We start from the raw sequence: 66,302 nt of genomic DNA on the forward strand, positions 1-66,302 counted from the left end.
CGCCAGCGCAGCCCTGTCCGCGCAGGGAGCCGCCCGCTACCTCCCCCCCCTCCCGCATCTGGAATCCATAATCAAGAGCCCAATTTTGTCATTTGGAAACACTAATTATCTAATCACGCCGCGCTGCAGAGCGTACTTGTCTGCCCAATTAGCTAGGACAATTATTAAAATTCGGAGGCCTAATTATGTCTCAATTTAATGCTGGCAAACTCGCGCATAGAGCAGTAATTAAAATTCTCTCCTTGCCTCTGCCTTTAGGGCAGCGGTTGATTAGGACCTGTCAGGGGCTGCGCGGCCCCGACCCAGCCAAGCGGATTGTGCAACATGACCCCGCATTGTTAAGTGTGTCAACATATTAACCTGAATTCCCTTCAGCCCCCATAATCACATTTGGTAGGAGGAAGAAAAAGGGCTAAAACATGAAGCATTTTATTAAAAAAACATAAATTCTTTTTAATTAATGCTGTAAGAGATCTGACGCGGCTCGAGCTACCAAATGCTGCGAGTCATATAATGCTAGTGCTTCTAATTAGCGGCAAAGGAAGGTTTGCTCTTCCCGGTTAAAAAGACTTCCCTCTCCTCTCATTTAAAGAAAATGATCTTTCTTTTGGGTAGTGTATTTTTTAAAACCCAGCTAGTTGGCTTCCAGTGATAAAGTTGATTACCAGTTTTTTGTTTGATGATGGAACACAAGTGAATATTGACTTCTGCGAGAATCAAACAGACGACCGGAGGCGTAAATAAAACGGTCAGGATTTAACACTTGAAAGAAGTTAATAAAGTTGAAAATTAAAAATCATAATATTGGGATAATTTAAAAATATTTATTTTTGCTCAGCTCTCCAGTTTGATAGGAAGCCAGTGTTAGAACACAGACAGACAAGAACTGGAGTTAATCCCATTGCGGTCCTGCCCGGTGTAGCACAGTCTCTGCCACGGACAAGGAGCCCCCAAGCCCAGCATCCCCCAGCGATAGTCACCACAGAAAGAGGACTGGTCGTGCTGGCCTCGGTGGCAGAAATGTTCCCCTTCAGCATGTCCCTTTTTGGCTGGAAAAAATGCAACACGGAGGAAGGTGGTTCCTTCATCTCCAGTTCTCAGGTGTTTTGGACTACGGAAGCAAACCTTAATTCCTGGTGCAGGGCAGGCCAGCCTGCTGCGCGGGAGGGAGGGAGGGAGTGAAGGAGGGGGCCTCTTCTCCCACTGTGCGTGCCCTACATCTTGGAAACGGCCCCGCTTCCAGCCTCCTTGGCTGGCAAACCAAAGTGCAAATCTGTGTTCTGGCTTGTTCCAGTGGCTGTCAGGGTGTTTTCCTCTTGTCAGCAGCAATTGACTGGTCAGGTTCACCCTTGTACAGCAATTGTAACAGCTCATTGACAGACCAGTGACCCAGCCGGACCCAATAATGGAAAACTATTGATTTCTGTGGGCTCAGCAGATCTAAAATGAATGCCCAATGTAATGTCATCAGCTGTCTTGGACTCTGATAAAGAGACAAACTATCAAAGATGTGGTGCCTATTCTGACAATTTACTTTCAGAAAAAAACCCCTGGATACAAACAAAAGTTAAGTGGCCTTTCCCAGTTTCCCCCCTAATAAGTAAAAAGCAACCAATGCCTGGGTCAATGATAAGAAACCGCAGCCCAGATGTGGCAGAGACTCCAACTGCCCCTTTAACCAAGGAGGTCCATGACAGCCCCTCCAGGTTTTAAAAATTTATTGCAGAAGAATAAGCATGTAGGTGAGTGACACCAGACTCCACACCCATCCACCAGCCTCCAGAGAGCAAGCTGAGAAGCAGAAAGGCTGCCAGGAGATGTAGCCCAACAAGGGCCACAATTAACTCCTACCTGCAGGAAAGCAAAAAAAGGGTAAACAAGCCTGTGATGCTTGAGCTAATCACACACCCCTTCTGTATCACAACAAATGCTCTGGGCTGAGAAGGATGTTAAGTACTGTGATGAATGCTAGTTAATAAAAATCTGATAACAGAAGGTGAAATTTTAAATTTGAACAGCAGCCCTCATACAGTTAAGGTGTTTGTGGATCAAAAAATACTACAAGTCTAACTGAAATTTTGGGAGGGGAGAGATCAGTATTTAAGAATTTGGAGAATTGTATGGGCTGTTTGCCATAAGTAATAGCGTACATAAGTTTAAACAGGAGATGCAAGTATGGCAGCCTTCTTGGAAAATCACAGAATCATAGAAACATTCATGTTGGAAAAGACCCTTGGGATCATGAAGTCCAACCTATAACCCTACCCTAAATGTTTAACTTCAGGGGAAAAACAAAGATCGACTTTTTTTGTCTTGAGGGAGCCAGAGCACGGCCTGTTTTTCCAAGTAGCTTCCGCATCCCCGCGGCTGACTGCCAGAGCTCAGACCTCACATTAGGGAGGCAATGGGACATTTACCAGCGTAAGGTCTACGGGAATCAGGATCAGGCAGATGGTGGTGTTCTGTGGGATAGCAAGTGCTTGCAGAAGATGTTCCATCGTGTCCCAAACCCCTTCTGTAGGGCTTAGAGCCTTCCAGAAATTAACTCCTTCCAGATTAACTAAGTTTGCTGTAAGAGGTGGGAGGAGAAAACAGAGATACTTACCCTGGCAGATGCCAGCACACATTTAATTCAAGGTCTAATACCAGTGGAGATTAGAACAGCTTTGTGATCCCAGCAACAAAATTCAAGTGACCTTCGGGAATCATTTAATTACGAACAACTGGTCAGTTTTCTCACAAAAATACCTGTCTGGCATGTATTTTTATCTTTTGCAGCCTCCTGCTCGCCGACTTCTCCTCATACATGCCTCATACCCCTCGCACCGTTGTTCTGTCCATGACACGCACACATGTATATGTTGCCTTTACCTTCCCCTGACAACAGGCCCGGCTCTGTGATGTGCTATGTATACTCGTCAAGGAGAAATGACTGCACAGATTACGTTAACATGACTGCAGCTGAATACATTTCAGTTTCTACATATTTTCAGTTTCTACACACTTCCCACTGCGTAGCCTTGGCTCCTTCTCCTGCAGACAGCTCCCAAACCCACCTATCTCCACTCGAGCTTTTACTTCATGTTCAATTTCCATATGTTTCTGTCAAGCATTTCTCTCCTTGGCGTTCCCTCAGGGCCTGATCCTGTGAGAGTAAGCATGCTGCACCTGAGAGGTGTTAAGCAAGGCTGTGTGAATTGCTGACTACATTTTAGGCTTTGCTTTTTGTAACGATCATTTTTGGATTAAATGAAATGTAAACTCTTGCAGCTTTTTTTTTGTTTATCCAAAACAAACCCCATGAACATTTTCCATTAGTTGGGAAGAAGAGCTGAAATCCCTCCTACCCATCTTGAGGAAGAGTTTTTTAGAGCACCAGAACCTTGTGAGTGATGCTTAGACCCAGATACCTTGTTCCTGGAGAGACAGTTCTCAGTTCTCAGCTCCCCTTCCTGCCCATTTCTCAGAACCCCAAACCTCGTGTTAAGCCAAGCGCAGATAACATCTCCACACTACTCCCTCCCTAAGTACAATGAACATGTTCAGGCCTTTGGATAGCAAGCTCCTGAGGCAGGGATTATGCTCTGTAGTATTACTGTTGTCATATTTTCCCTGTTGTAATGTTCCATGTACATTTATGTCATTTATAAAATACAATTAACAGACATATTGGAATCCCCAATGGCCCAAAGAAGGGAATAATAGAAGTAGAGTAATCATGTACATTTGATTCCTACAACTATGCTGGCTGTGGCAACTCGCTCCCAGCCAGCAGGTGAGTAGTAAAAATGAAACACAATCCTGAATATTTAAAAAGCAAAGCTGTCCGTAGTTCCCTTTCACTTAGCAGCAACTTCACAACAGGGCTCAGCTTCTCTTTGTGTAAAGACCTTGACCCCCTCTGTCCTCACAGCACACCTTATCTCCTTCAGTGAGTACCAGTAACTAAGGCTGAGTACTGCTAGGTCCTGCTGGCCACCAGGAAAACATCCAAACACAGGCATCCAAAATGAGCCACTGAAAAGCTTGTATAAAATCCTTACATAATCATAATCATAATCATAATTATAATCATAATCATAATCATACTCATAGAATGGCCTAGGCTGGAAGGGACCTTAGAGATCATCTGGTCCAACCTCCCTGTCATGGGCAGGGACGCCACCTCTCAACTAGACCAGGCAACACATGGTGGCCGAGCGGGAAACGAACCCGCGACCTCAGTGTTGGTCCTTATTGTCAGCACCGCACTTACCCTTCCCTGAGAAAGATTGCTCTGACTTGTACCAAACTGCACTTCCCAAAACCACTCATACAGCACCAGCTGTCCCTTGTTTTCAATGAAAGGGGTCAATGGAATATAGAATAATGCTTTTTTACTAGCTTTTCTAAATCAGTGTAAATATGTATTTAATTGTGTTCAGTATTTCAATAGTGACTACACATACCTGTCTACTCTCAGGTGTAACCCTATTGTACTGCCTCAGTAAGCTCTGCTGTACCAGGACTTATTTTCACTGGGAGAATCACAGCCCACCAATACGGGCTGAAATTTTGTAGGCAACTGTCCTCTGACAAAGCCCAAACTGTTTTTTTTTTAACATTTATAAATAGGTTTGTGCAAATAATCGATTCTGCCATAAAGCAACTGAATGAAACTAAAACGAGAAAAAAAAACCCCAAACACATTCAGGTAAATTTGAAATAATATTTTCCCATTTGCTTTGCTGAAACGAAACAAATCCCATAAATTTTGCAGTGAAGAAACTGCTTTGTTTCACTCAAAATGTTTCATTTCGGGCACTTGCAACAGAAAAAACCACAAACCAACAACAAACCAACAAAACCCACAAAGGAAGTAAGAGGTTGGATTCACCACAGCTGCTGTCATTCCCTTTTTATCCACTAACCCAGTAATTAGGGCAGTGACCCAGGATGTGGGAGATCCATGTTCAATCCCTTCTCCGCCTGAAGGGATCTGAACGTCCATCTCCCATCTCTGAGGAGGAGAGCGTTAGAGCCCCAGTGCTGGAGGAGGCCCTTCTCTGCTGTCTCCTTTCAGCTCGGTCCCTCCTGGGCAGGTGCCCGGCGTGGGCTGGACGGGGGCTCCATCCTGCCCAGGCACACCCCAAATCCCAGGGCCTGGCGTTACTTCTCTTCCTCTGCCCTGTGACTCGGCAGGTGCAGAGGTGCCATGAAGGAGGTTTGGTAGGTTAGACGGCTCTCAAATACACCACACTAAAATGTTTAAGGAACGTCCATAACCGAGCGATCCCAAGTCTGGGTGCCAATCCTCTGAGGCAAAATGCGAGTCCTCCTCCCTAGATACATATCATAATGCAGGAGCTTTTTCTCAGTAAATAAGCAATGTGTTAAAAAAAAAAGAAAAAAAAAGTCTAGTTCAGGTAAATATCAGATTTCTCTAAGCCTAAATTTCTTCCCACTTTTCTAACCACATTTTGCTACAATTTTCAATTACTGCCTTAATGATTTTTTGTCTATTATTGTAAATTTTCTGTAATGTTAGGTAGAATTGATGTTGATAGGGGTTTCCTAATATGAACTTATTACTTCCTTATTACCTTCTTTGTACTTTTTAACCACAATTAGCTTCAGCAGCAGCTTACACTAGCCTAGTTATGCAATATTGAGTATAGAACTGAACCTGTCAAATGCCCAGACTTACACATAGCTTTGCAGGGAAGCTTTCCACACAATGGTCTACGTGCATTATTTTCACATCGACAATGAGATCAGCTGAACTCCCATTTTTAATTAGGAAAATTTGGCACCTCAATGCGACATTTTTGCCAGTGCTAAAATTATCTTCATCATTTTAATAACACTACTTAAAAATAATTCCTATTGAAAAGAATATCCTTTATTCAATTTTTGCTCTATTGTTTCTAGAAGGTAAACAAATTGTCTGTCACGTCTTACAAGCAGACTTTGATTACTGAGAAGTCCATCATTTCTCAGTATTTGATAACAGTTTATTAGGGCTGACCTTTGGGGACTTTCCAGACAAGTGGCCACACGAAGTCACAGCTGGAGAAGAGGATTCGCTTGTCCAAGTGTGAGAAGGACTCCTTTGTAACAAACATTAAAAAAAATCCTCTACTTTCATCTTGTTTTAAGAGCCTCTAGCACAGCATATTTACAGAATAATAAAACAAGGCTTCAGGCCTTTTCTTCTCATACATCAGTAACACGATTCTAGTATCACACTTATATGCTGTGTACACTACATAATTTACTGCATTGCGCCTCTCATAGCTAGTATTCTCAAATAAACTAAAGGAAATAAATCCTCTCATACCATTCTCAGATAAGAATTAAATCATGTCACAAAACTGGCTGAGAATATCCCTGTGACAACTTCTGTCCCCTCCTCCCCGCCATGAGTTAATGCGTCTCACCCTGGCACGCCGCTTGTGCAGCTCATTTAGTGCTGCCTAATATGAACCATCATTCTGATTATTGCTATTTATTTGCATTAGCAAGAAGAAACTTCAAAAGAAATCCTTCACACCAAAAGCTATGTAGTTACAAGACTAAGATGCTTTCATTCTCGAAGGGCTAACGCTCGAAGAGACAGGAGGTGGGAGGGAGGAGCAGGGTGTTCACAAGCACCATCACCTCAGAGCCAACTGCATGTGCAAACGGAAGGAAACCACTGCTTCCAGAATTAACGATGCCTCTCCTTTGCACTGATTTTAGAAACAATAAAAAACTGTGAAGTTACTAGAGTTAGCAATGAAAACAGTGAATGAATGGCCTGTTCTGGGGAGTAACACGAATCGCAATCCATCAAGGTTACCTTAGACCTTCATCTCAAAAGTAATAAACATCTGGGATTTTTATACCCCCTTAAGTCAGTGGGAAAATGCTACTGTAAATTACCTGCATTTCATGTGCATGTGTGAATGGGTGTTTAACTGTGTGTGTGTATATATGCTCATTGCTTCGTTTAATTTTTATATCAATCAGAAGTATATTAAAAGGCACAGAAAAAGTAATAGCCTTTCTTCTCTTGATCTTTTTAATCTGAGGTAGTGCGAGAGAGGAAAAAAACAGGCTATTTTGAGTCATAAGGAGGGGTTTTTTTGTAACAAAAGTTCAGAGTGATTGCAAACACTACAGGAAGCCCCAGCCTGCAGATGCATAAAGCCCGGCACAAGGAAGGTGTGTACCAAGCTGTGGGCACTAAACATAAGCCCGCAACGCTAAAACTGCCACAAACCTACATCTGGTTCTTATGAGTCCTCCTCAGTAAGGAGGGACACGGGTGCTGGGGAGTCACGGCATAGACAGACCAGTGTCCTGCTGCCCATGCTCCCCTCGGCCCAGGGAATGCGGGGCAGGGCTCTTGCAGCAGCACTGATGCCGCATTGCCAGCTGCCCTCACAGGCACATCCCAAAAGGAATGAAAGGCCCACTCATCCCACTCCCCTATACAGCTCCACCAGTCAGCCCAAATGCAGTTTTGTGATTTAGGATCGTGGTGCAGGAGCCCCTGCCCAGAGGGCAACGCATTAGCGTGATCTGACTGGCATCCTGCTTTGAAGCGAAGTGTAAAACTTTAACGCTTTCATTGGCCAGTGACAATCCCTGCTAAGAACTCTCCTATTCCTGACCCCATATGGGGCACTCTTAATTTAGTTTCACTTGAAGCACCAGATGCTCTAATTACATCATCCCGATCTTCGATGAGGTGTATTAGATGAACAGTGACAAGTATTATTTTTAATCGTGTCCATGATGGTTTCATTTCAATGCTCAAGTATCCTCTCCAGCAGGCCCATTTAATGGTATTACATGACCCAAGAGCCTCAGTGAGGAATTCCTGAAGTACATTCACTTCTATCTGTTCACAGAAAATCACAGGCACATAAGGCCATGAACATTTCTTCCCTATATGCTCCATAAATTTTTCTGTAAGCCTTACTGCAGAACACACTAAATGAGTTATAGGTGGTCAGCTGTTGCTTTCCAGTTTTGCTGCAATTGTTGCTCCATATGATGCAGATAGAGCCTGTACCTGCATCAGTCTGCCTGATACAATCTCTGTCCCAATGAAACTGTCAGATCCAGCATCTGAATTATTGTATCTGCATCATCCCTTAATGATTCACCTACCCTGGTTATATACAGGAGCTGGAAAAGACGTCAAGGCATGTAAGTTATTTTATTGGAATATTATAGAAAACAGATGTTTTTCTCTTAATCCTGATGGCATATTTAAACACAGCCTAGGACAATTAGAATTCCAGTGCCCTGGAGACTGATTATCCATCACTGACAATTTTCCAGATTATCTTTTTTTTTGTTCTCATGGTTGATACTTGTATCGTTGCCTGCCTCCATCCTTGGGGAGTATAAAGGAAACTGCTGAAAAGTAACTTTCTTTAAGAACAGCAGCAATAACATCCAACATGATGCTTCATTGCTGAGAAATAACATCTCAGTGGCACACAGATAGAAAGCCCATGTCTCCAGCAGTTGAGCCACACAACTCTTAGCAGAGCCAGTGTTAGCCCTCTCATTTACTTCTGGTCACACATACTAGAAGTTAAAGAGCTAATCGGATTCCTCTCTTGATGATACCCATTTCAGAGTATTCATTATGCTTGGAAATAGACATATAAAACCAGTGAAATATAGGTTAGAGGAAAAAGCACAACCTACATGAGGAAAACAAGCTGGGCAGCAGCAGTGCAGCCCCCATTAAACTTCAGCAGGTTCCACATTTGTTGCAGAACAGTTAATTTTACAAAAGGGATTTGGAGCAAACAAGAGGAGGACAAACAAGATGCTGTACCTTCTGCTCCACAAGTGTCTCCAGTCTTGCAGAATTTCAGGTCCTTGCCTCTGCTCTGCCTACTATTGCCTTAGCACCAGGGAATATGCAGGTAGCCCGCAGTGTAGGTATCACTAAGTTTTTGGGCATTGATCCTGTCTGACCAATTCACTTCCAAAATTTCTTCATCACTGGAGTATCACCTGTGACCAAGGCTTGTTGCCCTCAGGAACTTCACATTGTGAAATCTTCTGCTGCATTGGCCCAAGTGGGGCAGAAAACATCTTTTTGCCTCGTTTGTGGAAGCAGAAGACACAAGTCAGATATATTTGGTTTGGAACTGAGTGTTCACAGCAGAGCTGAGAAGATCTTTGTAGAGACCTCCAGCATCAGCTAACATCTGCTTTACTGGCATATTTGGGCATTCCTCTCTTTTCAGGTGAAATGTTAAGACTTCTGCAACTCCAGTCTCATTCACCTTTAAATTGTGCCTTTTGTCCCTGTAGTTTATCCTTTACAAGGGTGAGCAAGCCAAAATCCATCTACCTTCTGAAAAACACTCCACCTTTAATTTACATGTTTAAATTCAAACTATTTACTTATTGAAACTGTTTATAGAATTGTTATGCTTATAAAGCATCCAGTTCCTTGCTTATGTCACAGAATAATTTTGACTAACAAAACCATGTGGCCCAAATAGATCCTTAAAAATACAACAATATTATGCAAGGAAAAAAGCCGATTTTTTAAACATAGTACTGTCAGAGGGAGGGAAATGTAAGGGGACAATTCCCATCAGAGCCAAGACAAAGTGGACAAGAAAAGCAGAGAGAGAGGTGACTGAAACCCATTCTCAAAGAAGTTGCTTCCCAGGTGGAGGCAGGGCAGCTTGGGCTGGGACTTCAGAAGGAGGAGCTGTCCTGCCTGCTGTTAGCGAAGGCCACTGTCTGAGGACCAGCAAAAGGTAACTAAATCCATCAAGCTTCAAAGGACAGCAACGTGCACAGGAGAACATTTAGTAGATGGCACAGGAAGTTTAGAAGTGGAAGCGAGTAAATGACCCCCCATTAGTTACGCAGTTAAAACACGGGCAATAGGAAAAACGATGCCCTTTTAAAGGACTTAACAGAACACTGCCAGATGGAAGCTATGGGGAAAGAAAGCCCAGCTCATGTCCTTGCCACAGCTGGGCTTTGGTAACTGGATGTGTGTTACACCTTTACCAACTTTCCCGAGCGAGCACATAATGCTTCTCCACAGCCCGTGTTGCCCAGGGCATAACTCACCACTTGCTTTTTGCTTGTGAGCAATAAAAATATGCGAAGGAGATTTATAGGCACGTGTCCAAACTACACTGTATCTTTGGTTTTAATCTCTTTTGAATGACATACTCCCACAACAGGTGAAATTAGGGTCTCAGACAGGCTTTTGTTAGGATAAGATGCTATGGCTACGCTAAAGCAAACGTGGCACGTCTCACCGGGGTGGGTGTCCCTCACCACGCCGGCAGCAGAGCCAGATGGCTGGTGCAGAAGCGCATCTCCATAGAGGAGAACATCGTGCTGTACTGGGTGACCAGGCTGTCGCTGAATGCAACTCCGTCACGGTATTTAAATCACATTAAAGCTTTCTTTTATTACATACCCCCTTGTGATTTTGCCTGCCTACATTCTAATTACCAGCCTTGCTGCAGCACACACAGGTTCCACAGCTCAGTCCCACTCCTGTTTTAACGGAAATGACTTATTTTGCACAATCCTAATGAAAATACTGCAGTGAGATAACTGTCTCCTTTTTATCTTGCATTTCCCATTCTACAGTGTAAGCTGTTTTTTTGTGGGGGAGAGAGACAACAAAATATTCAGGTTTATGTGCATTTTTAGAAACAGTAGATGTATCTGTTAAAGCTCCCTGGAATAGTTCAATCACTTTTGCTATCTTCTTACATAATACCTGATTTTGACATATCAATATATTTTTCCATGTCAAATGTCAGCTGTACTCGTTTTTCAAAAATACTACATTTTTTATTCTCCACCTATTAACTTCTCAAACAGGGTATTTTAAAGGAGATGCATTTCACTAGCTTCTGATAACTTACACCATTTTTTTCTAAGCAATTTTTTTAGCAGTAAGCACAATTCCTCTCTCTTACCCAATTAGTTCGCAGCACTAATCAGGTCAGAGATCACATGAACTTTAATGGAGAACTTAACATTCAGGAAAGATCAAGGACTAGGATGTGGCTTCCTTTGGTGTGTCTACAGCAGCACCGCTGCCCTTGGCCATCACTTTGCCATTCCCCATCTTCTGATTACAGAACTAGCCATACCCAAACACCATGACAATTTCGTACTGCCCTACAGTTTTCACAGCTTCCCTGTTGAGCGAGATCAAAATCATTTTGATTGTTAACCAAGACAAAGTACTGATGTGTTGAAAGGCTACATTTATACTTATTATTTAATTTGATTTAGTTCCTAGGTACAGAACTAGAGACGGGCTTGTTCACCTGTGCAGGCAGAGACCACCCTCGGCTAGGGGAGTGGTTCAGATCTGCAGGGTGAAGAGGAGTAAGAAATCTCACCTTTGCAACTCTTCTAAGAATTAACACAGACTTTTAACGAGGACATTTCTAGTTAAAAACAACACAACTGACAGTCTCTTGGGTGCAGGGGAAAGAAAGTGAGAAAGTACATGCAGCGAAAGTTCAAAAAAAGAAGGGAAAGTAGTGCTCAGATTTTGTCTGATGACAAACGAGCCCCCTGTGACAGCAGCAAATACCAGCACTGGCTGTGGGCAGTTCATGCTGCTGTTTGCTGGTAGCTGGAATACGAGGTCTGAATATACCCAGTTCAATTTCCAATAACTGCTTGATTTTCATTGTGATCTCAAAACTGCTCAAGAGCTTTTTCTCTGTGCAAAGCAGTAACAGCAACAGTAGAACAGTTTTTGCTGGCTTGGGTCAACTTCTCAGAGACAAAAAGCTGCAACAAGGCACCTAAGTTCAAAAATCAGCCTTGACTGCTTGAGGGTGGGGAAGCTCTCACCCACCGCTCAGGGATCTCTCCAAGACCAGGACACTAGGTAAGTGCCTAGCACTAGACAGCCAGGATTGGTATTTTCCATCCATTGAGGGAGAGAAGATGTCTGAAATCTGGAAGACAGCAGCAAAATAAGCACCTGCTGCTTCAGAACAGGAAAAAATACAACATGAGTCCACTGTAAATCTGGCTGTGAGGGTAGCAGGTTTCATACACATCTAGACTGCAGGTACTCTTAGGTAACACACCTGCTGCTTTCCATTTCTACGGTAACATGAAGAAAACGCAGTCTGGATCATCACACAACTTCCACAGCCCAGCACACAGTGCACGTTATAGCAAGAGCAACTGAGTAGCAGGGCTCCCCTGCCTTCTCCCCAGCCTTTATGAAGTTCTGTGCCAGCTGCTCCATATTGCAGGAAATCACAGAAACCTGTAGGCTGCTGATTTTGTTTGCTGCTGGCAGTGGAGGGGGCTGCTCACATAACATTGATGCATTTCCACATTTAAATCTGAAATCACAGTTTACTTTCCTAAGAATTTTCTGTTACTGCATAATTTACCAGTAAATGGGCTGAGATTCTTATCATCAACATGTTTTTACTAGTTTTTACTTGATACTCCTGTTTCACTTTGCCCAAAGAAGCTAACCAGCTGCTTGTTCACAAAAATCGTTCAAGCAAATGCTCGATTTTCTAACCAGTTCTATGGTTTCAGAAGGGCTGTCAGAAAAACAAAAAGTGGCCTCAAAAAAAGAAAAAAAGGGAGGGTGGGGAAGAGCCAGTAATCTACCTTTATGCAGACAAAAGGGTATAAAACATTCTCTTTCCCAGATGGGCTCAGGCTGTGCAAGGTGACTCCTGAGCCCTGAGTTCAGCTCCCAGCAGCAGAGTCAACTCTGGAGTCCTGGGTTGGTATCAACTGTGTAACTTGGGATTTTTGTTTTGTGTAATTTCTCTTCAAAAGTCACTCTAAAACCTAAACATCTCCTCCTCCTTCACCACTTTAGTACAGACAGCTACTGCTTCCATAAAAAATACGTCAGAAATCAGGCGATTAGCTACACTTTTAAGAATACTAAGCAGTGTTCTGTGTTCACAGTGATATAGCTTACAGGACTTTCCCCAAAAAGCTTCACCGCTGTAGCCAGCGGTAAAATAAAGTCCTAAAGAACAAGAGAGATAGAAAATGAAGAAGAAGCAAATGTGGATATAAGCAAAAACTGAGGAAAGGGAAAACAAACCAAGCTAAGAATGAAGATAATGAAAACGGTCAGGTTAGCAGCCCAGTGAGACGCGGCTAAGTACCGTCCCCAGATGGGAACCCGGGCCTGAGGGCAAAGAAATGAGTTTGGGATCCTTGAAGAACACTCACATTCTGGGTCAGGGTCGTTGGTCGTTTACTAGCACTCATGGTCAGCTGCAGTCAGAGAACACTGTCTTTTGTAGTGGATGTTATTTTAATGAGAAGAGAATGTTACAAAATGATGGATGCCAAATAGCTGAGGGTTTTTTGGAGGCAGTGAATGGCAGTCCCTGCATGAACAGAACCTGGAAAATTCAGACTTCAGTACCAAATTTGTGACTGAGGCCACATGTGAGAAAAGCAGCTCATGCCCCTTCATGACTGGACCAAGTGCCTATGGATTTATACACAGCACTTACAAAGCATCAGTAAATGTACTTCAGATGGCAAAAGGAATGGGTACAGTTGACTTTCAACACAAGAAATTGGATTTAAAGCCTCTTTTCCCTGTCACTCCCTATTTCTTTAACAGTTTGGGGCTAAAACTTATTCTCTGGCTTGCCCTAACCTCCTCTGTGCCAGGAACCCAAACGCACCCCTGAAGATTCAAAGGCACAGCAAATGCAGCCATCAGCTGGATTTCAGGGACTACAAAACAAGTGTCAACCTCGGGCTTATACTGTCTTCTCCTGTTTGCAGCTTCTGTTTCAACCTATGGGGTTTCTGTTTGTTTGTAAAAGATTTTTTCCTGCTTCTTCATCCAAATAAGGCTATTTTCTTTCTAGTTTCACACAATCTTTTTTTCAGGGAAGAGACAGATGAAAGAATTATTTCTTGTCAGCAAGACTTGTACCTGGGTGACACGCAATTCCTTATTTGGTTAAAACACAGGTTAATGGTGTTAGCTTGCATTTTGCTTTTATCAGTCACTTTTTTCTGAAGCCATTTCAAAGAGCACAATGGGATTCAGAGCTTCAGCATTTGTTGCTACAGCAGTGAGGAGGAATTTGGGTGAGTTTCACAGAGAGCTACAACCATGACTCACAGCTGCTGCTGGCTTAGAGATACACAATCAAATGCTTAAACATGAAGTTTCCAGTTTTCAATAAAGAGATTTTTTTAGAAGTGGTAGATTATATTTAAGTGTTTCATGTCACAAGTCTCTGACACAAAAGCACAGGGATTAGCATCATCACTTGGTATGTAAACCTCAGATAGAAATTACGAGTTGTGTCCTTTTGACTGAAAATAGAACGCCCATCCATGTTGCAACTTAGACATGTATAGTACAAACACTCTGGAGGCTGTGAGAAGGCTCCCTTTGCTTCCCCACTGCACAGTAAGTGGTGTAATTTTGAGGTCTCCGGACTCACAGTTATCATCAGTGTTATTTTCTTGGGTTTTAATTGTATTTAATTCTATTTGCTATTAGTTTTTTCCCACATTTGTTCAGCCAAAATTTTACCTTCTGTAGCTTTTCAGAATCAGGTAGAAAATTTAATGAATAACCTCTCTTTAGAGCATTATGACATGCAGGAAATCTAGGAGCATGGAGAGCTGGCACGAGAAAGGTCTTTCAGGGCTCTTGTTACAAGCTTTGCCTCCACCTCAAGAAATGCATCCTTACATGGACGTGTTTATTCCAATTTTTACTTCTACAAGTCGGTCTTCAGGCAACATGTGCGAACCCACTTCATAGGCAGTGACACACTGCTCACAGCGGGGCTCCCCACCTGAAGTGACAGAGCCACTGCCCCGAGGGGAAGCCACTGCAGCCACCCTCTGCAGGAAGCCACTGCAGCCACCCTCTGCAGCCAGACACCAGCTATTTGGACCACGAGGTTTTTCTGCTTGATGCACCTGAGTATTACTAAAAAGTTTTATAAAAGGCTGCTATGCTCCAGCCTGAATAGGGAAATGGGAAAGTAGAGGGATTTCTTGTTTTGCTTTTCTTCAACATTTATCAGCCTATAGTGCAACTAGCAACAAGAACAAGCAGTACTGGAGTATCAACCCTAGCAAGACAAGGTGAAGGGAACCCCCACTCCAGACCTTGTTTAAAAATAACCACAAAAACCCAAACAAACACACCCACCACTCTTTTATGATAAATTTGATCAACCTCTGCATTTTTGCTTTTAGTGTGTGTGTACCTGTGTGAATGGTCATGGTACGGCAATGAATCCTCTCATGCTGTAGCAGGAGACCGCAGGGAATTGCAGAGCACCAGACTAGCTTTGTCCGAATACTCTGCGTTTGAGTACACGTGGAAGCCCCAGTGCAGCCAGTGCTGCGGGGAAACCGCCTGCTGACTGGGAGAGATGGCACCAGCGAAACCAGACTGTGCAGAGTGCAAGGTGGGAGGATACACACAGGTGAGAGTTGTTATTTGTGATTTGGCTTCAGATCTGAGCCCCTGGCTCAGGTCATGCTTCCTCCACCAACAATCTCATTCTTGGTCTTCAGTACTGGAATGTAAATAGTGGAATGTAAATACCCTCTCCTTCCTCACCTCTGAATTTTCAGGAGGCTACAGCTGGCAAAACCACCCTCTTCGCCTCGCCATGCAACTACTCAGGTTAGGGTGGAAGACCCTGATTTAAGTAACACTTGCTGTGCAACTCACCTCCGAACGGTAAGAACACCAAGAAGCCTGTGGTGTTAAAAACGAACATTTTATTGCAAGAGATTACAGACCTGGCACTATGGCCAAATGTTTCCATTACATCAAAATTGCTACCCATGTATCAGGCAACAGCACCTACAAAGCATGGTGGATTGCAATATCTGAAATCATAATGCAGTCAGCTTTTTTAAATAAGTACCACGCTAAAAAGATTTTTTTAAAAAACAAAGTCAAAACAATACAAACATTTAATTTTTAATATGAAACTGGTGTTAAAGTATCCAGGCCATCAACTACTGTGATAAAAAGTGGAAGAGTCTGTTAACCATAGAGCTCAACTAAACAGGCTTCATTCACAGCCCTTAACATTTAGTTAAAAGCAAATACATTACTTACTCTTAGTTTTTCCCACATTTGTTCAGACAAAATTTTACCTTCTGTAGCTTTTCAGAATCAGGTGGAAACTTTAATGAATAACCTCTCTTTAACGCACTGTGACATGCAGGAAATCTAGAACCACAACTGGCCCAGGAAAAGCACTGGAGTCAGAATAGCTCTGCAGGAACAGACCTCCCCACCTCAGTCCCATGATGCTGACCTTTGGAAACTGTGGACGCATGCACACCTCGGAGCCCCGACTCATCACTCGCATTCTCCTGTGATCCACTTACCTCAAAGACCTTGGTGATTTCCCTGAGCGTGGCTGAAAAAGGCAGGAGTTTGAACAGGCACATAGCTCCAACATGGAAAAGGACGGCCCAGGACAGACCCCAACTGACAGAGTCCCCACCCCAGGCACGCTAGGTGCTCGCTCTGCCTCCCCGGTGGCCGGTGTTGGCTGTTGCCTGGTCTGTGCTTTTCCTCCCGTCGGAAGGGAGCTGTCAGCTCATTTCCTGACACCGCTGGCTGGGTAAGGGAAGCCCTGAGGAAGCAGAAGCGGATCTGTGGGCAGAGCTGGACCGCCTCGGCTCGTGGGAGCAGCCCCCTAACGCAATTTGCACAAACCAAAAGAAGCTGCACATGACGAACAGGAGTAAAGGCACAGGGATCTCTGAGCCAATATCTGTTATCGACTTGCCTCCATCTTCCACATGTACAGCCTCAACACTACCACAGCAGCTACCACGGACACTTTAAAACTGCCTTTTCAGGGTCCTGCAGAAATATCTTTTCAAGGAATGCAAACAATTTCAATTTTTAAAGATGACTTGGAAATATCACTGGGACTAGGGGGTATAGGCAATCAACTCAGAAAACATGGGGGTGGTCGTCTACAATTTCCCAGGCTTCTCTGAGAATTCTGAAAATTCCTTCACCATTTTCCAGAGGCTGCTACTTAAGAGACCTTTATCAGAAACTACGGTAACTTCAGAAACACATAAGACTGCGATAAGGAACCAAAATCAAACAAACAAATCCCTATGCCACTGCAGCCTTTACCCCAAAGCAATCTAGGCAACATGAACAGACTAACGCTTTTTTCTTTTATGTGCAATTCTGGAAGCCCAGCCCTTGAGCACAGACTGCCACAGAGCCTCTCAAGCCACACATCCCAAAATATAAGTTCATATAATAAAGTGACTGATTCAATTAACTCTCTTCTACCAGACTATTTAGAATCTCTCTAACTCTGGGAAAGGTGATTTTATATCTCCCTAGAGGTAGGGACAGAAGATCTGCACTCGCAAGTGACAGAAACCGAGAAAATGGCCCTGTCTGAGGACTGCAAGCTAAAGGGTATGCAATTTTTTAAAAAATTATTCAGTATCAACCATATATGTGATTAATTTAATAATCAGAAGGGTTCTAGAATTTCTGTATATATTACAAACCACATTGTCAAAGATCTGATGCAAGCAGGGCACGTGGCCCCCGCGCACGCACTCAGAACACCTGCCACCGAAACCTGCTGCTCCCCAGCAGAAGAATCTCATCTTGGAAACTCGCCAGGCCTAGAGCTCCCTGCTCTTCAGACACAACCTTGCATTTCAGTGTTACACAAAGCAGCTCACCATTGGGGTTTAATGAATTAAATAGAATTAACTACTTTTTAAATTATTATGAACCTAATAGAGTTTTTTGCTACTGCTAAATCCCGCACGGTATGGCTTCACCTTACAAGCTTTCTTAACGATACTAGATAAATATCATTTGCACTTAATCGATTTCTTCCTCAGTTAAACTGCCACAAAATACGGTGCTCTCACAAGCACCTTTTTTGGTGAGAAGGGTAAACAAGCACTCTGTTAAAGCATTAAAAACATTCAAGGTGATCTGATAATTTCCCTCTATTCTGTTTCAACATATTGCTGTAAATCTTCCATTTTCACAGCGTATAAAAAAAAAAATCCCTCAATCATCCACAAATTTAGAAATCTGTTAGTCTGCATACGTGTAAGTTGAATATACTTCAACATCCCAGTTATTTTTCCAAACATTGCTATTTTTTCTCCAGCCTTTAAGTATACTGATGTAGATTTTCCAGTTCAAAGAAGGGAATAAATTTTTGACAATAAAGCCAAAGTCATCTGTAGCAATTCATACAGTAAAACACTCAATAGCACTAACGTAACAAGTCTTGACAGAGCGAGGATGGCCTCGTCTCAGGACTCTGTCCTGCACAGCTGGGCATTTTTAGCCCATCTATTTTATCAGAACATTAAGGAGCCTCGTGTGTCAATTCTGAACTGCGCACATACAGGAAGACAGACATTTATTTGTATTTTCCACCAATCAGATGTACTGCGTCTGTGAACAAGTCAGTTTATTGCAAGTAAATGTACTTTTACTTAAGATCATGAGAAGATTCTAATCTCAAGCAGGACAAATCAATTTCACAAACTTAATTCACACAATGCAAATAAATGCTTCACATTATAGACATTTAGATTTTCTTTAAACCTTTTTATTTAGAGATTTTTCTGGTAAGGAGATATACCATAGGAAAGCAATTTCACTGGCAGTGAGGTATGTATATACTCTACCAAAATACTCCTCTTGTTTTAACTGCTTTTAACTTTATTTACATATAAAGAAAATATCAATGCATATCCTTGGCTTAACTACAGTATCTGTTACCCTATATGAGCAAAATGAAATGTTACTTGCATACAAAATTGATTTGTAGAGGAATCTGATTTGATTTAAACAAAAATCATGTTCTGAAGACAGTTTAAATGAACAAACACAATTCATCATGACCAAGACACCTGCACCATATTTCCATCCTCACAGCACATTTATTTCAGTAATTCTGTAAGTAGGTCCTTAGCATGAGCATAGTGTTACAGTTTTCATACATATAATCACATCCAAAACAAGCTCTAAAATTTAAGTTGTAAACATTCTCTTCATATGTAGAAACATTTCAATCTGTGTTTGAATTTTCTAAAATGATCAATCTTTTAAACAGAATTATAAATGAAAGGCTACTCTAACCGTGTAGTGAGCAATGCTTATTAGTACATTTCTACAGTGTTAAATAAAATATAGAGGCAAACTTCTGTAAGCAAGTCAGACTTGAAGTAAATCATCATAAAGAAACAAACTTGTTAACAAAAAGATGCTTTGTAATAAAGAAAGTTGGGTTGAATCTACTATGATACAAAAACGTAAGGGTAAATACGGTCTTTGACAAGTAGGAGGTAGCATGGATGCACCACTTTATTGTCAGTGAGAAATGCAACTGAAGTAAAGAATATTTCCTTACCACAAATTTCCAGTATTATGTACATATTTGTCTTAGAAATTTGTTTAAACAAGTTTCCCTCCACTTTTTAGTACAAAAAGCCTCATGTGATTTAAAAAAAAACACTTACACACCTAGATAGAAGAGTACTAATTGCCCTATCTGAATGAAACAGTCTCTTGAACTATGAAGTACATGATATTTAATGCCCTAAGTTGAGTAAATTGTATTAGCAGTTCTTGGTATTATACAAAACACTACATACATACAAACAAAATATAATAATATCTTATTTAACTATGTAATTCTTTTTGGAATAAACAGAGCCTTGATTTGGGTAACACTGAAGAGAACGTAGTTTCTTTGTTTAATAAAATCCGTCTTCTAAGTACCCATGTGCAACAATTTAAAAAATGGCTGCCATACATGTAATGGTCTTGTATTGATAGTGAACACAGTAACTGACAAAAACATAATAAACCTTAAAAACACATCTTCCACCCTATATAAAATATAAAGACTACTTACTGTAATTGTTAAGTATTCAATTTATTTTGATGTTACTGTAATCCACTTCTTCTATTTTTCTGTCTTTAGCATTTATAAACATAATTTAGTGTAGCAATTTATTTTAAAAAATGACAAAGTATTTCAAATTTACATCCAATTAAAATTTAAACTGTTTCCTTGTTCTATGATGCTGCTTCTGCCATCAGTAAAGAAAATGAAGTTTCGGTTATTGAAGCAGGCTTTTTAAGTAGCGATGTGACTTCAACCATGCCAGCTCCAGTCCGTGGAAGATTTGCGTTGACAATGTGTCGCTGCAAGTGCTTTATCCAGTCTTCTTGAACAGACAAAGGTCCTCGAAAGACCAGACCACAAAACCTATGCAAATATTAAAATTATTCCATCAAGATATATCTAGCTCTACTGAAAAATTATAAAGACATTAAGTGCAAACTCTTCATTTTCTTTAAGTTTGCTTCTCTACATATTTTAGCTGAAAACCTTAGTAATTGAGTTCATTTATAGTAAATGTGAGCACAAAACACCTTCAGTTTATACAATTTACACTCATATTTTTAACACAAGCAGTAACAATCTGCTGTTCTTATGTGGTTTCTTTTGAAGGACAGAATATTACTCAGACGTGATCTTATTTAGATAATAGGTTGCCAACTGTCTCTGAGTACGACTGATTCCAGTCCTCTTGTTCAAATTAATGAAAATAAACAACTCTTTCTCCCCCTTATAATTCAATTTAATCTCAAACATATGATCTTAAATCTTGTGACTAAAATTAGCAAGCTCTTAAGAACATGTTCTTTCAATTAAAACAACCCTATGTACCTGCATCTGAGTATGTAAACTTCATCAGCACTATGAGGTAATGGCAGCATTTTTTTCTTGCTTCCAGATCTTGACCTTGACTTCTTTTGCTTACAGTCTAAAGCTAAGAAGAGAGAAATTTCCATATGTGAAAGTGATACTTCAGTAAGTGTTAACCAAACAGAGATATTTAGTAAGCATTCCCTATAGCAGTGGTGAAAAGACATCTGCCTCTTTGTTATTCTACATTTAATTATAATGTAAATCCAAAACAATTACAGTGTGCTCTGAGAAATTTACTGGCAAAACAGATTAAGCTTTTTTTTTTTTAGTTTAGCACAGTGCTTGCTCTTTAAAAGACTAGATAATTGACATCCAGCATTAAACTGTTGTTTTAGTATCAGCAAGCACCTACTAACCTATTGCAGAAGCAAAGCACCATGAGAAATTCCCTTTCATGCATAAAACACCGTCAAAATCTTGGAACTTGTTTTGTAGTTTGAGTGCCATCATAAGACCACCCACGTTCGATCAAGTTAAGACTTCACAAAGTTGTAGCTTTCAGCTAATATAACAAACAATTTCTAGTTTGAATAAAACATCTGCCATTGGTTTTCAACATAAAGCAAAAGTTTGTCCTTTTATTCTAAGAATTTAAAATGAAGCTTCTCTTCATTTCTGTCTGAAAAAAAATGCGTATTAATCCTTGGCAGTGGGAGCTGGTATTAGGACAATCATCAGAGATGGCAAGGCCACTTTTAAAACTCAGTCTAAGTGTTTGAAACTATGTGTGAAAATCATGTGTGTGAACAGGAAACACATAGCAAATGGGTTCAGATGTAATAGGAATCTGTAACAAAATCTAGAGATCTAAAAAGCAGCCAAAATTGGGAGATGAGGGGATTAAACTAAGTTAATATTTTTATGATGAAAACAGCTGATAAAGGTCAAGAAAAAACAAGAAGCTTGCAACTGCTTGAATTGAGAAGTATATCTAGCTACACTCAATTCCACAACACACACTAAAACTCCACAGAAATCTGAAAGATGGGAGTAAGTATTTTCTTGATACTAAGTAGGCATAACACTATGCTACTGAAGCACCTTAACAGTAAAATCTAAAAAAAAAAATAAAAAAAAAATTGTTATAATTCTCTAAGTTTTGACTCCTGCAATAAAAATCAGAAGATAAACCTCTTAGTAACCTGAAGCATAAGACATCATCTGGTGAGGCAAAACCATGATGATTTAAAGAACAGTCTTGATTGCGTCCTTCATTTTTCTTACGCACTCCAAATGAGCACGTCTCAAGCTTTTACTCTGTAGTCAAACTTTAACTTGTAGATACACCAGACATTTCTCGATTCCATCCCCGGATTTAAAGATTTCCTACATCATCTAGAAAAATTAGAATGAATTTTTGAGGTTTGAAGGTACCAGAAAACTAATCAAACAGGTAGAAATAAGTTACCAACCTAAAGAGACTTCTTTCAGATCCTAGGTCAAGTCATCATTAAGAAGATAAGGCTCTACACCATTTTTTTTCTGATAGCAACAATGAAAGCAGTCTGGATATAAAGGCAGTAACCCAAGGTAGTGGGAGAGAGATAGAAATGTCCAAGATAACTTCTGCAAAAGTGAATAGGTCAGGGGTTCTTACTGCCTTATGCTCTCATCAAAAGCATGCTCTTCATATAGTTAGGGAGGAAAAAACCTAACAATCTTGCAAGCTGTAGGAACTACAAAGTATTACAAATATTTTACATTATCGCAGCATCAGTAACACCATCACCAGAAATGTAAACAGATAAAATCCTGAAACCCAGACCCATTCTCTGGAGACAACTGTGTGCATGAGGGCCGCCTTATCTGTAGCAGTTATTGCAGCAAAAGCTTTGTCATTGCTGATTTCACCATGGGAAGGAGGGAAACAGAAATCAGTATTATCCAAGTGCAAACATATCCATGAGTTGCATCTGATGTTAGTTAGTTGATGTCAGTTGATATGAGTAAAAAAAAAAAAAAAAAAGTAGACAGCAGGCTCTTTCTAGAGAAGCCCACATGCATTCGAAACAAGAACAAGCTTATTTCCTTCATGTTGGCAGACTGAAGACATTCATTCCCATCAAGAAATCTGATTCTACTCACATACATTCCAAGCATTTCAGAGAGATTTAACTTTCTTACTGGACCTGAATTGGTCTTCTGCAGAGTTCCTGAAACCTCATGGTTTTTTGTCTGTGCAATCTTCTAAGAAACACCCCCTGTGAACTACTGTGAAATCAAATAGATAGAAACACAGAAACTGCCATAATGCACCAGGAGAGGTAGTTTCTACTTCCTTGAAAGGTACTTTTCCAAGAACAATGAGAAAACAAAGAAAACACAAGAATGGACACCTTCTCTGAGTCATTTATGATGGAGGGTCTAGATAGAGAAATTACAAAACAAAGAACTGAAAATATCACAGCAAAAGACATCAAGGAAAAAGAAAAAATCAGATCACTCAATGCATTCTCAGAGTAACTTCGCTAAGATTGGAAGGAGATTTGCCCAAGCAAGAAGCTGTTAAAAAAAGACAGAAAATACTAAGAATAGTAAACTTGTGTTCTGCAAGGGGTATTTTTTGTTCCTTCTTTCTTTTGACCTAGTGAACGTATTTCTTCACATTTTAGAGGGCATAAAGCAGCACAAGTACATTCTGAAGTTACTCCAATGAAGCTAGAAGGTAAGTGAAGAAAGAGTAACATCTGGGTAAAGCTGATAGAAAACCATAATTCCAACACCAGTTATCAGAGACATGTACCAGTAACCGTCACATGAATTTCATTTTTGTCTATCCCGAGGGTGCTAAGTTGCAATGAAGTCACACGCACACACCTAAGTACTCTGTTGATATGTTTACAACTACTTGTAAGCATAAAGTCAGTCACACAATTGTCTCACCCACAAGAAAGCGTAGCCGTGTTCTGACCCAAACTCAGTTACTGTTCTTCCAATACCTTTACCATAACAAAGCACGACCTCCGCAGAAAGCATTATTTCAGCATTTTCAGGAAGAGACCAGAGATAATTTAGCTATAGTAAGCTGCCTGGAAACCGCAGCAAATTGGAAGAGGCCTCCTTCCTTCAAGTTTAGCCACGTGGTGTTTTCCAGTTGCGGTTCCAAAAATTCTTTGTAAACAGCCAGCTACACCACTTCATCAAACCTCTGATACAGCATGACAGAAACAACCCAGTTAAGAGACAAACTATGGACAAATCTCCTTCCTCGAGGCACTCAAGTTCAATTTCAGAACACACTATTTAGAAAAACATATTCTAGGTAAAAAGGCCGCATATAAAACTCCTTACCTCTGTGACCACTTATCAAGCAGATGGAGATAGGAGGCTAAAATGGGCAGGCCCAACACATGACTTAGAGAAGTCACAATTAGAGGTCCTTCAGGCACTGACATTTGGTCTGAGGTTTAAAATTAAAAGCGTATGTACACTAATTTACATGCTTCGCTTCTTGATGTCACCCAACATTGAATATTTCTCATTGAGGAAGACTGAAGCTGGGTCTTTATTCAGACTTCATTACTTCAGCATAGTGTATGTAAGCTAACGTAAGTTGAATAATTGCACACATAAATGGATCTAATTATCTTGTGTATTTATTCACTAAAATGTTAAATTCAATCACTTGCTAGCTATCCTCATCATTACTGCACAGTAAAATGCATTAAAAGAAACCCCACAACAAACCTCCAGTAATTTGTTCCCTGAAGGATTTTATAGAATACTAAAAATTAGCTCATTGTGCCAGTTGATCCATTCTAACTGTAACAGCACAGATAAAGACATGCAAAGCCAGTGGATCTCAGATTTCTGCTGTAGCTGCATGTGCTCCCACAGCAAACTTCCCAAAGCTGTAATTTTGACAAAGCAGTATTAGAAATTATTTGGAAGCACAGTGGCTGCATGAACTGCTACCTCAGCCATACCTGAATTAGCTCAAAGGCCAGATTCCTTGCTCTGTATTTTATTGTTCTCTCCCAAACTTCTGAAAAAGCAGCCTCCCTCTAGAGAAGCAAAACCAAAGAGAGAATGGTGACTCCAAGAACATGACAGCTGGTAAGAAGAGATCGAGTATGTGAAAAGAGTCAACAAAGAGAAGATGTAAAAAAAGCCATGGCCCAAGAGAGTATTCAAGAGACGCTGGGAAGGAAGAGAGACCTAGACAGAAGAAAAGGAAGGAAGCTGGATCAAGAAGAGTAAGAGACATTTTGACGATTTGCGTCCAACGCTCTAAGGATAATCGGAAGAAAGAAGCAAGTTTGCCACATGGTCTGAGAAACACTACTGTGTTGCTATTCATCAAAACAGGTACAAAAGGAAAGTAGCATCTACTCAAGATGAATGATTACATCTATCAAAACAGAACTGCATAAACCAAAGAAAATATTAAAGTTCCAGTCAGACATCTGAAGACCATCATGCAAGCACTAAAACAAAAGCAAGTAACTATCCAAACGAGCCTAAACAGACATTTGCTATACAGTGGATCCATCTTGCATACCTATAGGCACAAATTAAGTTTCATAAATGCTAACCTTGAACAGCCAACAGCCTAGAAATTTTCCCTTCTAGGATGTTTTTCTTGAGTCCATTCTCATATTTACTATTACACTTAACTATGCCTATTATCTTCCTAAAACTGTCAAGTTACATTTGGAAAAAAAAAAAAAGATTTAATTAAATGTTATCAAATTACTGACTCTGAAGAAGCAGGCTATCTGCTAGAAAAGCAACGTGATAATACTCAATATCAAAACCATATGCAGACAAGTGGAAAACTGAGCAGAAGACTAGTACATAAGCTAACGTAGAGCTAGGAAGAGTCTCATTTTGGGGCCATGTGGAGATTACTGTATTTCTCTCACTAAACAGTAATGCCTCGATAGCTACCATAAAAACTGCCAAATTAAAGCATTACAGCATTCACGTTAACACACCATTATTTAATTACAGCAAGAAACCAAGACAAATATTCAACCAACGTGACTTCTTTTTGGTAGTTATGTTTACTTTAGAAGACATAAGAAAGGATTTGTGAAAACCAAAGGAACTTGTATAAACGTATCCTCATTATCTCCATACAGGTTCCAGGCCACAGCCAAACTGATAACATCTCAAAATTCTTCTCAACTGCAATGAATTTTTAGTAAGAGCAATGCTAATAGCAAAATTTAAAACCTTTGTGTGCTAGAGAAATCTTGCTTTACAATCATTCTCTTCACATAACTTATACTGTAAGTGGAATATCAAATAAAACCACTGTTTAAAAGCATATTTTCTAGTCTACAAGCATTGCATTGAGCTTGCCTGAATGAAAAATCAATGAGCGAAGTTTACAAACTTCCAGAGTTACAACAGTTTTAACGGTAATGACTAAGTTTATATAAATATACGTTGGTTGCATAATATTATAGACACAACTTAAGCCTAAGTCACTGGTTTCAGTGAAAGGCCTTTATGCACATGGTACAGGCTATTTATCTGGCTCAGCTCCAGCTTCTGATATCAAGAGATTTTTTTTTAAAGCTTTGCTTTTAACCTCTTTTTGTTTCTAACATAGTATTAAACAAACTTCCATGTCTACTGATACAAAACTAAGGAGTTTTTTTTCAGTTCTTTTAAAGAACATGGCAACTAGTCTGATGAGTATGCTATTACTTCACTAGCAAAATACATTTCTTAAAAAACCCAAAATCCCTGAAAGCACCTTAACAAGCTACCTTCACTTATCCCATTCAGCAAAAGGGAAGCTCTGGTACAAGGAGGTTGTCCGGGATCCAACCCCTGTGTACTATCCCGTTTGCACAATGCCTCCTCTGCTGAATTATCATTGAGATTTCAATGTGCAATTTAAATATGTAGCTATTTAAAAAAAAATATTTCACCAGTAGGTATATAAGCAAAGTAACTTACCGCAGGGCTAATGTCAAATCACAGCAGTGGTAAACGAAGTCCACTATCAACACCTTTCTACCGAGTAAATATGAAAACTTTCAGAATCACTAATTAAAGGAATACACTCCTATACAGTGGGTATCAGTGCATTTCCTGACTTCACTCTAAATCTACTTTGTTAGCATTAACTTAAGACCTGGCAGCCACAGGTCCAGTTTGTAATAAATAAATAAATAAATAAATAAATAAATTCTTTTAGCCTTCTGCAGAGAAAGCCTGAAACTCTGTTCGTCCTTCTTAGCATTATGAATTACATCTACAGATAAAACTAAGGACTATGAACTTTTCCAAAGCATTATGTAAAAGTCTGTGCTTGCTGACACAGAAAACTGACGGCTGCCCTTCTTAATTACTGAATATTCCAGACTTCCTATCTCCGAATTTTCCTCACTCTATTCCATCTCTGCTCCCCAGTTTGCTGTTGATCATACAAAGTCCCACTAATCTCAGCAAAATTCAAGTTAACGCAGAAATTGCCTACAGCCAAGCAAACTGCAGGTCTCTGAAAATGAGTCAAAGTATGGAATATTACAGGAATTTTGAAATTGAGTTTTAACAAAAACCATTAATAGCAGTGCCAAATGCTGTACTACACTTACTTCACGTCAGACCAGGTAGTTTTTGAGTTGTGAGCCAATCGAGAAATGAAATCAACTAAATCCAGTATGTTGTTAGAAATACACAAACTGTAAAATTACTTGCTTTTCCTATTTTAACTACAGTATCCTCGCTAACTATATGTACTAGGTGGTAAAAACTACTCGGTGGTTTGTTGTGTTCGTTTTAGTTTTGTTTTTCTCCCTCTCATTTCTGAGGTACTTTTAAAAATTTCATTAAAAGCCCAACTAGCTGGTTTGGAAGTTGCGATATTGTAGGAGAATGAATTAAAGCAACCATCTCTTAGTTTTGCTTACATACCTTAACTGTTGGATCCAAAATAAATGAGTAAGCATGAAAATCAGACATGAGAGTGGACAACAGCAACATACCTTTTCTTACAAGTTGCTGAAGTTTTATGGCAAATAAATTGTTTACCAGTAGAAGCTTCAAAATTATTTTGAATTAACATATGCTTTTGTCCAGTCTGATGAGGAAAATGTATCATAGACAGACTTGCTTTTACATCTGTAACAAAACATACCTGTCCCAGTCAAAAGTCCAGCACTCTTCTTTCGTGCATAAGCGCGTAAGTGGTTGGACAGGCTAACAGCACTTGTAAACGTCGTATTGCAATGCACACACGTTCTAAGCTTCACAGGCATACCTATCATTCAAAAGAAAACTATAATCCAGTTCTCTCTTCAAAAAATTAAATTCTCAAAGCGTTGTGAAAAGTTTTCTGCAATAAAGATGGTTTAAAATATATTCACTCCATTGATGCAATTGTTTAGTATATTAGAAGGATCCAAGTTAACCGTTATTAGTTTTCCATGTAGTGCTTTAAGCCAAACCATGTTATTTGAAAAAGAACAGAAAGGAGGCAAACTTGAGCCCGTTAGGCTATGCTACATTTAATACCTACGATCAAGCTCCTACAGATCTCCACATTATGAAGCTCTAATTCCAAAATACAGTCCTCCAATTTGAATAGCACAATTCTGTTGAGAAATTTCAGAGCTTGCAACTTTTCCAATAAAGAGAATTAAAGTCTAGTTGACAAAGTGGTAATTAAAAGTGTTTTACCCATAAGACTGAGGAGCTCAATACTAAATTAGGCTGCTGTTGAAGGCTCAGAGAAAAAGGTGGTAAAACACACCACTGAACAGCTGTTAGACAAAACATTTCGTTCAGTGCATTCTCTGTTCATTACTTTAGATGCGCAATCGACAATGAAAGTTAATGATTTGAAGTTTTTTGCTAAAATCTTTGTGCTAAATAAATGATCAACAAAGCAACATGCTATTTATCACAGGAAAACAGTGAAACAATGCTGAACTCCTCACTTACCAGACAAAGAAACCATTATAACTTATCCCCTGCTCAACTTCAACATAATATTTTTCCCTTCATTTTACCAAAGATACAATGTTTTGGTCAACTAATATTTCAAGTTCTCTACTAAAAAAAAAAAAAAAAGAATAATAAATAAATAAAAGCTAGAACTACTCAGCTGGAAAGTCTCTGTTTGCAGGAAAGAAAGAATCCTATTCTCCAGCAGCCAAGAGAAGACATGCTGTTTTTTCAGGCAAAGTTACAGAAGAAGAACACTTGGTTGGTAAAAACCTTTTTAAAACCTAAGACCAGAATTAGAAATATTTGCCTTTTTAGGAAAAACAGAAGAATTTCAACTTGATGTTAAACATTTTCTCATTAACTCAACTGGCACAGTGCGTTAGTTGCCAAATTCCGTTACCTCAGCCACAAATAATTATAGGGTCCCATTTATAACTGTTAGTACTATGCAAGCATGTTTATTTTTATCTGTTTGTTCATCACAATCAAACAGGTGCTACCTAGTATTCAGCAGTAAATATTAAAACAGAAAGCAATACACAGTGTCAGGTTTGGCAAACTATTCCTCTAGCATTGTTTTGCAAATTATTAAGCCTGTCAAAGATACAATTCCTTTATTAAGCAATCTCTTGTCTTAAAGGACAATCACAGACATCCAGAAGACATTAAATGTAATTCTGTTCCACCTCTACTATGTCATTTTTAGAAAGCCACTTTTGTTAAGAAATTAACTGCCATACTTTTGTAGTCCCCTAGAAGAACTTCTGAGTACATTGGATTGTTTTTATTTGTTTAAAGGAAGAAAAGAATGTAGGTGAAAAAGTACTAGGCACTGCCAGTTTTACTAACCTGCACTGGGTAATAATAAGAAAACCAAAAGAACCAAAACTAGTCAGGGGTATAAAAATAAGATCCTGCTGCTCAATCTAAAGAATCCTGCAGCATTATAAAGTGGTGTCCAAACAAGAAACAGGTAAATGGAAGCCCTACACGCACATTAAAAAGGATGCTGTAAGAATTCCCTAAGACTAGAAATAACTCTTATGTGACAAGTAGGTTAAAAGCATCACTCTAAAACCCTGCTCTATTAGTATACCGAGTATCTAGGAAGTTGATTATAGAATTGTTTCATTAGCACAATTCTCAGCGGAGAGGCAATCTCTGCCCGTATCGGTCAGGGGCTGTGCATTAGAAACCTGCTGGCTACACAACTGTATTCCACCAAAGCTTGAACCAGCACTGGTCTTCCCTGAGGAGAAACAGTCCCTAAGCAAGTATCAGTTTCTTGCAGCAGCCACCATTTCGAAACAAGTGAGAATTAATCTACGTCGTAAGAGTATGTTTGCCTAAACCCATCAAAATCAGTTGACAGCGGTTCACCAATTTGGAGTTTTATGTATCTATAATGGCATCAACAGTTCTGTTAGTTTGAGTAAATAGTTCCCAAACCAGCTGTTTTAATGCCCAGAAACAGGGTTACAAACCCAAACACTGCAGAACTGTTAGTCTACCAAATATGCATGGACACTTCAACTTGCTACTGCAGGATGTGTCTTCCTCCTCACTGAGGCTCATTTTGCGTCTGCTTTGAATCTGTATGCCCAGTCATATGCAGAACAGGACCTATGTTCCACGCAAAATCCCTTCAGTGCTGCTAAGGCTTTTTTTCAACTTTAGGAAAAACAAGTCAGAAAAATTTGCGGAGCTACCTCTTGCAGTCAGTGTCCTCTGGAAGTGAAACGAAAATTAAACAAACAGAATCCCACATAAAATACTCTGCAGTTGTACATTTTCTATAAATGAAAGGATTCTTTGGAAATGTTGTCAAGACAGCTAGAAACATCTTCTTACCTGACTGCATAGTCAAGTCCATTTTTTGAGGCTGATACATCAATGGACTGTCTTCATTTAATGGAAGAACACATTTCTGAACAAACCTCTTTCTTGCAGTTTGATTATGAATCTTTTGAGGAGAAATATCAGGATTCCTTTCTTCTCCTAACCTCTTATTTTTCAGGAGTTCTATCAGTGTAAGTGACTGATTTTTTTTTTCATCGTGGAGTACTGCTTTTGTTTCATCACATTCATTTAGGAAACTCAGCCCTTCTTCCTCCGATGCAGACACAGATGTATCTTCAGTCTTTAGGCCATTATGGTATGCTTCAAGAGGTATAACATTCTGAGATAAAAAGTCATCATTTGATGCAAATTTCTGAGCGACAAAGGGTCTGGGAATAATGCGGCGACTGTTCAAAGCCTTTAGTATCTTTTCATACTTCTCTTCATTTTGCATCATCTCATTCAGAACACAGATTGGAGACTTGTGTGCATCCCACTTGGTTTTGCCAAGCCTCTTCAGGTGTCCTCGCACGTGATTAGATAATCCAATTTTAGTATCGAACCAGCCTCCACAAAGCTGACACGTATGCTCAGAGGAAGTTTCAGATTTCTCAATTGCTACAAAGAAAATAATTATAATTTTGGGGGGCAATTATATACAGATACTACAACAGCAAATCACAGGGACGAGAAGAGAGGCTTCACAACAAGATAAAGTGACTCTTGTCTAGTATGCAATAACACCCTTTGTTCCTCTTACTTTATATCCCGTCCCCCCAAATCAACCAAACAAAAAAATTCTTACCTTTTCTAACACGCTTAACAGGTGTTCCTGTTCCAGTTCTTTTAAAATGTTGCATTTTGTCACTCGTTGCTATCTGTTCTGGTGAAACAACATGACGGGCTTCATAGCTTAGTCCAGCTCTGTGAAGATGTCCTCTGACGTGATTGGACAGTCCAACACCCGTTTCAAAGGTTGCTGGACAGTATGGGCAGGACTTCTTTTCAAGTGACAAATCGGTCCAATGGAAAACTGAATTATGCTTTGGCAAAGCTGATCCTACATTTTCTAAATTCTGAGGATCATGCAAATCATGCAGGAAGTTACTACCCTCAGCATCTTCATAATACTCAAAATAAAAGCCATCATTCTGCTCGTAACTAAGTGAAGATTTATCACCAGCTTCATGATCTTCCATTTTACCTTTGAATATGGGGAATAGGTTTACATGCTCCTGATTAATATCACTGTAAGATTCATCCTCCACAGACTGTGTAGTGTAATCACATAGTTCAACATTATCCCATGAACTTTCATCCTCCGTTTCATAGCTGTCTTTTTTTTCAGCAGAGTTAAGTTTCTGTAAAACAACAACAGTCATTTTATGCAGAAAATCTGGATAGCAATCCAAATCACCTCCTGTAACAGAGCCTTCCCTCTTGGATTCTTTAACCACTCTTTTTACAGCTACATGCCTACGATCTTTATAGCCTTCTGCCCTTTTGCAATCAAGATTATTTGAATCCATGACAAAACAATTATAATGGGGACTACTTGATGAAGAAAATAAATGTAAAGGACTGACAGAGTTGGACTCTTCCTTTTCTAAATGCAAAGGATAAGAGTCACTCGATTTTTTAATCATCCTGTAGTTTTCATATTTGTGTCTATATAAATAATTACTGCTTGTTTTGACACTAGCTTTCTGCTTTGCTGCTTGATGAAAATATTTAGGTTTCTGGTCAATGCTATTTCTAATGAAAAAGGTCTTGTTTGTAGAATTTAGATTGCATACACTTACAGATGACTGTGACACGCTTTTCCGAGCCTTCTGTATCCTGTAGGGTCTCTTGTGGAGTTTTGCGAAGTTACCGGACTGTGAAGTAGAGCCAAATGATCTTTTTGCATCCTGCTTTAAAACAGAGTTCTTTGGAAAAGTAGATTGTTTGATCAACTGCTTTGTCCTGCTACCAAAATCTAAAGATTCTTCTATTATGCTGCCTTTTCTTTTGTCTAGTCTAAGACGGCTACCAAAGGGATCAGTGCATGATGCCGGGTGCAAATATTCCATGTGTTTTTTCAAAATGCTTCTAGCTGAAGTCGTAAATGGACACATCTTACACATATAAGTCGATGACCTTTTTGGGGATCCTAAGTACGGATCTTTCAAGGATGCCTTTTTCTGCGTTTTCCTCTGGGACATGTTGCTACCGATAACTGAACATTTGACTACTGCTCCATGAGCAATCCCTCGATGGCATTCCAGCTCGTTTTCTGTCACAGCCATGAAATTGCATTCCTCACAGCAATAATATCTTTTATCTTTTTCATGGGTCTTTGCATGCTGCACAAACGTTTTGGGACAATTGGTACCAAATACACACTGTGGGCACTGTAACCGTGCACTCCTACCCTCATCCTGAAGTTCTTTCAGCTCACGGATTTCTTCCATCAGTTTCTGCCTTCTTTCCTGATGAATTATCATATGTTTAAGAAGTGAATTACGATCTCGAAATGTCCTTCCACATTCACTGGGGACATTGAGATGCCGGAAATGACTGTTCCCATCTAAATGGTACATCATATGCCTATGCAGATGTTTCTTCTCCCTAAAATTCACATTGCACTTTGTACAGGGATAAAACGATGGTTCATCAGTACTGAAAGTAGATGGTGATTCAGAGTCATCCTGTTCACACTTATTTTTTAAAGTATTGGAAAGAAAAGTGCCAGTGTGAATAGGAGAAGTATCTTCTCCACAGTTACTAGTGGGACTATAAATGAGCTGCTGGATAGCATCAACAGCTTCCAGCTCTTCATCTGTGGATTCAGGCTTTACTTTACTCAGGGAATATTTTTGTGGTTCTACTATTTGTAGCTCCTCACTCTGCTCTAAGAACTCAACATTTAATAGTTTTGATTTACTGGGAATACAACTGGTATCACCAAAACAGTCTTCGGTATAGCGTGTTATTTTACTAACATCCATTTTCCTTTTTCGCTTTTTTTCTAAGCCTACTTTACAGTGAATGGGAGACTTCTCTATTGTTTCTTCATTTGACATAAGGAACTGTATAAACTCTTTCTGTGGATCCCAGCTGGGATCACATCCTGATCCAAAACCCCCTGTACCTGAGGAAATGCCTGTTAATGTATCCACAGAATCATCTTTTACTAGTAAATTGTTGTCATCCTCACAAACTTCTACTTGGCCTACTAAAGTGCTGTCTACACTATTTCCCACTGATTTCTGTGAATCACAACCAACTGAAGCAGAGGTAGGTAGATTTTTAATGGAATGAGTCAGGTTCTTAGCATGTGCTACATCAGGTAACAAAAATAAAACTTGGTGCTGACTTGACTTCTGTGTTGTACTCTTTGCAGGCAGCTGAAGATCATGAACCACTGTCAAAGTTGAACAGGAATCTGTGTGATGACCTACAGGCTGTCCAGTGGTTAATGAAACACTGCCTTTATTCATAATGGAAGTCTTAGTTGAGGTGGAGTGTGAAACTGGTCCATTAACAGCAGTTCCTCTAGACAAGATAAAGTTTTCACTAGAAACAGCAGGAGCACCAGTATGTATAAATAGAGAAGCCTGGCCTCCACTTAAGGCTTTTTCAGATCTGTCCCTCGATAGCTCCTCAGGCAGAGTCAATGTACTCTTCTTCTGAAATGACGAGTCGCTCTCTTGGGGTTTAGGAATGCCACCTTCTCCCTCAGATACATAATTGTCATCACACAGGATTTCTTCTTCTTCTTTAGCACCGGTGACTTCAGTATTTACCTCTAAATCATCCATGTTGATGGTCTGTCCATTAAGTAAATTTATACTAAAAAACAGACAGGAGAAGAATCAGGCAAGCAGAGAAATAAGTAACGACAATTTTAATTTACAGTTTTCTCCAGGATCACCCTTCTTCACACTGTAAACTAAAAACATGCTTTGAACTTGTTAAAAATGCATTTTTTCGTTGAGGAAATTCAAGACATGTTTAAAACTAATCAATTTAAAAAAATCATACTTTTCTGCTAAGCTACATTAATATCCATGCAAACTAGTCACTGCCCAGAATTCCAATTTTAAAAGCCTCAATATCTATATGTGAGCGAGATGGGGGAAACGAGATTGTCAAAAACTGTGCAAATACCTTCTACGTGTACACTAACATAAACACAGAGTTTATCTTTAGTCGTTTTCTAGAAGTAAAACAAGTTAGGAGTAAAGGCTACTCAGATATCTGCTAGTTGTTTTACTAATTTTATTATTATTTTTTAATTATTATTATTAAAAACCCCAAACATACTTCCCTTTAGCACCTAGGAAAAGAAAGGAATCTTTACAGATCTCAAGGTAGCACTTTTTTCAAAGTGCTTGTATACAAGTGACCTGATGCTACATAGAAGCCTGCAGAAGTGTTTGCTTTGGTATTAATGGAGAAAAGATAACTAAGCTGATTTTAAACATATGATGACTGATACATAGCAAAGGATCAAACTCACTGAAGAAATTAAACACCTTCCCATTACAATGACTCTCTTTGCTTTAAAGAAAATCAGATCCTGTTTATGTTATAAGGCCATTTTAAATGATAAGCAAATAAAATAGCACCTTCTTAAAGGCAGAAAAAAACCCCCACGATTACAAAGGAACATTTACGATTTACCCACCGGAGGAAATCACCACGTTAAATCCATGACAATAACAGTATCTACCAGCACAGAGAAGTACTACCTATTAGCTCCCTCTGGGAGGTCTTGTGTACATAAACATATTTTTCTACAAGTGACTTTTACTCATATACAAAATTATCTGCCCTATGCTTAGTGAGCACAAAGGACTTGCCGACACATGAAAATGAGTGTGTAACAAACAGAAGTGTGAACTTAAAGTCTACCCTGGATTTAATTCTTATATGGGTCCTCAGAACACCATCAGCATCAGGCATTAGAACACCCGTGCAGGAGTCAGGAGCATTTCTCTGTATTTTACAGAAATCACACATTATTCACTTTGATCTTTTCGTGGATTTGATTCCAGCCATCACATACTTAGTTTCAGTTACTAATTAACATTTTGAATAGAGCTCAGTTAAAAGGTGTCATTACCTAGACTCTTTGAATTAAGACGTTATAACTCACAACTAATATCCAGGGCTCCCTGCAATGGTCCTTCATTGAAACCAAGGAAAACCACTCTTGACATCCTTTTTTCCTAAGGAGAGAAAACAATCTGGTTAAATGATGCCACTTTCATCTTTATATGTCACATTCTAAAATAAATCCAGCATTTCTATTAAGTTTTTCAATTCAACATTATGATAGCTATCCACACAATTCAAGCTGGCTATGGCCTCATGGAAATTCTCTGTTACAGTGCCTCCATTTTTTTTTTTGATCAAACAAATACTTTAACCTCCTTTATGTCTGCAAAAAACCCTTAATGTAATATCACTTATTTACTATTTCAAAGATAAAAGTAACTATACTTGGAGTAGAAATCATTATATCTCCATTTAAAAAAATGTTTCCTCTGCTACCCAATCATTGAACTAGACAATTTAGAAATACAGCAACACTCGTGCCACATGAATAATAAATGCCTAAAGTGTATGAAATATTTTCTTCTATTATTTATCTATAATATACCTTTGTGCCAATGCTCCAACCTAGGCACCCTGATTTCTCATCCTCCCAGTTCTTTTTGCATTTCTTTGCTGTTTTGAGATAGGCCATTCTCCACCATAACAGAGAATTACAATAAGATCACATTCAAAGCTATCACCCTAAAATGGCGATAATGCACCACCCAGCAGGAGCCCATACACAAGTTAGAAATGGGCCGTGCAAACATGCACTAAGACTCAGTAATGCAAAAGTCAATTAAAAGAGGCAAAATCTCCAAGGATGCACAACAGCTCCAATGACTTTACAGCTAAATAGTGTAAGTTTCATATAGTATCAGGCAGCATAGTATAAAAATGTTCACAAAAAGTTTCAAATAAATTTTGCCTGAAAGAAGTGCGTTTTCCTCAGTTTATTACTGCAGAGGTAGGGAAATGTATGCTCAGTCGATTTCAGAACCTGTATTAGCTTTTCTCAACAGGAAGTAACGTTGCTAACGAAGTGGTAAATTCAGTGTTAATGAGTGGCTTCACTGTTATCACCTCTGAGGTAAAACCTTCCATGTTCCAAGTTCCACCCATCTGTTCGGGTGTGAGAGGTTCAGGGGAAGAACAGACTCTTCCCATTTCAAGCAACTTCATCAGTACCCCCTGAACAGCGGGGAGGCAAACTGAGAATGTGCCTGCTTGGAGATTGCAATCCTCATTATCAGAATGGCTCCTGAAAACTTTTCACAGGTTTACGTGATGAAGGCAAAACCATGTTGCTCTACATACCAAACCACACCGGCATTAAATATTAGCATTAAAGCTTAAGTTAAAAAGGTGGCTAGGGCACCATACGGTCACCTTTAGACAGCAACTCTCTTCAGAGTTATTATGAGCAGTATCTCAAAACATTACACTGTGCAATCTTGCAAGAGACTCCTTCCCATACTGTGTATTTATGGAGATTGTGAACTATTCCATATGGATCTGATTAGAAGCCTTCTATGGTAATACACCTGTCCCTACAGACTTCTGTCTTTGAATCAAGCCCGAAATGCCTACTGTATCAATAATATCACTGTTACATTTTAATAATTTTCTGCTAATTATCACTTTGTTACCCAGCTCTCAGGGTGGTGCAGTTCACTATGTGCAGTACAGCAAGAAAGTAAGCAGTTTTAACACTGTAGTATTAAAAAGAAAACATATAAAATATCTTTTTAAATCAGAGTAATTCAGAGTCTCGTGATGACACTGAGCCAACATGCAATATTTCATTTACATCTTCTACTCCATGTGTAGAAATGTATGCAGTAACAATGATAGGTGTACTAAGCACATACAAGAAAACATTCCACATAATGGCATCGTTTTTGAGGAAATGCTGTTATCTAACCCGTGCCATTTGGGAAATGAAACACCCAAACTGAAACAATACCTCATCTGAACACTATGGGATAAAAAAAGAAGATCAATCATTGTAATAACTAAGATGAAACCAAGGCTGTGTGATATTCATTGCATGTTTCCACTATGACTTTAAAATTATCTTCTTTATACCATATGAGAAATACAAATTATTATGTCAAAAAATACAGTAATGAACCTTTACTTAGTCTATCTGAAAAATTAAACATTGAGATCAAACACTAAATTTGCTGCAAATAGTGCTTTCAAATCCTCTATCAGGACAAACACTATACAGTTGAGGTAATTTTTATTTAAGCACAGTGTAATATACCTAGGAGATTTAAGCGTAAAAATAGCAATGCTCAAAAAGCCTTGATTGTGGGTACACAACCCCAAGCTCATACCTTTGAATCACAGCTTATCTAAAAGGCTAGGCCAAATTAAATTCAATTATTTCAGTTATGCCTAAAACAACTGTAGTGCAGTTAACAGCGTTATTCCTGGTTTACATGATATGCTATTTATTATACAGAAATTATTTCATATTGAAAATACAAAAAAAATCAATTATTTAGCCCGCTAAGTCATATTCCACTCCTATTTATTAAGCACTTTAAAATTTATGTAATTTTTAGTACTGTTGTTCTTCATAAAGTATCAGTTTTTAAAATCATAATGAGCTCTGCAGATATGACTGCCTGTGGCCAAATAGTATAAGCGTTTAAAAAGTGTAAGGTCAGATCTATCTTCAAGCTGACAGATCACAATTTAAGTGCCTGAAGCTAATCTTATTGTCTCAAAAATCTTGAACATCAGTATTTTTGCAAACTATCAGCACTTGCTATAACACCCTTACTACACTACATCTTGAGGTTACTACAGAAGAAATGAGGTGATAATTGCATACTAACATAATTATTCGGTAATCCCTCTGAGCAAGCTTCCTAGGTCACTCAGTAATTCAGATTAGATGCAACCTTCCTGTCATCAGATCTATGCTGTCCACTTTCTGTTCATTAATAATTCTTTTTGATAGGAATGTACTTAATTCCATTGTTCTATGTACATTATTAATTGTATTTATTACCAGTAGGTTTACAACATTTCCAAGTTCTTCTTTCATAATGACAATCTTCACTATGCAATAGGGTCACACCCCAAAGTAAGAGTATTGCCTTCACGCAATGTTAATTCATTAGAGCTCACACTCCAACGCTCAGTGCACTCCGCTGCTGCCTACTAGCAGCTGTGGGTAGAGATTTGTCAGTTGCTGTTATTGGGTTTCCCCACCTTATTTTACAAGGATTTACTGCAGATTTGAAAGCACACTGGAGCTGAAAGATGGAAGAATTCGGTGAGTCTGTGAAAAGCATGAAGTGCTTTTTATGTGTTCTGGCATCAAGTCTCATTAATTTCATAAAGATAAGCCAATGACCTAAAAGCACAGAGCGACTATTAAGCAGAATAAAAATTTGGAAGCCATCTCATAAATCGACTGAATTTAATCAGCCTAGTTAAACTGAAGAAACACAGTCTTTCAGCAGTGCCCTAATGAAGGCAATAGTATACTTGTCCTATGCTAAGTAACTCCTAAATCAAGCTCCTTAAGCAGATACCTGATTAACCAGGACGTTCAAGGGATTATATATATATTCAAGAGATAAGAAAGGTGTTTCAGGTTTGGACTGTTTCCGTTCTTGACGACTTCTCTTCAAGATTATTTTATTCAAATAGTAAAAACAAAACAAAACCTTATTTTTATCCATAAGCGTTCCTATAATATAGCTTTCTCAAATGACAAATTATGCTAAAGATGATGGAACCAAAGTCACAGATTTTTAGGCAACAAACAGCAGACCAGAGAGAGTTTAAGTACATCATGGCACAGAACTAGAGGCATGTCTTTCCATCTTGCCCCATTACACAGTCTACTCCTTAACAACTTAATCATGGCAAATGTCAAGCATGGAGCTTCCATCAGAAGTGAAATGTTTAAGAACCTTTGGAAATTAATGCTTGTAGAGAGTATTAGAGGAACTAGCAGTGTGTTCGCATAAAACAGCCACATCTCGAGAAAAGAAATCAAGCTGCAGAGTATTTTTGCCTCTTCCATACAGTAATGCACACAGTTCACATCTCCTGAGTTCTGGGTGTTATCTAGCAATATTAACACTCAAAGTCCATAAAATCATACTTTGATCATTAGAACACCACCTATTAGTTGTTTTTTTTACTCGATTTCTTCTTTAACAGCTACCCAGATCCACTTTTCAGATGGAAACAGAACCACAAAGCCTGACAACCATAGGACAAGTCAGCGACTCGTCCTGCCTGCTTCAAGCTTCTATCTATGTGTGCAAATTAAGTCGTGGCTTCAGCCCAGCAGAGACACCATTTGCAGACTGCCTTACTGAGCTTTGAAACCTAGAAACTCTCTTGAATGTCTGGATTTTTTAAAAAAACTTGTGTAGTGAGGAGATAGTCTGTCGAGTATGCACACCACCATGAACACTGCCCTCCCATACAAGTACAGGGTTATTAACATAAGTACAGCCTGAGGAGTTCCACTGAAAACTAGTTATCTTCAGTTCAGATCCACAGCCGTTCACAGGAAAACACAAACATCAGAAAACTCTCATTCACAACTAATCAGACTCTGTATTAAAAATTATTTTCAAAGTAGCAAGAAAAATTACTGATACACACTAAGAATTTATATTATGCCTATATAAATAAATACAAAGTTATTGCCACCTGCAGCATAGCCTTTTGTTACACTGTTGAAAGATTCACAGAGTTGACACATCTCTGTTGAAAAAAGTTGACCAAAGACAAACTCTGAATTAGAGGAGTCATCACACAGAAGCAGCTCATCTTTTCACCAAGATTATACTCGGAAACACCAGACCTGAAGCACTCTTTGATACAACACTTATTTACCTGAAACTTTGCTTCTAATGAAAAAATTTCTTCAAAAGCTGTGTCAGGAGTAAGGAAAAAAAAAACTTCCATAAAGATGTCAATATTTCATAAATCTGATTTATAGTCTAAAAAGTTTAAGACTCATATTTTAACATCTCACACGAGAAAGGAAACAGTACGCACCTGAAGAATGATAGTCTTACAATTCAAAAACCAGAAGAATATACCATCACTGCCACCGACCATTCTTAATCTTACTTCTCTAATATTGATTTGCTTGGGAAAATAAACCAGTTTCTCACAATGGAGTGCATCATACTAAAATTCAATACTGAAATCAATAAAATAAATGACAATACAATCAGATGTGTGACTTAAAAAAATACTCTTCTAGTTTTAAGTGCTGCATTAAGAGTTCAAGATGGTTTCACTGGTAAAGACTTTTCAGAGTGAATTAGGTATTTCTAAAAGATACGCAGCCGCTACAAAAAGGCCAAGACTTTGAATCTGCTAACTTAAGAACTCAGTTGTCAGTCAACTCCCTAGGCTTCCATAACTCCTCTCAGCACCCCACAACCATCGCAGAGGATGGCCAAGTCTCCACATTCCTGTAGCTCTTTGTCTAGTTTGAATTTTTAGTAGTAGTACCACCTAGTTTGAATTGCACTGCCATTAGTTTCTACTGAAGATGAGAACTGCAGTCAAATACTGATTTTTCCTAAATGGAGATATACATGGCAATAACTAGCAACATTCCAGTAAGAGACAGAAGTTCAAAAAATACAGACTTAATGCTCTGTGATAATTCATGCTATTCCTCTCCAGCCCTCTTATGTACTTTTGCATACACCTTTATGTGAATCTCACATGCTCACACCTTTTTTTCCTCTAACTAAACTAAATGTCTGAGAAAACACTTTTCATCTGTTTCATCACCGTTACCTGTGGTTTTCAGTCAACCGTATTCTTAAGCCTCAAGTATGGTACCAAAATTGTTTTAATCAAGACATGATACAATGAGAAGTTTATTTTATTAACCACGAGCACTACAAAACAAGAAGAGTTTTCTTCATCACAGTCTACAAATAAAAGCATCCTTGTTGTGAGACAATATTTTTATCAGGCTGCCAAAAAATTAAGGGCTGCGATCAGTGGTTCAAAGTGTAGTCAGCAGTCAGGAACTAGCAGCACATCTCAAGGTCAATACTGGGTCCAGCCCTGTTCAACATCTTCATTAACGACCTGGGTGATGGGCCAGAGGGTACCGTCAGCAAGTTTGCTGATGATACAAGACTGAAGTGGCTGATATGCCAGTGGGTTGTGCTGCCATTCAGATGGACCTCAAGGAGCAGGAGAAACAGCCTGAGTGAAACCTCGTGAAGTTCAACCAAGGGAAGTACGAAGTCCTGCACCATGAACAATTCCCTGCACCAGCACATGCTGGAAAGCAGCTTTGCAGAGAAGTACCAGTTGGACAGCAAGCTGAACGTGAGCCTGCAGTGTGTCCTGGTGGGAAAGGTGGCCAACAGGATTCTGGTCTGCAGCAGGAGGGTTGCCAGCACGCTGAAGGAGGTGATCCTTCCCCTCTGCTCTGCACTGCAAAGGCTACATGTGGAGTAGTGTGTCCAGTTCTAGGCTGCCCAAACCAAGAGAAATATGGAGCTGCTGGACAAATTCCAGCAAAGGACCACTAAGTTAATTAAGAGAATGAAGCATCTTATATGAGGAGAGGTTGATAAAGACTGCTCAGCCTGGAGAAAACAGAAGGCTCGGTAGGATCTCATCAACGTGTACAAACATCTGAAGGGATGGTACAAAAAGAGAGAGTCAGACTCCTTCCAGCGGTGTTCAGTGAAAGGACAAGAAACAGTGGGCACAAACTAAAATATGTGAATTTCCACCCGAAAAAAAGGAAGACTTTTTTACTGTGAGAATGACTAGCACAGGTCACTCAGGGAGGCTGTGGAGACATCTGAAAGCTGTCAAGAAATGGTCCTGGGCAAGCTGTTCTAGGTGACGCTGCTTAAGGCAGAGGATTGGACAAGATCTCCACAGATCCCTCCTGATCTCAACTACTCTGATGCAATGCAGGCACAAGAATAGTTTAATTAAAAAAGATTCCGACCTCTAAGCTCAGATTTATCATTCTGACAGCTTAAGAACATTAGACAAAAATAATGAGATATATAGCAAAAATATCTCTCTCCTAAGTTAGGTAGAACATACTCACAGCAAAACTACAATTTGATACCCTTCTCCCTTCTATGTTTCTTCCAGTGCACCTGTTCTATCACCAAGTAATATTGTCACACTCAAATTTATAATCAGGCACTTTAAAGTCCCACCTCAAGTTTTACTAGTATTTCTACAATTCAGGACTTTCCACAGGATTAATCCCTCTTCTGTGTCACAACCGACTTAGATGTTTTCTTGATTGTCACACCTCAGAGGGGCCTAACGATGCTGGATTCTCAGTGTTGCTTTTTTGGGCAATAAAACAAAAGTATCTCCTCATAGAATCCACTTCTAGCAGCGATGCTCTGTTGGAACTCCAGTCACAGTGAATGAAGACACTTCACAAAGAGCACATTTAGGAAAGTACCTGCATTCTTCCATGCTCTTGACCCACCACTACATTCCTTACATAGAGAATATTACTAAAATGAAAGACCTGCTGTCACTGCAGAAGATTCTGGCTCACAGAGGAAGCAGTCTCAACATGGAGCCATATGCTGTCAAATTCCGGTGCTATACATCGAAATTATGCTTTTCTTTGCAAAGCCAATTTAAATGCGTTCCTCCACCTCCCCCATACTCCTTCTTTCACCCTTTATCAACACCCTCATTACCCAGTTTAAAACGCACTGCTAAATCAGCACAAGTGAAAGGCAACAACTATGAGTAAGGGCACTAACTTTTACTAGCTTTGTTGATAGAAAAATCTACTGGGAAATATTTACAAAAAAATTATATCAACAAATAAAAAAAGTGCAAGAGCAGAGAACATCTCAGAAAGCAAAGCAGCAGCTCTGGCACTCCTCTATTTAATTGCAAAAGACAACATTACGAGGAGTACTACCATGAATCAAACTGTATGTTCTATAATTACTTGAAATACACTACTCAATTGAAATAAAATGCTAGAAGTAAATGCTAAAATAATTCAACTGGGGAACATTAAATACATCTTCTGAGAATACTATTAATACAAGAAATACTCTTAAATTACATATTAGACATGATAGCTAGATTTTCCATAGAGATATAAAAATGCAAGTTCTTCCAGTAGGTTAAATAAAAAGTATTTTCATTTCTAAAACACATTACTAACTTTCTGAAAATTTAAAACAAATCTATTGCCCCCTTAACCTATAGTCCTTCAAAATCCAAATTAATCTGCTCAGAAACAAGCCCTTTTGAAGCCAGGTACTGCCACCAAGTGGTGGTGAAGTTCTCTATGTATCTAATTCCCTCCGTGCAGAGCGCACACTACTGAAACCGTTTCCCCAGCCAACAAATATGAGCAATGGTGTACTCACACAGAGATATTAAAAATTAATCAAAGCAGAGCCGACAAAGTTTTCATATCAAAATCTAAAAGTGACTTTCAATTTAAACCAAAGGTTTTTCCTACAATTAGGTCTTTTTGTTCAGACACCTTTTGCAAGCAGTTGGATAAAGAACCCTTTCTTCAAATACAAATCCAATATATATCAACCAATTGACTCTAATAATTAGCCATTTTCCATAACTCTATACAAATTCCCAATTATTAGAACCACATGGCCACGGAAGTCTTATTTTCACCAGAATCCCAAATATCAGTAAGGGAAAGGTGAATTCAGTAACTAAAGCACAGTATAAACATCCAACTTGTTATTTGGTTAAGTCTTTTTAACGTACTTAAGTTACTGTGCAAAGATCACAAACAGATTGAGAAGGATTTTTAGAAGTCGGGTACATTTGATATTTTTACAGGAATATTTCTCAAGTTCATTAAACTGAATCATTAATTACCTGCATAAACTAGTCTTGAAGTGTCAGTCCTACAGATCACAATGAAAATTTGCATGATATGACAACATGGTGCTGTAGTACACGATTCACAGTACAATTTTCTTAACAATAGGGCTGGACTGGATGATCTTTTTGAGGTCCCTTCCAGCCCCTAACATTCTGTGATTCTGTGATTAGTTTAACCCAATTTTATCAAGACATATTTTTGGACACAACACATCTTTCAACTTTGGAAAAAATCTGACCTTATTTCCTATTTTATTAAATAAAACTTGGAATTCTTTTTACGTAGCATCTAGCAATGTCTCAGGCTTTTTGATTTTTTGGCTGATAACCATATGCTGTACGTATTTTCAAAGTATCACAAGTTTTAAGATTGTCTCTCCTGCTAATGTAAGGACACCTAACTCCTGAAGAATGTTATCTTTCCCAGTTATAAAAATTCACCTGAAATGAATGCTGCTTCTACTTATTTAATTTAGAACCTTAGTACATAACAAACTGCATCAGTGATACTCACCCTTACCAGCAAACTGGCTCTCATCATCTCAATATTGTTTTAGTGATCAAGGGTTAAAAAACTACGAAGGCTGTAAGTAACAGTGCCAAGTAGAAAAACAGGTAGAAAAAGACATCTTGTACCTTTTTAGATTAAGAACAAAAAACATCTGTCAACTTGGAGATAGTTATCATCCTTATTAAGGAACATACAAAATAAGAGTTTTTAAAAGACCCAAAGCTACATAATGATCAGATGAACAGACTAAATCAAGAAAAGATAAGGTCACTCCCCTAGTAATTAGTTGGTTTGTTTGGGTTTTTTGTTCCGCTTTGTTTTTTAAAAAAGTCATCACCACAAGTGATTTATTGGCAGGATACTCAACTTCACGTTATCAGGATAATATGAACAAGATGAAAATTGTATGAAATTCCTGTCTGAGCCAAAGAAGCACAAATCCCACATCCTCAAACTCATCGTGTGTGGAGTTTTGTATAAGCTACCCATCTGCAACATCTGTGTGCTATTACTCATGTATTACAACCTATACTTCTAGGTAAAGCAATACTAAATACATTAAAGAGTTTTTGGAAGCAAGTCTATTTTTTCCCAATATCTCAAATGTTTAAAATCTGACTTCACTCCATACACTCTATACAGGGAAATTCAGCACAGGCATCAACCTTCTGTCGCCTTTTCTGTTACATAGAACTGAGACCCCATTATACCACTGTTAATGCATTGAGACCAAGATGATTCTTTCCTAACGTTTTCCCTATATTTAAAACAAGATTGGTTCTCCTAGGGAGCTCAGAAGATGCAGTCTGGAAGTAAGAAAATCTAGGAACAAAGACTATGGCTACCCCTGTTTGTAAATAATATCTTAGAGCTGTGTGTTTTTAACTGGCAGTAAGGTTTTTTATTTCCAAAAGTCAGAATATCATACTTTTTACATTTGCATGAGGAAAATAAATTATTTTAAATTAGAAGACACAAACACCAAATCCTTTTACTCAAAGAAAACCTGCATGGAAAACACACTATCAAGAGCCACTAGGAAATGCAGTCTGGTAAAGAGTACAAGAAAAATGTTTGAACAAATCACTAAATCAAAATTTCAGCTATTGCTTTAAATGATATAAGCTTAAACAAAAGGACAAGTGTGCACTGAGTTGTGGAAATTAAGTTTGTTCTACCGAAGTCTACAAGATGCTGTAGTCACTACACTCATGAGTGGAGACAGAAGACAGGCAGCTGGGAAATTCAAGTTGTTCTTTAACTCTTTCAGTCATCCCTGCTGCCCTTCTCTGAACCTTCTTCAGCTCTGCTATGTCATTTTTCAGTCACGGGACTGGACTGGTACTCAAACAGCAACACACATCGCAATGCAATGCATCTACAGTACATCACAGATTTGTATAACCAGATAGGAGTTTTGGGTTGTTCTGGTTTTTGTTTTCTTCCCTGATAATGCATAATATTTTCATTGATCTACTGATTATTCAGCTGTCATTTTTCACAGAACTGTCAGAACCTCAAGATCTCCTCCAAGCAATAACAATACTTATCAAATGTCATTACACTGTTTCCAAGTATTCTGTTACACGTTTTTCTGTTCTTTTGGTGTGTGTGTAAGAGTACAGGCTTTCTCGTCTGAGACCAGCTTTTTTCTATTATGCACAGCTAACCACTATTAAGATGGAAGGTCTCTGGAGTTCCATTCAAAGATCTCACGCCTACAGAACACAGTTATTTAGACTTCTCAAGGAATTTTCTATATTTAAACCAGTAATGAGATCACACATAAATTCAGAAGAGACAGAACATAAACTGAAAACATTAAGTACTGAAAGCATTAGAAGGTACAGGGAATGATCTAAATTTTCCCGCACATTCAGCTCCACTTCCTAGCTGTGATTCTTATTTTACACTCATCTTCAGATCAAGAAAATACTTCCTTTTGCAGAGTTATGTTTTTTCCTTCTCTCTAAGCTGCACATTCTAGACACCTGCAAAGTCAGGCTAAGGCAGTAAACATTTGTCTATCCCTAAGTACATGCACACCAGAACAGTATTGCTCTTAATTGCTCATAGTTCAGAAGATAATTCATAATCCAAGTTCTGAAACAGCTATACATTTTACAAACGAACAACAGCGCACAGAAAACTTATTTTAAATTCTTCATGAAGTGTCCTGCTATAATCAGTATTCTAAAGTTGACAGCAGTAGCTCTAAAAAAAGCGTTCGCAGAACAGAAGTAACAAAGCAGGTCACGTCTATTTTAAAATGCACATACTACATTTTTAAAGCTATTTTATGTATTAATGGGAGATTAGAAATTAAGAACAAGTTCATCTGAACAAATGGGATTTCCCTCCCACCTCTTCAAACAAACAAGTCACAGCAAGCAGTTGTGTTCCGAGATGCCATATTTGTCAAACGGCAAGCAGGAAACTCGAGAAGCCAGGTTTTGCTTGTTTGGGAAGTCTGAGTCCATCCTGCCCTGTCTCCACAGCAGAGAATTTACTGAGCTGTGAGGCCTTACCGAAAGATACTCTTGAAAGACTTGAGCTAAAACAGATAAAAGCAGGTAAACTGAGGAAGTGTGGTCTGGATGACCAAGTAGTGAGGTGGGTCGCTAATTGGTTGAAGGGAAGAAGTCAGAGAGTTGTAGTCAATGGGGCAAAGTCCAGTTGGTGGCCTGTATCTAGTGGGGTCCCTCAGGGGTCAGTGCTGGGACCAGTGTTTTTCCATATATTTATCAATGACCTGGATGTGGGATTAGAGAGCGTTGTCACCAAGTTTGCTGATGACACAAAACTGGGAGGAGTGGTTGACACACCAGCAGGCTGTGCTGCCATTCAAAGAGACTCCGACAGGCTAGAGGGCTGGACAGGGAGAAATCTTATGAAATTCAACAAGGGCAAGTGTAGAGTTTTGCACCTGTGAAAGAACAACCCCATGTGCCAGCACAGGCTGGGGACTGACCGGCTGGAGAGCAGTGCAGGGGAAAGGGACCTGGGGGTGCCCGTGGACAGCAGGATGACCATGAGCGAGAAATGTGCCCTTGTGGCCAAGAAGGTCAATGGCATCCTGGGGTGTGTTAGAAGGGCAGTAGCTGGTAGGTCGAGAGAGGTTCTCCTGCCCCTCTATTCTGCTCTGGTGAGGCCACATCTGGAATATTGTGTCCAGTTCTGGGCCCCTCAGCTCAAGAGAGACAGGGAACTGCTGGAGTGAGTCCAGCGCAGCCACCGAGATGATGAAGGGAGTGGAACATCTCCCTTATGAGCAAATACGTAAAGGGTGAGTATCAGGAGGACAGATCCAGGCTCTTTTCAGCAACGTCCAATGACAGGACAAGGGGCAATGGGTACAAGCTGGAGCATAGGAGGTTCCACAAAAACATAAGGAAAAACTTTTTCACTGTGAGGGTGACAGAGCACTGGAATGGCCTGCTCAGGGAGGTTGTGGAGTCTCCCTCTCTGGAGACATTCAAAACCTGCCTGGACACGTTCCTGTGTGACCTACTGTAGGTGACCCTGCTCTGGCAGGGGGGCTGGACTAGATGATCTTTTGAGGTCCCTTCCAACCCCTGACATTCTGTGGTTCTGTGAAATTGCTCTTTGCTAAATGTTTCACATAATTTAATGATGAGATTAATTTTACAGTTCAAAGTATTTCTGAAGTAGAATATAAAGTAGCACAAAAAGAAATAAAATCTGAGCTTAGCTAAATTCTTTTTCTCAAAACAAGGGGAGAGAGAGGAGGAAGACAAACATCACAGAATTTTTTTCCTAGACAAACACTTTGCAATTGCAGTAAATCTTCATAAACTCTGTCTTACAAAGAGCTCCCAGAAGGATTCCTAGGACAGGAAAGGGGAAAAAAAGTCCCCCACAACAACAGAATTTCATTATTAAAAGTCTGGAATGCTATTCTGGTAGCTGGTCAAATTTCCCACACAGTTATTAATAGAAGGAGTGCATAATTATCATCATAATCTTAAATATTAGGGGTGTCTGTGTTATGCTCCTATTTTGGTATCACAGAAGTAATACTATATCCATAAACTATGGTAATTAGGACACAAGTTTCAATACAATTTTCACTGACCACTTTTTCTGACTGTTTAACAGTATGGATCCAAGGAGTTTTAAAACAAAAAGAAACGAAAAAAACCACCCACAGAACTTCTACTCACCTTTGTTTGATTTACATTAAGCAGCGAGATTCACTTCCACATTAAAACGAACCTGCAAAATAAAATAAGAACTTACTGTACAGCTGTTTTCTGCTTGTGTTTCAGACTATCAGACAAGACGGGCAAAGCACAAATATAAAAAATCCACAACTACGGAAGTATTAATCAGTTTTGTCTCAGGGTAGAAATATAAAAATTGCAGTAGTCTTCTCTCAAACACATAATTTTCAAGTATAGATGTTGGTACTTTAATCAAAAAATCCACCAAGAAATCATAGAACATATACACACGCTATCAAACTAAGTGGGTAAAACAGGGAAAAAATGCTGGACGGCAGGAAAAGCTCTGCTGCATTTTCTGCTTGGCCCTTCAAAGTCAGCTATCTTAAGTTCTCTAAATGGTGAATGAAGCACAGAAAGGAAATGGTTACAAATGAAAGATTTTTTAAAAAATCTTTTTTAGCAAAAACGATCAATATATCTGAGATTAAGCACTGGAAGGTTTTAAACCCGAGCCTGAATAACTGCTCACCTTTCCTAGGACAAAGTTTTATTATTTTAAGGCTAGCTGGCCCATTTTAAATCATAACTTAGTTTGCCTTCATGAATGCCAATTAATGTCAGATTAAATGCCCTATTTTCAGTTTTGCTCAGGGATCTTTAACAGAACCAACTATACAAGGAAATCCTTTACTTCTTACTTGGAAATACCAGACTCTGCAACATTTGGAAGAGACTCTGAATGTCACTGAAGATGCACAAAACCATGAATAGATTTGGGTATAGCTCTACAGAATCGGGTCTGCTTCTGATGAAGATAGGACAACCAGTATGTGGCTTTACAGAGAAGGTTATCTGTATCTAAACTAACGCATGCATCACTAAAATTAACTCTGAAAGAGATACTCATCCTCAAATACTGCCTAAGTTTCCCTCCCTCAGTTTGTTCATGCATAGCTTTTTGATTCCAAGTTCCCCAGTCAGCCTGTAGCTGTCTGAACCTGTCTAAATTACAAAGATGAATAAGGAAAGATGAACCTTTCAAAAAGCCTAGCTAGGCAATATAAAGCAACAGAAGACAAGTCATCAAGCTCCTTTTCCTAGCCCCAGGATCCTTGCTTAATTATCACATTAAACTGCAGCCTTTAGGTACTACTATTCAAAAGATATGCTAATTTCTCAATTAAGCTCTAAGTAAAATTATTTACTCATTTTTCAGAGTAGTATTCATGCACCTAGAGAAGCAAAAGTGTTACCTTCCAACAGCAGTGGAGCCCTGCTGTACGTTAAAGAAGGTAAATGCAAACCAACAGCTAAAAGCATCCACAAAAAAAATCCTTTCAAATAATGGGAAAGAAGGTCTATGCCGGCTTTACATTTTAAAACACTAAGATCACCACTAAACCAGACATCTCACCAAACCTGAGCACTTGGGCTGGCTGGGCAGTCAATTCCAGTCTAACATTTCTCCCACTGCAAATGATTACTATCTCAGTGACTGCCCTCGGGCAAAACCATCTCAACACTACTGGAGCAATTCTCACATCTTCTAAACACTGCAATTAGCTAAATATTAGCAATAACTGTCCTCAATACAGATTTTATGATTCGTGATTCAAATGAAGATAGAATCTTTGCATCAACAGGACTGAGCTCAGACAACTGTAGATCACTATGGTAATACAGCAGATGTCAACAACCCATTACTCACTGTAATAGCTTTTTCATGGAATAATCCACTCCCTCTGTGGACAAAAGCCAGGAAGACTTGCCCTACTGTGCCTGTCTGGAGGGCATGTACTCCTGTACTCTTTGGAGAAAACAAATGCAAGTACTCTTGGGTGTAAGTATTCTTTGGTTCACAGGGAGCTCACAGACCAGTTCAGGGATAAATTTGGGGTTAGTCTGTATCTACATCTGTCATAGAGGGAAAGAGAAGGGAACAGAGAAGCTGAACCATCATGATATGGATACTGTCCAGCTGTAGGAAAGGTGGCAGAAGATCATCAGCAAGGAACCTGCCGAAGTACCGGCCACTGCCAGTGTTACAAACTTCAAAGGGCCCTGGAAAATTAACTCCCCTTTTTGAGATTTCAAACTCACTGGTGTTCAAAACTCCACCCAACTGGAGACAGTACATGCTGTGGCATGCAAATAGCTTGATGAAGGCAATGCTATCGGCATGAAGACAATAGATTTTAGCCCGAACTACTGATAGCACTGAAACTCTCACTGTTTAAAGCAATCCAACCTAGAGTACTTAAACAACACTCACCTCTGAAAGATCTCTCTGCTTTCAAGGAAGAATCCTCTCCAGCATAAACAATCTAACACCTGCTATTCATTTAAAGGGTGTTGAGATTTGGAATAACTGAGCACCTGAAATTCTTTACCAGCAGATCCGAGAGGTAGTTCTCCAAGACTCCTAAGGGAAAAGCAAAGATTTCAAAGTCTCAAATGCTTTGGCTCAAATTTTCCTGCATTAATTCTCATTATCAGGAAAGGAAGTGAGAATGAAAGCCACTCTTCCTCACCAGGTAATAAAAACAACATCAAAAGGGTCTCAGAAACAGGTAAGAAATGTAGTTTCAGAGCATTCCCCCTGGTGCCTTGCCATTCAAAGAGTGAAAAGAGGCCCACAGGAGGTACAAGGACTGCTGCAAAACGGTTAGGCTTCTGATCACTGATAAGCAGCTGCCTGTTCTGATAAGGCAGGGAACAGAAAGTGGAAGAACACTGCAACTGTTGAGATGGGTAATACTAAAGAAACACAGATAGCCTGAAAGTGCTTAAAATCAGCACAAGTATTCCTCAACAATTGGTAAATGTGAACGGAAGCTGGTTCAGTGCTAGCAATCACCTTGCCCAGTGACAAAACAAAAAAGCAGCATGTGAACTAAACTACTTTTCACGCAACACACCAAAGAGGCTGAAGTAGACACAAGAAGTTCTCCAGTCTGCATGCAATGACAGTCACACCTGGGGGCACTGCTCAGAGACAGAGACTGACACAAAAAGATTCTCAAAAAGCAGTTGTCCGAGGAATAATCTAAAAGGCTGTATATACAGACTGTAAAATAATTGTTACAGATAATCACAACAAACTAGTTAGAAATTGTAATCTTTCTGGCTAGCTAGAGAACAGCTGCAAAAGCTTCCATAATACTGCTTTCTCAAGTAAACAACAGTTTCAGTTGCTACTTCAAAATTCAGGTTTATAAAGAACAGCTTAAGATAATTACTTTCACATCTATAAAGATAATCAGAAAATATTTTTATCCATGAGTCGCATCAAGTTCATAACCATTCACAAGGATATATGTAAAGACAATCCAAGTTCAAATGCAAGCTACTACACAAAAGTTGCTTAATTACTCCTCTTGCCATTAGAGTTGGATCTTACAGCAAGACTACATTTACTTTCATTCACTTTCAATTTATGTTATTAGGGCTTTGTTTTCTATAACGAGACAAGGTGTTGTTACTCTCTGTGACAGCTCTTTCAGGGAAACATGTTACTTTGGATCAACCCATTTACTCTGTGGACATTACAAGGGAAGTCTGGCCCTGCACTGCCTGTCTGGAGGGCATGTACTCCTGTACCCGGTGAACATGCTCTCTGAAGAAAACAAATGCAAGTATTCTTGAATGCAAGTATTCTCTGGTTTACAGGGAGCTCACAGACCACCTGGGGGTAATTCTGGGGTTACTCCAAATCTACATCTGGCCTAGAAGAATAGAAGTAACACTTCCCTCTCTAGGCAAGAAGTCTGAGAAATACTAGAATGCAAAGGTGTACAATGAGTAACAGAATTTGCAGTAATCCTGACAAGAATTTTGGTCTATTAATCTGCTGTTTAACCCTTATTTCCAAACGCATCTGTGATAACTGACATTTCTAACATCTACCTGGGAAAAGACATTTAACCATCTTTAACCACCACCTTCTCCTGGAATGGCTACAAAGAATTTTTTTGGTGCTTTTTTGTTATTGTTGTTTGGGCTTTTTTTTTTTCATTGTTGTGGTTTGTTGTGGTTTGTTTTTTTTTTTAATTAGTTATAATGTAATACAAAACTAACTTTTGCCCCTATAGTTGATTATGGGGGGGAAGGAAGGAAGAGGAAGAAACAAAGGCTAGAATAAACTACATTATACAAACTACTTTTGTTGGTATAAACTGTGGCTAAACAGTCCATTTCACCAGCTTAACAAGCAAAAGGCTTGCAACTATAAATTTCAAGTACTTGCTCAGACTTTAGAATTTGATTAGTTGGTTGAGAGTGACATTTATATTTATTAGGGCACTGCTATCCCAGCATTAAAATCTGCTAAATTCAAAAGTGGAGGGCAGGGCAGGGAGTGGGTAGGAGGGAAAGTAATTTCATCCTAATATCTGATGCAGCTCTGGAAAACATCCATAATCTTACAGAACTCTAATAATCCTAAGAAACAATGTAGGAAGAAACAGTAATCTCTGCTTCCTACTGGCTAAGAAAAGACAAGACAACCAGAAGAAGCTCCAGCTATAACTGTACACACATCTACCAAGGATAAAATTATTTTAGAAGAGGACTGGAAAAGCAAAAATTTAGCTGATAAGTCTCCTAAATCAGTTAATACACTGAAAAGTCCTTAAATACAAGCCTATACTACCCTTTTCCAAACAGTCAGCAATGACCTTGTCTGTACAAAACAGTTTCCTGCTTTCTCTTTGCAGGAGCTTTGATACTCTTTGATTTATATTAAAACTTATAAAAATAACTTAATCTACATTCCATACCCACAAATATCTAGAACTAACATACAGCATAGATTAATTTAAATAATCACTCAAATTTAAAGATGAGTTTTTCTAAAAATCACAAAATTTATTCCCTTTGAGAATTTGTAAAACTTATCTCAATCTATGTTATTCCAACCTTAGTTTAACCAATTGAATTATACATGCCACAAGGCAAAATAACATTCTTCTTACAACAGTTACTGCACAGTGATATTTAAGTGCAGGTACCCTGCTGAAGTCTGAATTATCCAGAAGTCAAATTAAGCAAAAACTTAACACTTCACAACATGAAGCGACAGAATTTAAGTCCTTTTACTGGAGATGCTTCTGACTTCAAAGAAGCTGCAGTGACTGAACAAAAGTGAGCAAGCAAAGGACCTTGAGAAGACGGCCTCCTGCATTTTGAATCTCCTGTTAGATTTTTAGCGTTATTTAAAAAATAGTTCAAAGAAGTTACAGTTCCTCCTTTGTCTGCTCATCACAGTAAAAGCCTCACGCACAGTTCCCAAAGCTGTGGTAGGACTTTCACATGCAAGTACTGAAATCTCTCATTTTTCTACTCAGAGAAAGTTTTCTTTTTGACAACAGCCCGTATGGGACAGTGAAGAACTTCAAGGAAAACCGTGACAACATAGAAAATTCATACAACCGATCATACCTCGAACTGTGAAAGCTGTTTCAGTCCAAACAATATTACAAGTAGATGAACGCAACATTAATACAAGTATCACAGTAGAGAAAACAGTAGTCAGAGAGAGTAGCTTCAATGGAAAGAAAAACCCAAACACAACAAACCAAGAACTTGTGTTTTCACTGTCTTGACTCAAACAACAGATTTAATTATTAGTGAAAAATCTGTATTATGTGAATGAAAGAAACTGCAAAGCCACCAGAGGGAAAAATATTCTAGGTAGACTAGCCAATAATAAATTGGTCAAAAACTTACTCTTCCTCTCCATCACTAAACAGATAAAGTAAGCATTTGAAGATGTACACAGTACACAGTAAGCACACAATAAAGATGGAAAGATGTCTACAGAGAAGCAAAGGGAAACAAACATATTTTACAAGCATACATTATCCAACCAAATATGTAACAATCAATATACAAATGAAAGCATCATAAAAGCACAAAACTGAAGCATCAGCTTAAAGATGTAATTCTGAAAACAGACAGAACTTCAAGGCCTTAAGAAAAAATAGTACTATGTTATTTCTGAAGTTTGCTTATGAATGCAGTTCCTCCCTCAGCTAAGATTAGGTCTAATATTCTAAGTATCGATATTTAATAAATAGGTCTACAGTCCATCAATAGCCAACTAAATTGACTGTCATTATTCACAGTGATAATTACCATAAGCAATAAGCTGCAGAGAAATAATTCATCTTCTTTATTATTTCTCAACCAGTTTAAGGTACAGATCAACATATTAATTGCATAATAAACATCTGGACGTTTTCAGTCACCCTTCAGCCTATTTATCTTGATCACATGAAACAGATCTTGACTTGCTGCATTTATATACACCCTAAAAAGGAAAAGGTTAAAACACAGAATGACATCATGTCTCCACTCCACTCCAAACTACTAACATCACTGTACATAACCTTGGCATCGTCCTTGACATCGAACATTTCTTTCATTATGCTGTCAGCAAAATCCCGTCAATACATTACCTGCCCAGGAACTGCCTCTACCCTCCAGCTACGGAATCACTCTCCTCCAGTCTGAATTACGATACATCCCTTCACCACATCATCACTCAAGTTTTACATACAGCACTCCAGCATACACAGTGACTACACACACTCTGACCATAAGCACTGCATGAACGTACTCCAGAACACAGTTACAGCAGATCTCGCTTACCTCACAGAAACTGATTCTGATTCTTCACAGATTTCTAGTCCCAGTTTGCACAGCCAGTTTCTCAGCTAGCTAAGCAATCAGAAATCCAAAACGGAAAGCTTCTTCACTGAAGTGCTTTTCTAAGGAATTAACAGCCTTCACTCAAAAACAGGCATTTTGTGTCTTTCAAAAAAAGAAAAAAGAACTTTTCGAAACATTTGAGTCAGGATCTTCAATGTGCTCATTTTAAGAGAACAGCCTGTTACATTTCAAGGTTCATCTTTAACATACCAAACTGTACAGTGTGGTGTTAAACATTTGTAGCTGTGTACATTCCTTTCTACAAAACCCATAGAATTTTAAACATACATACGAGGCAAGTCGAAGCATAAGAATAAAAAAAGTTCAGGATAAGGCTGTGTACATCAAATTAGTGCATATCCTTTCGCGTCTCACCAAGCAGCACCATTCTATTGCCCAAATGACTGTCTTCACATACCATGCATTTTCCTACAACCTGAAAGTTGCATTTTATGTATTTGGAATGTATGTCTGTAAATGAGGCAGGATTTCACTGAAATCAGTCAGAAGTCTTTATTACAAGATACTGAATGAAGGTCTGAAATAAGATTATTCAACAGAAATACTATATATGTACATGAAATGTACTTGAAATGCAAGTATCCATACTTAAAACATGGTATTTCTCAAGTCACAGATGACCATATACTTTATTCTTAATTTTTACCAATGACCACTGAATAATCTTTCCTAAGTCCCCTGAATAGAGAATAGTTTATCAGCTCCATCTCTACTGAATGATTACAGTGCCTTTTCAGTCACAAAGTCTGACAGAGAACTTCACCACCCTCCCCCCATCCCCCTCTTCCCCGAAAAAGAACGAACCGAAGAAAAATGGGTTCTGCTAGAGGTATACAGGGCACATATGGGAGTGATGATGAGCAGTCCATAGCTGCCATCAGCTCTGCCCCCTGTGGAATCCTGCCACGCACACAGAAATGCACCAATTAATATTCACACACTCACTGCACTTCTCATTTCCCTTTTCTGATGTAATGCATTACACATATCTGAATTTTTTCAGTGCAGCTCCACTCTTCTCTATTAATAAAAAAAACTGCCAAAAGTTTACTCCACAACACATACACAAACTTATGAAATAAAATACAACACAGATCTCTGAACAGATTCCACTCCAGAATCTGATCCTTATTTATTGATCTTCAAACAGAATTTTGGTTGGCCATATTTTCTTTAAAAGAACTCAAAAGATACAAGTATCTTAAAGAAAAGCTTTGCTGCATAAAAAACCCATCAAACAGATACGGGCCTAATTTCTGAAAGCCAGAATTATGTTACCAGATACCACATACTTTAAGAAATATTATCAAAGCTTTTAAAAAAAAAAATATTACTAGAAGAGATCAACATTCTGTGCTGTTGTTTTGCTTGCCAGCTGTTTTACAAAGGGTATTATGTTTATTAAAACAATTTAAAACCATTAAGCATTTTTGGGCTAGAAAAATAAGTAATTACGTTTTTAAAAATATTTACTGTAAAGTACTTTTTCCAATTAATAGACTGGTTTTCTAAAAGAAGCAGCCTGATGATATCCATTAATATCTAAATGGATTTAAATCTCTGTTTCCATTAAGGATACTTTTACCTAAAAGCAGTACCTTGCACATTTCTAGTAGTAGTTACAGCAGCACATTAATAGTCAAGCCATGTTGTTACTGTAGCAACAATGATTTCTGGTAGCCATTTTCTTTTCAGCTTTAACACTGTTCCACAGCCAACAGTCCTTACTGCAATCTCTGTTTAAACCCAAAGGCGGCAAACTGCTCTGGCTCCAACCACAGACAGCGCCCTGCAGGCTGTCTACTTCAGTGCAATGTACTTACTTCACAGTATTCCCCAAGGCTCAACTCAATTTCAGTTTACACTAATGAAAACACAACAGTACAGCAGTCCAGTCCTACATTTAGGAAACCAGTCTGCAGGACACTGGAAGCTCGGCAACACCACTCCTGATCTGAGCGTGCAGGCTCTAAGAACACAGCCCCAGACAAGATGTCCAGGTGCAGCCTCGCAGCCTTGGTCATCGCACACAGAGCAGCCCTTCTCAGGTCACGGATTACAAAACCAAAATCAGTGCTTTAGCCAAAAGCAATTTCTTAGTAGACTGACATATCTGAACTTTCTGTATTTAGAAAACCATTTTAAGACAAAACTAGCATATGCTTTCTTAAAAACTAAGGTGACAACACCTGAAACACCTTCCTGGTTTTCTAGAGACTACAATGCAGCTTTTCAAAACAGTTGATCCTAAAATCCTACAGCACAAAATTAGTGACACTATTTCCATTTGTTTCTTTTAAAAAAAAATAATCTTCCTTTCTTGTATCATGACAGTTTGAAAGTAACCGACCGTGAATGGGCACTAACAAGTGAAATACGCAACCATCCCTAATAGCAAGGGGAGGAAATAACAAACTTAGTATTTGCACGTAAGTACTCCCCACAAAACAGGATCCCAAGTCCAAATTCAGTTCCTCACAAGTTTGTTCCAGCTGAATGGGTAGCTATGCTGGGATCACGAGCTCTAATGCCTGCTGTTGTCTGTCTAGACAGTGTTTCTGACACTCCCCATAGATCATGGCAGGAAAGGGAATCTCCTGGTTGCATATATAGAAAATACATTTCCTCTGAGGCTATAAAAATGCAAAATGTAGTAAAAAACTTGTAGAGATTTCACACATGCTTAGATTTCCCTAAGTATTTGTAAATCTTTGCTTATAAACTAGTAAATATCTCACATGTAAGGGCTTAAGATGAAGGCAAGTTTATGTTGAACTCTGAGTGGCTGAGATTTTATTTTCATGTTTCTATGACGGAAACCTCCAGCAGAGGACAGAGTAGGCACTTTGGAGTAATATTGTCTTTAAATGCTACTGCTAACTCCCACAGAGCCTGCAAGCTTGTCCGAGGACTAAGCGCTACTACAGTCACTACACTGGATGTTCCAGTATAAAGAAAATAATCATACAAAATAATCACCTTAAAACATAAATTCCAAAATTGTCAAAATAAAACATACATATATTTTATACAATATGATTCAACTACTGTTTATGAGATTTGAAGTGAAGCTACAAAATACTTTGCTTTCTGATTGGGTTCATATGCATGCTATTACTTATAATCTAATAAAGATCACTTTGGGGAGTTACATACACATAACCAATACAAATCCTCTCCGTTTTGCAGGATCCTGTTTTTATATGACAAAGGATTGGTTTTGGTGAAGGAGTAAATTTAGAACATGCTGTCCACACTATCCCTGTAATAGCCATTGCAAATGTTTTTTAAAATAAGTAAAAATCCATTTCTCACTGAGCTACTCAGTGTTCACTCTTGGTCTGGTGGCACTTTAAACTTCCAGCATTGTTCAATACCTACATAAATAGGAAAAACCCCCCTATTTCCTACTTCATATAAGCTATAGCAATGTGACATAATGAAACCAACTAACTACTACTTTTACATCTTTATGTTAGATATCTGCATTATTTTTTTGTTTGCTTGTGCAGATGTCTCCATCATATGATGACTTACAGCAGTGAATGCCCTTCATCTGGCTACATTACTTTAGATATAACATTAAATTAAAACTTTGCATCTTTTTCCATAACACAACACTCTTACATAGAAAAACAATAAAGAACATTTTAATTGTTTGTCTCTATATAAATGTTTATATAGACAGGCACAGGAACACACAGAACTACACAGACACACACAAAACTACAATTATTACAAATATCTCCCCACTCTCCCACTGTAACGCTGGAATTTTTTTTGGCTGTTTTTTACACAAATCCTTAATAGACTGCCTCCTGCACATCACCTTCTCTGATCACCTCTGCTAGAACTTAACTGGATTAAAAAAGGGAAGGCAAATCCCCAAGTTGTTTTTAGTGTCTAAAAGACATTTCTAAAAATGAATTATCATAGTACCTGTATGATATTTTTAGAAATAGCGTGACACTTCAGTTATATAGGAACCTGAATGGTTTCTCCCAAGTATAATTTCTATTTTTGGTTCTCTTCCTTGCACGGAAATACGTTATGCCTGTTAATACACATTACCGGTAAAACTGTGATAAGCAGCAACAGTCTTACAACTGCAGCAGAGAGGTAGATCTGATGAACATTTTTTTCTGGACAAGCTGTTCCTCTTTCTCTCCAAGCCACGCACACAAAGAAAGGAACTGGACCTCTCTCATCCACCAGCACGTTCAGCCACATGTACAGCACTGAGAATCCCAGTGAACTCAGCAGGTTAAGTCTCACCACACAAAAGTCTGTGAACAGGGGCCTGTCACTTGCAGGATCATGTCACCGAACACATTAGTGATGTACCTGTCTTACTTCAAAACACTAACAAAAAGGGAAGGTCCATGAAAACTCACGCTAAAAGCAGCTCATCAGGCAAGTTTGTCACTTCTCATCGCGTGCCTCACTACCGCCCAGTACACTTTATATGGACACCGAACAAGACAATCACTACCCCAAAGCATTTACAAGAAAACAAGCCAGACAAAGCAAATCCTCAGAGGGTTCCCAGAGTAAAGGCACAGAAAAAGTAGACAGCACCTACAGTCTTCTTTGGTTTATGCACCACACAAGCAACCCTTCCACTTCAGTGTCATCAGCATTCCAGTTTGCACACTAGACATGCAATCTCTACTCCCTCTCACTCTGCAATTGCTCCAAAGCCTCCAATTTTTTTCACTGCAACTTATCCAGGTTAATTCACCATCACATGTCCTGTCCTCCGAACTTACCTTTCCCTTTCTTACCCAGAAAAAAACTGCTACAACGTATTTTTTTTGTTAATAAGTACCTGAGTAGAAAACACTAACTGGTATTTTGTTCTCAATTTCTTTAAAGATGAACACCTATTTTTAAAGTAACTTCAGAGTTGTAACTTTCCTTATAATTTGTATACAATGCAGTTATTGTCATTACATACCACAGGTTCTCAGTTTCTAAGTGTTGTTCAAGAACAGAACAGATGAGGTGATTTTATTACGTCAATATATATAAAAACGAAATAATAAAAAAAAAAAGCAGAAGAGTACCCACTTCACTGTGGGAGAGAGCTGGGAGAAGCCAGATGCAGAACAGTCACTTCCCACTCCTTGTGACATACAATCCAGACTTTCTCACAGAAGATACTCATAACAACTATAGTATTAAAACAACAAAAAGAAACAAAGTTATTTATACTGGAATGAGGACAACAACAACAACAACAAGGCTGTCCTCAGTTGAAAATACTGTTTCCAATACCAAGCCAACTTAGAGTAACTATAAAAAATGGCTTTTTGAAAAAATACTCCCCTTTTCTCTCCTCTCCACCAATTAACACAGGGGAACACAGAAACTAGTGTCTTTGGTGAAGACTCCTAACAATATCTGTAATAATACATGATTTCTTTGCAAATAAAGTAATCCTAAATAGAATAAACTCTTCAATAACCTACAACCATTATTTTAGTAGTTGGAAGCCTAATTTTAGGATACAAACTCTACAAAGTTCCTACCTCTTCTGACTGAAAAAGATAAACTTGGAAAGTTAAGTTAATATTAGAGACAGTTTCTGAAATGCTACAGCCACAAGGCCTACACTTGTAGATTAAGAAAGATACCAACAACAAACATTGTAAATATTAAGGGCTTTCTCACAAAGTAGTTGTCACAAATTATATCACATAGATAGTGCTCCCGGAAGAGCTGAGTGGCATCAGAAGTAAACAGCAGAAATATTCAGAGGACAGCCACTCAGGAAACCAAAAAATTAAGTTATAAAAAAAGCAACCCACCAACCAGAACACATAGTTATGAGCAGCAGTCAACCAAACAAAAAACCCCAAACCAAACAAAATCCCCAAACCATAACCACCATCCATCACCCCACTGGCTGTAGCCAGACAAGAAACAGACACTTACCACTTCCTACCAGCAGCAGTGAGGAGGAGCTTCAAAGCAGCTTGAGAGGGAGACATGTCACAGCTTTGCTAAAGCAGGCCCCTGACCTCCCTTGAATGCCTTTCCAGGAAAAACATCTCGGGCGGAAAATCCATCCATGTCCCCATCAAAGAGCCACACTGGGAAAGTACGTGGATAAATCACAGCTTGTGTATCAATGCACCAAACTATTATTGTGTGCAGAGGCAGCCAGGGGGGATTCATTACTACTTTTCAACATTACAATTACGTTTGTTAAGGAATTCCATGTTTCTTTTTTAGTTAAAGAAAAGGCATATCAGGTAAAACCCTGTAAATAATGGTAAAATATACAAGACATATACCTTGCATCCTGTTTTCCTTGTGTTCTATCACTTTGTTGTGGAAAGTATTTTTACAAGAGAGTGCTAACAGCTGGTCCAGAAAAGAAGAAAGTTAAAACAATCTCAATCCCTTTCCTCGGCTTCCATAAGGCACCTGTAATTCCTTCCATTCTGTTTAGAAACATGCATCCTTTCCATCACTCCAGCTGCTTTGTGAAGACTCGTAACATTATTGAGTACTCAATCACATAATCAAATACTCACAAAGTAATGTCCCTTAATAAAAAAAAATATCCAACTGCAAATACTGCAGACTGAAACTTCTACCTTTTTTATTTTCACTCTGAAAAGAGTAAGACTGTACTCCAAGCAGTTTGCAAAACTCCAGAGCTTTTAACCATGGTATCTAAGTCGCAACGTTAAGGATGCTGAAAATAGTTACCACACACTAACAACTGGCCTCAAATATTCCAAAGCCCAGCAGTCTGACCTTTATTCTGATTCAAGCATGAACTTCACAACCTCTGCATTAAGTTTCAAGAAATACTAAGTATCCTATCATCCTTCAACTAGTCAATTAGATGTGAGATTAAGCACGTGGTATCGATCGATAAATGTCAACTAGAGATTTATCATTTCCAGTAGCCGGATTTAGACACATCTGAAAACAGTAGCTTCCATACCAAGACTATCACAGTTTCATCTACTGGAGTGAGCATTCTCTGTATTACCAAGTATGCTCAGGAATATTAAGTCAGTTAATATTTAGTGTAACCAAAAAATGCATACTTACTGGTAAGTCATTGTCTTTTGCCCCCTTAAACCCCACTGGCAACATAAGGGCATTGTGCAATGTCTTATCAACTAAACAGCTGCTGCGTACAGTTGAACACTGACAGAAATGCAGCACAATTGGATGCTCATTTTTACTTGAATTATCTTATTTCCTTAGTTTTAAATTTAGAAAAGCTTGATCTCCTTCAATGAAGCACCATCACTTATGAGTAAATACCACAGAATTAAGGGTAGACTTTGTACCAAGAGGGAATACTCACTGTAGGACACTGTACTGCACACAAGGTAACATGACCAATCCTGTGACTATCACACCCGAAAAAACACACATTATAAGTTTACGCAAACTCATTACATGTTATTTCTGGACAGACAGCTGTGATTTGAGCACCAAAATACATCTCGTAGTATTACTGCACCGTGGAGATGCATTGTATTTGTGTCCATTTTTATGTAACCAGGAAGGAAGAGTGATCATTTCACACCCTTGCCTACTAATAAGCTTTTCCAATCCTGTGAACACAGGCATGACTGTTCTACTATCACTGCTTGTGTGGACAGTTCCTATCAACTAGCACAAGTTTGGCCTTAATGGATACAATGTATACAGGCATGAAGGCATATGTGCTTTTTAAAAAAAAAAAAAAATATGAAAGGGATATTTATTCATATTACAAACTACATGAAACCCTTTAATCCAGACTGCCCGGTAGTATCTTTATGTATATCAGCCAGAATGACCAATATTCACAATTTCCTTGGGCAACTTAAGCTCTTTTTCCAGTAGCTACGTGGAGTTTGCATCTACATTGGGAAGAAGGAAAAAAAACAACAGCAAGCAAAAGCATTACTTATCAAAAATCAGCTTATATTTGGAGTGCTCAAGAAGATAAACGTATTTTTAGAGAAGACAGACTTGTTCTGGTTTCTTTCATCAGGGATTTCTTTACACTCTGAAGTTGGGTAGACACTATTTTCATCCGAAGGAATCAGGCTTTCAAGGCTACGCCAACTTAAACCAGTCTCAAGATCAATTTAAGTGAGTGCAACATTGTTCAAGATACAAGCTAATTTTATTAAATTATTTTCCTCCCAATCTCTGAATGCATAATATACTATAGTCACAATCCAGAGCACAGAGCGAATTAAATTCAATTTGGCTAAAAATAACTGCAACAGAGTAGTGCGTTTAGTATAAAAATAACAGAAGGAATAAACCAAGTATCTTAAGGCAGTCCTCCAAAAGCTGCATCACTTGAACTTAGTTGAAGACAAAAAGCTGTTTGTAAAAACACGAGCAAAGTGAGTTATAGACTTGCCAAGAAAATGTGGCCAATCAGCCACTGGTCAAAGACCTTTAATTCAAACCAACCTCAGGAGAAACTGCACAGCGATACAACTATTCTGTATTTTTTCCACTTTTAAGGTCTCAGGTCTTTGACAAGCCTGTAAAATGTCTAAAAGTGTTTTGAAAGTAGTAATTAAGCATGTGCATGTTTTCTTACTATGGAGAATTTTAGCCCATTTTCAGTTCTGTGTTGTCCAGGAGTAACTTCAAAAGACTTTAACAGAACAAGAAATATACCTGCTAGTAGATTCTCCTAATATTTGCAAGCATAAGTACAAACCACTCCAGAAGAATTTCCACTGACAACACTTGGATTCAGTGTCCATATTGAAATTCAGTCTACACTGTTATTTTAAAGTGGAAAGCATTACCACTATTGTTAAACATCCTGTTTATTCAATTGCTGATGCTTCCATTTCAATCAACTGTTGCTGTACTAAATGACCTCCCAGGGATGCTCTACATGATCAGTACTGTTTCCTCCACCTAGCCAGGTCACCTGTTGAAATTTCAAGGCAGTAGTATTCTCTTTTAGTATTCACTCAAGAACTTTAATACATATCTTCCTAAACGTATTCCTTCTAGTGCTAATCAGCATAAACTAGATGCAGAACTTCATGAAACTGGAAAAAAAAGGTAAGAGTAGTACACCTCTACTTCAATTTTGTTGCTGCAATTTTGCTGCAATGATATTTGCCAAGGATGTTTTTAATATAAAACATAGCATAGAGACTAGAGAAAACAAAAGAAAAAATACATAAAGAGAAAACTTTCTTTTATGACATGAACAACTTTTTTTTTTCCTTTGCAAAACTCCTGTTCACTGTGTAGATTTTTTAATTAAAAAAAAATAATTATTTCAATGAATGGTAGACACCAAAATAAGCTACTTTAAGACAATATTTTGAAGATTATTAATTTCAATTCTCCTTGTAATTCTTGTATAACTCTGCACCACATCCCTCTGCAGCTACGTTAGACAGGTTTGCAACATCAGCTTTGATTATAAGTCAGTGTAATAGGATAGTCACACTGCACTGCTCCTCCATGCACTCTATTTAAACTCCTCTCCAATAAGAAAATTGCTGCATTTTCTCTGCATCTAAGTGACCCAACTAAAAGCTTCTCCAGATCTATTTTGCACTATCCAGTCAGTCTACTTACTCTGCCCTCAAATCACTTACCTTGCACATGTCAGGGAGTGAAGAACTCTACACAAAACTATACTAAGTTTCCAAAACTCTGAAGCATTTTATTCTCAATTTTAGAGATCTAGTTTATAATTTGAATTAAAAAGTATTTTGCAACATGTACAAAAAAAAAATATTGCACATACTTGTCAGTAAAAGGCATGATCCTACGGTGACATTCCAGAGATGCTTATCAGACTCTCAAGAGTGTTTGTCCCAAGCGTTAATACATTAATCTATACAACATAAAATGGCTTCTTACTCTAGGATCTGGTGCACATTCATTTCCCATATGCTCTTAAAGCAAAGTTCCATGACACAATCTTTATAATAAAATTATGTGCTAGAAGGGAGGGTGCAGGAATCACGAGTATCACTAAGAATGAGATTTTGCTTAAAGGGCCAGAGTTGCACAATACTGACGGAAACCTATTTTAATATACCACGCTTGTTTCTCATTAGCACCGTGACTTGACAGTTTATAGCCCACACGACCGCAACAGAAGTATTTCCAACACACTAAAGGTCACACATAAGTCATCAGAGAGAAAACTTTCTGTATTTCAGATAAACGACACTGGTCAGGACGATGCTCATCAGTGCAACCTGGTGTAGCATAAACTTTGTCAGAGAAACCGCCAGACCCTGAAGCAGTGGTAGCCCCGACACACGACTTGGATACCTGAAGCGTTAACTTTTCCCTCGCCGAGTTAAACCATCCCGGCTCCGGGAGCCCCGCGCTCCGCCGGCA

General features: G+C 38.8%; 1 protein-coding gene across 2 annotated transcripts; it reads right to left on the reverse strand.

The window, feature by feature from the left end:
• Positions 1-18,589: 18,589 nt before the first annotated feature.
• Positions 18,590-49,257, reverse strand: ZNF644 (zinc finger protein 644). 2 transcript variants are annotated; one of them, XM_009877145.1, is made up of 8 exons: positions 49,206-49,257; positions 35,653-35,758; positions 32,345-34,376; positions 31,348-31,903; positions 30,555-31,160; positions 27,892-28,014; positions 20,754-20,856; positions 18,590-20,288 (listed from the first exon to the last, which is right to left on the reverse strand). In XM_009877145.1, exons 3-8 carry the CDS (start codon positions 34,343-34,345, stop codon positions 20,096-20,098), a joined length of 3,582 nt encoding a protein of 1,193 aa, XP_009875447.1. In that variant the 5' UTR covers positions 34,346-34,376; positions 35,653-35,758; positions 49,206-49,257; the 3' UTR covers positions 18,590-20,095. The 2 variants fall into 2 exon arrangements, with proteins under 2 accessions (XP_009875447.1, XP_009875455.1); XM_009877153.1 differs by lacking the exons at positions 27,892-28,014; positions 30,555-31,160.
• Between the last annotated feature and the right edge of the window lie 17,045 nt (positions 49,258-66,302).

The sequence above is a fragment of the Apaloderma vittatum genome, unplaced genomic scaffold, assembly GCF_000703405.1.
Source record: "Apaloderma vittatum isolate BGI_N311 unplaced genomic scaffold, ASM70340v1 scaffold43270, whole genome shotgun sequence".
In the NCBI taxonomy this organism is placed as follows: domain Eukaryota; kingdom Metazoa; phylum Chordata; class Aves; order Trogoniformes; family Trogonidae; genus Apaloderma; species Apaloderma vittatum.

Excerpts from the sequence above, each read along its gene's own strand:
- ZNF644 (XM_009877145.1), bottom strand. The coding sequence starts at position 34,345 with ATGGATGATTTAGAGGTAAATACTGAAGTCACCGGTGCTAAAGAAGAA. Across the intron at positions 31,904-32,344 it reads AAAGCGTGTCACAGTCATCT|AAACTTAACTCTGCTGAAAA; the intron begins GTAAGTGTATGC and ends GTTGTTTTACAG. Across the intron at positions 28,015-30,554 it reads GGACTTGACTATGCAGTCAG|GTATGCCTGTGAAGCTTAGA; the intron begins GTAAGAAGATGT and ends TTTGAATGATAG.